General features: G+C 37.2%; 2 protein-coding genes, 4 long non-coding RNA genes and 1 pseudogene across 9 annotated transcripts in view; 5 read left to right on the top strand and 2 right to left on the bottom strand.

Annotated features, from left to right (window-relative positions):
- LOC114819574 (uncharacterized) overlaps positions 1 to 2,318 on the top strand; it is a 5,025-nt gene extending 2,707 nt beyond the window's left edge. For 2 of the 4 annotated variants that reach the window (XR_011572813.1, XR_011572812.1), the window contains exons 5-7: positions 272 to 539; positions 1,041 to 1,107; positions 1,431 to 2,318. This is a non-coding gene — a long non-coding RNA (uncharacterized lncRNA). The remainder of the gene's footprint in view (positions 1 to 271; positions 540 to 1,040; positions 1,108 to 1,430) is intronic. The other 2 variants (XR_011572814.1, XR_003766864.2) reach the window with 2 other exon arrangements.
- Positions 2,319 to 15,698: 13,380 nt separating this feature from the next.
- On the bottom strand, positions 15,699 to 16,732 carry LOC139189174 (uncharacterized). The gene is made up of 3 exons (XR_011572815.1): positions 16,669 to 16,732; positions 15,939 to 16,084; positions 15,699 to 15,789 (listed from the first exon to the last, which is right to left on the bottom strand). It is a non-coding gene; the product is annotated as an uncharacterized lncRNA (long non-coding RNA).
- Positions 16,733 to 21,929: 5,197 nt separating this feature from the next.
- On the bottom strand, positions 21,930 to 38,074 carry LOC103407725 (la-related protein 1A-like; annotated as a pseudogene).
- LOC114819575 (uncharacterized) lies at positions 33,666 to 34,470 on the top strand. Its single transcript, XR_003766865.2, has 3 exons — positions 33,666 to 33,935; positions 34,021 to 34,067; positions 34,168 to 34,470. It is a non-coding gene; the product is annotated as an uncharacterized lncRNA (long non-coding RNA).
- A 651-nt stretch (positions 38,075 to 38,725) lies between the features above and the next one.
- On the top strand, positions 38,726 to 39,553 carry LOC114819847 (uncharacterized). Its single transcript, XR_003767146.2, has 2 exons — positions 38,726 to 39,084; positions 39,363 to 39,553. It is a non-coding gene; the product is annotated as an uncharacterized lncRNA (long non-coding RNA).
- Positions 39,554 to 54,680: 15,127 nt separating this feature from the next.
- LOC139189474 (uncharacterized) lies at positions 54,681 to 55,283 on the top strand. Its single transcript, XM_070808429.1, has one exon. It carries the CDS (start codon positions 54,681 to 54,683, stop codon positions 55,281 to 55,283), a length of 603 nt encoding a protein of 200 aa, XP_070664530.1.
- Positions 55,284 to 64,883: 9,600 nt separating this feature from the next.
- On the top strand, positions 64,884 to 71,124 carry LOC103427255 (COP9 signalosome complex subunit 2). Its single transcript, XM_029088713.2, has 12 exons — positions 64,884 to 65,068; positions 65,199 to 65,291; positions 65,393 to 65,471; positions 67,334 to 67,574; positions 67,657 to 67,731; positions 67,825 to 67,959; positions 68,914 to 69,101; positions 69,711 to 69,779; positions 69,860 to 69,950; positions 70,074 to 70,208; positions 70,400 to 70,512; positions 70,630 to 71,124. The coding sequence occupies exons 1-12, from the start codon at positions 65,059 to 65,061 to the stop codon at positions 70,718 to 70,720; spliced, it is 1,320 nt and encodes a 439-aa protein (XP_028944546.1). The 5' UTR covers positions 64,884 to 65,058; the 3' UTR covers positions 70,721 to 71,124.
- Positions 71,125 to 72,089: the final 965 nt, after the last annotated feature.

Below are 72,089 nucleotides of genomic sequence, written 5' to 3' on the forward strand. Positions count from 1 at the left end.
CCGACTCGTGTGCAGGATTTGATTTGATATGATTGAGATTGGTTATGAGCTATATACTCAGCAGTGCAGTTTGAGTTAGAGAGATTTGGCTGATGCGATATTTGACATTTATATATTTTGCCTGGTTTATCTATAGCATTGCATTGAGATACTTTGGCATGGTATACTGATATGAGCATATTTATGCGCCTTAGTTAGCTAGTTCTTATGCATTTTCGTTATGTTTTCTTAGTTAAAGTAGTCTTTTAAGCTATTTTCATGTGTTTTCAAGTTTTAAGGGCGTATTATACAAATAGATGCAAATTGGAGCTTTTGGAGCACAATTGAGCTTGGATTGGACATCACATACTTGGAGCCAAAAGAATGGACGAAATTGAAGATTTGAAGATGATGATTCCTACTTGAACAAGGTTTCCTAGTTGAAGTAGGAAAGTGCCTAATTAAAGATGGAATCCTAGTTGACAAAGGATTCCTAGTTGACAAAGGATTCCTAGTTGAAGTGGGATTCCTAGAAGATTGAAGATTTCTACTCAAACAAGGTTTCCATTCTTTGAGTCTAGTTTAGTGTTTTAAACTTTGTTTTAGTCTTTTAGAGTTTAGAGTTTAGAGTTTAGAGTTTAGAGTTTAGAGTTTAGAGTTTAGAGTTTTAAACTTTCTAATTGAAGTGGTTTGTTTTAGTCTTTTAGAGTTTAGTTTTGCATTCTTTGAGTCTAGTTTAGTGTTTTAAACTTTGTTTTTACGTTTTGAATCAGATTTCAAGTGATTGAGCAATCCCTCCTAATCCCCGGCCTAGAACGATCCCTACTTACATACTTTGCTACAATTGATAAAAGAGGGTTTAATTTGTGTGCTTATATATTTCGCATCATATACTTCTATGGATTTTCATCTTGAGTATGATTTCTGATTCAGATTATTATTATTATTTTCTGGGAAGTTATACATGTTTTACGGCGAGGGGTTAGAACTTTTGAGAAATGAAATGATTTTGAAAAGCTTTGTTTTTGCCCACTCACACTTTCTGTTTTACGCCCTTCCAGGTTTTAGGTAGAAGTGCTTGGTGGATCACGAGGATTGGGATGGGGGTTCTGACAAAATATCATTAATGTAGGATCACCTTTGGGTGTTGAATAATTAGTACTTGTCCTACTTGACTGCACTTAGGATATTTATGCTATGGTTGTGTATTTCACGTTTAATCTCACACTAACACTTTATCTTAACTAGTTCTGCTAGTAGTTTGGTTTTTATTCCTTTGCAATTCCCTTATATCTTTATTGCTTCCGCACTGTGCACATGGTTACGTCACTCCCACATGACGGCCAGCATGCCCTGATTTAGGTCAGGGTGTGTCAGTTTGGTATCAGAGCATTAGGTTTGCAGTCCTGCATGTCTTGAGAATTTCTAATTATTTTGATGTCTTCTGTCAGAACTATGCCGCCTCGTAGAGATCCACGTCCTTCTGTTGAGCCTAGTTTCCCCAATATAGCTCAGTGAGGGGAAGCTATAGCAAATGCTATTCAGTCTTCGCTTCGTCCTCCCCAAAGAACACCCCTTGAAAATGTGTATAACCTGAAGCTGAATCATTTTATATGGAATGAAGGACATGAAGGAGCGGAGAAATGGATTAATCATATTGAGAAGACTTTTCGTGTAATGCAGAGTCAGGGGAATCTTCCTCCTGATAGGTAGGTCGAGACGACTACCTGGTTTTTAGGTCAGGAGCCTGCATCCTGGTGGAGACAGGAGTCTTATCAATTGACCCCAAAGGAAATTGCGGACTGAGAGGTATTTAAACAGTTGTTTCAGAAAAGGTTTATTCCCCCTGAGTATATTGATCACAAAAAGCAAGAGTTTACTCAATTAAAGTAGGGGAAGATGACGGCAAATGAGTATTATAGGAGATTCACTGACTTGTCTCGTTATCATCCGAAGGTTGCTGCTAATCCAGTTGCGATACTCCGTCATTTCAGGTTGGGTACAAAAAAGAAATGGCGTTATATAGCGACCTTAACTCCCTGTGCTGCTTACTAGGAGTTTTATGAGATTTTGTTGAAGATTGAGGACTCAGAACACATGCCCAATGAAAGTGAAGATGAAGAAGAAAAGAACGGGAATCAGAGGCGAGATGATAAAGGTAAAGGTCAGTCTTCTCAAGGACCTTATAAGACTCAGAGTTTTAAGAGGAGTGGAACTAGTTCTAGCTCTTCTAGCAGAGGTTTTAGTGCCACTGGTCAGAGTGTTATCCATTCAATTCAATGAATCTAAGGAAATCTGATAATCAATTGGTGCAATCTAATTAATTTGGGGCATTGTCATTCATGGTTTATCGAAAGAATAACTGGAAATCGATTCGTATGCCTATGTTTTATGTGTGGAGAAGGAACCCTCTAACTAGCCTTTCACCCATTCTATTTCATTCAATTTCGAGTTTTTAAAGTTTGTTTTACAAGTTTCTGTTTTTAAGTTTTAATTTCGTCAAAACAAATTCCCTTTTTCTTAAGTCTTGTTTTTAGAGTCAAAACCTGTTTTCTTTTAGTATTTTGAGTCAAGTTAAGTTTTATTTTCGTCCAAATCACTTGTTAGGTCTAGAATTGAGTCCTCTTGATTGTTTGTTGCTGTTTTGAGTATTTTAAGTCAGTTTTGAGTCTATAGAGTCTAGAATTCGAGGCATTGTCATTCATGGTTTATCGAAAGAATAACTAGAAATCGATTCGTATGCATATGTTTTATGTGTGAAGAAGGAACCCTTTAACTAGCCTTTCACCCATTCTATTTCATTCAATTTCGAGTTTTTAAAGTTTGTTTTACAAGTTTCTGTTTTTAAGTTTTAATTTCGTCAAAACAAAATCCCTTTTTCTTAAGTCTTGTTTTTAGAGTCAAAGCTTGTTTTCTTTTAGTATTTTGAGTCAAGTTAAGTTTTATTTTCGTCCAAATCACTTGTTAGGTCTAGAATTGAGTCCTTTTGATTGTTTGTTGCTGTTTTGAGTATTTTAAGTCAGTTGTGAGTCTATAGAGTCTAGTTTAGTGTTTTTTAGTCTTATTTGCATTGATTAGCAGCCCTAATTAATCCCCGGTCTAAAACGATCCCTACTTACATCTTTACTACAATTGTCAATAATAGGGTTTAATTTGTGTGTCGAGTTAATTTTCTCATCAGATTGCAACATCCCACATCGCCCAATGGAGTGGATCTTGTAAGCCTTATATGTATATTCCTATCTCTACCTAGCACGAGGCCTTTTGGGAGCTCATTGGCTTTGGGTTCCATTGGAACTCCGAAGTTAAGAAAGTTCGCGCGAGAGTAATCGCATGATGGGTGACCCATTGGGGAGTTCTCGTGTGAGTTCCCAGAAACAAAACCGTGACGATGTGGTCCGACCCAAAGCAGACAATATCGTGCTATGACGGAGTTGAACTTGGGATGTGGTAGGGGCTCGAGCCAGGATATGACAAGGCTCGTGTTGGATCGAACTAAAGGTTCATAATTATCATAAGGCCCTAAGGCAACTATATAGTCCATCAACGAATGCAAAGCTTATGTTAGTAGTACCATATACTCTTACTTTAAAAACCGTTTTACAAGCAGAATGAGAGTATCATATACTACTAAATCAATCACATGGACCAATAGTTGTAATAGAACCAAATTGTTTTAATAAGATTAAAATGTGTGCTTATATATGATGAGACCTAAAAACCCTCAACCAAACCGTTATTAAGTTGACAAGCGTGAAAGTGCTTTGAACACTCTTTTGTGGCCTTCCACCACGGTAGGCTCCAATCGTTTGTGACTTATACACCGAATTCCTATCATAGGGGAGTACAAAGTATGTGCTTACACTCAGGATGAGTTTTATATGCATACATATGTTGTGAAGGTAGGCAACGAGAATGATCAACATCATATCATTGTGAACTTGTTCTTGAACCCTTACCTGAACTTGCATGGTGGGAATGACTTAACTAAGTGCAATGGAGCCAACATCATATCATTGTGAGGCATCATTCTCTAGAGGCCAAATAAGATGGGTACTTACATGAGATGCAAATGAGTAAGCGTACGCTCTCATTATTATTAATGCTAGCCAACATCATATCATTGTGAAGTGAGCTTGGTAATAGTGAGCCTTCCATACCCTACTAAGAGTTTCCTCCAAAACTCTCGAATTCCAATGAGGGATATGGAATTTGCCAAAAATAGTGGGTGCACTATTTGATTTAGAGGCCCAGATCAAATAGCTTAAAATCAATCATTTTATATTCGTTATGTATTTATTTATCGATATATTTGCAAACGCTATCCAAAACTTGACAAAGAAAAGCCGAAGGCTTTAGTTTCCGGACTTGGTACCACAATCCCATAAATTGTCTTGAATGGATTGTATATGTACCTAAGTAGTCACATCCTCACAATCTTCCTATTGACAATGTATCAATGGAAGGACATGTTAGATAAGTCTATCATAAAGAGGACAACACAAACAACAAGTGCTTATTCCTTTGCTGCATGAACAAAGGAACTTGAGAAGATTAGCACAAAGACATGGACACTTTTAGTGTCATAATTCTTCCATTACAAATTGTTGTATGAAGAAATAAGAGTTTCTTTGAACAACTCTCAGTTAACGCAAACACCAGTGCTTATTTCTTTGTTACATGAACAAGGAACTTGAGAAGTAAGCACAAGGGCATGGACACTTTATGTGCCATGATTCTTCACTTACAAATTGTTGTATGAAGAAATGAGAGTTGCCTTGAACAACTCTTGAAAGTTTGTAATCATATTTAGAACATAATGGTTGATTGACAAAAATAGTCCATCAACATGGACTTATGATGATTTTGAATAATTGAGTGTTGAAGTGTTAAACCACTTCAAGAGACGGAAACTAAGCAAGGACTTCACCTTTGAGTCCTTATCCAAATGGTTCACTAAGTTTATTGTAAGCTATATAGTGAACAATAACCGCATGCTCTCCAAATCGTTTGATGTGTATAACGCAATTAAAATAAGTTTCAAGAGAGATAGTGGGAGTTTAGGGACCAAGACTATTGTAGTCAAGGGAGAAATCAAATAAAGAAAGCAAAATAACTCCAAGGGAATAAACTTTCTTTATGAAATGATGGACATTGGAAGGGTTATTTGCAAGAAGTGGTGTGCTATCCACACACCCCATTTTACTTCTCACACACCCTTTGATAATTTATGTCTATTAATCTTCTTCAATTCATCTGATCCAACGGCCGAAAATTAAGAAAATGTGTGAGAAGTAAAATGGGGTGTGTGGATATCACACCCCTTGCAAGAAATGTCTTGCAAGTGTCAAGAACACACTTTTCGAATGTGTCGTAAATTGTTCTTAAATAATTCAAAATAGTTGGTTTTTCTACTTAAATACTTGATTCTGTATTAGTAACTATGTTTTACAATCGTTGTAAAAGTGTGGCTAATTAGAAGTAGAAGATTAATAAGAGAAGAAAAAGTACTTCACATTTGGAACGTGAATAAAATATAGATCTTCTGTGAAAGCAGATAGTACTTATTTCCTCATATGAACTACCAAAGAAATTTGAAAAGGAAAGATTATCTTTGCATTCCAATTTGAATAAGGAACTTAATTCTGTCACTATAATTTTAGAGATGGATGAATGTTTTGTCTGACAAAACATTGTTCTTTATTAATGAATGATTGGATTATTGTAATCTAATTGATTGTCTCAATAGTAGAGATGATATGGTAGTGTTAACTGTTTAGAATATAACGATGCTTAAAACCCAAAAGCTTGCAAGGCAGTGACTAATCCCACTGAGTTGTGACACCTCTAAAACATAAATTACAAGTTGGTCATAGATGGATGTTATGGATCATAAGATCCGGATCCAATGCCTTCTTGTTAAAATTGTATAGAGGTGAAATGTTCGAATCTTTATTCTTTTGAAAAGAAGAAAGAATCACAAAGTTGTTGAGGTTAATTCACTTAGATGTTAGTGGCACTTGTCCACAACATAATACTACTCATGTTGTATGACATTCACCGAAGATCACTCTCGGTTGGACTATCATTTATTTTGAATAAACACAAGTCCAAATACTTTGCAAAAGGTTTCAAAGAATTCGAGAATGTAAGTTGATGAGTAAGACATCTAAAACATTTACCTCCTTAGATTTGATCCAAGGAAAAATAACACTTTGGAAGAGTTTCCTTGAAAGATATCAAGGAAAGTAGCATCAAATACCCATATATAGGATATATACTTCTAAGACAATATGATTGTCAATTAGAAGATCTTCCAAAATTTCCATGACTCCATAGGATGTAGTTGGAAAGAAAGACAAGTCTTAAGTGTGTTAAGATTTGGGGTTGTGTGCTAATAAGCAATATTTGTTTGAGAACAATCTTGTCGGATATCCTTAAATTAACCTTTGGATATCACTTCTATAAACCAACTAACAAATGTTATTTGTTGGGTAGTTCATTGTAATCATACAATATGATTTGCCTAAGATAGAGCAAATGAACGAGAGAAAGAACTCAGAGAATGGGTTTTTTGAGAGACAAGATGATAATCAATAAATATAACAAGCTAGTTCCTACACCACTAGCTCCAAGGTAGTCGAGAAGGATCTATAAACTGTCTCAGTTGAATGGTTTGAACTTTATGACTATGTCATAGAGTTACACATCTTAATTCAAAAGAAATTAGAATGAAAATCCTTATGACTACATCGAGTGTATATACGACATATACTCAAGGAAATGGTATAGTACCATTTGACCCGAAATAGTGAAACCTTCATAGCCAATTGATAGCTTAAGGTGACTACAATCAACGAGATTGCTTGACTTGGAAGAAACCATCTTTGATATAGTCTTGATTTCTATTAATTCAAAGATTACTAGCTACAACTAAACGGTAATTCAATGTTTGGACATTATATGGGTTTCAGAAACCATTACCAAGATAGTCTTGATAATATATGTATAAGACTAGGAATCATAAGACATATAAGTTGTAGAGATCCATCCATCATGAATCTTAGCAAGCTAGTGGGAGCTATAAGCGTCTTATGAGAGAAAGATCAAATTGTTTGATTTCTCATAAAGATGTAAATGAATATTTTGTTAACTAGGTTTACAAAAGATTAGTGGGAGTTAATCATATTCCTAAATTTGAACATATATATGATATATTAATTTTGGAAATGAAAGGAATTCTTCTTCGTTAAAGTTATGACTTTAAACATTCTATAACGATAGAATGTATATGGGAGACATAGTCTATATACATAGGAGGGAAATCTATAATGATAGATTTCAAGATATAATTGGATTACCTCAATCCCTATTGATAGTTGATAGATGTAGGAAGTTTCTCGAATGATAAACTTCAAATGAAAGGACAATTCCAATCAGATTGGGAGTTGCTCTTCTAAAAGGGAATGTACCCTTTTGACTCCCAAAGAAGCATAATGTGTAAATAGAATCCTTTATGCATACACAAAAAGGTAATTTACATATTTCATATTGTATGAAAAATATTGATATGAGTTGTATCAAGATCGGTACAAGACGATATCAGTGCAAGCCCAGGATTAGAACCATGGCAACTGTCAATTGAGTCCTTAAGTATTTAAGAAATACTAAAGGATAGATTCCTCAAGAATGAGGAAGAATTAGAGTAACGCAATAGAAGCGTAAAAGTATTAGATTATGAATCTAATATCGTATCCATCATTGGATGTCTCTTCATTTTGAATGAAAAGATATTTGGATACCTCTTTATTATGACTAAAAGGTATTTGGATGGAAACGTTAAAAGTAATGACTTTAGTGTGTTCCATCATGCAAATTATATCGCTATATAGAAGCTGACAACAATGTTGTTTGGATGGGAAAGTTCATTTATGAACTCTCCATTTGGTTCTAACTAGAAAGTGTCTCTAGTGTACCCACACTATGACACTAATGAGGTGATAGCTCAAACCGGGAATCAAGGTCTCATCAAGATCCGAACTCAAATGAGAGGCTAAACCACATGATTGAGAATCATGTATAATGGTGACATTGTTATTCTTAAGGTTGCTTCTATGGATAACATATAGATATCCATTGTCTAGGCCTACTACTCAGCCATTTTTGAAATGAATTCATAAGAGGTATCATCACTGATGACCAAGCTAATTGGCTCTAGTGCAAGTGGGTGATTGTTGGAAATATGCCCTAAAGCCAATCATATGATGATACTTTATAGACATTTCACATGTTAAACTAATTTAGTTTAATTGGGCAAAGATTGTTGTTTAAAGCCATCTCATATAAATGTTATATGCTTAAACAATAAGTCCAAGGAATATGTAATTGGGAGAATGTGATCTAAAGAAGTTAGATTCATGAGACCATTCTCTTTCGTATGCATATCCTAAACGTTCCTGATCATAGGATTGCCAATTGGGCATTGACAGTCCATTAAGATCAGTATGTGCTATGTCTTCTCTTAAAGAGAGTGACTAGTCTCAAGGCATTGGTGTGACCGACACCAAGACAAGCATGTAGGTGCTCAATAGAAAATGAGTCCACTGAACATGATTAACGAGGAGTTCTCATACTCATGTCACATGAGAACTCATGGTTAGGATAATGCAAAGTAGTCATTTGACCTGACGCATCATAGTTGTCTTATGGTTAGGTCCTTGATCTTTGACTATGTCAAAGTCACTCTGTCAGAAGGTGTCCACAACATAGTTAGGGTTAAGCCACTTAGCCACGGAGGCAAGTGAATGCGCAACAAGGGATCTCTAGCCTTCAAACCGTTTGAGGGAGAATACTCTATGATATGATTAAGAATCTCTGGCCAGAGTATGAATGAGATTTAGGAAGTCATTCCAAATCACATTCAAGGTAATCATATAAGTAAGAGAATCACATTAGATAGTAAACATGAATAAACTATCAAACCAAACAATGTGGTCAAGAGTATTGTATTAGAGAAAGACCGTATTGCATTGTAATTCTAAACTGAATAAGTTCTCCACCTCTTCTAATTAGCTTGGGTAGCCATGATATACTGCTAGGTGTCACTCATGGTTTGTGGAAGACCAAAAGGTGTATAATCACTAAAGGGAGAATTGAAAGTATGTTTCAATTCACAATCGATTTGAAGAGTTCTAATCACCCACTACCTCGTTAAAAGTGTCACATCCCAGTCATGGCTTCGCCATAATATGATATTGTCCACTTGAGGCCCCTACCACGCCCTCACGGTTTTGTTTCTGGGAACTCACACGAGAACTTCCTAGTGGGTCACCCATCCTAGGAATGCTCTTGCCCAAACTCGCTTTACTTTGGAGTTCCGATGGAACCCGAAGCCAGTGAGTTCCCAAAAGGCCTCGTGCTATAGGGAGGGAAGTGTTTGTACAAATGAGGTACATCACCCCCTCTCCGTTAGTTGATGTGGGATGTTACAATCCACCATCCTTAGGGGCCCGACGTCCTCGTAGGCACACTCGCATCACACGGCAGAGTGGCTCTTATACCATTCTATCACATCCCAGTCCCGACTCCGCCGTAGTACGATATTGTCCTCTTTGGGCCCCGGCTATGCCCTCATAGTTTTGTTTATGGGAACAAACACGAAAACTTCCCAGTGGGTCACCTATCCTGTGAATGCTCTTGCCCAAACTCGTTTAACTTTAAAGTTTCGATGGAACCCGAAGCCAGTGAGTTCCCAAAAGGTCTCGTGCTATAGGGAATGAAGTATGTACAAATAAGGCACATCAACCCCTCTCTGTTGGTCAATGTGGGATGTTACAAAAAGAAACCTAATGGATCATACACCGTGTAAGGTAAACATTGAAGAAACAACGGAGATGAGTAAGGATAATTAAATGGTTTAATTATTTATGGCTAGGATTAATTAATCAAACGAATAAGTTCGTATTAGACCTCGAGTTAGTTTTGGGCCTTAAGGTCCAATGAGATTTGAATGTCAAGTCCAATAACTCAAGTTGAAAACACAAGGGGCTTGAAAGCCTAATAAACCCATCAAGACTGGCCATAAGAGTGAAGGGTAGTGAACTTGGCTTAATTGCAAGTTTGCCACTCAAATGTGAGGTGGTATAAATGCATCTTTATAGCCATTTCATCATTAGGGTTTTCTTTGAGGAAATTGGAGAGAACACAAGCTCTCCTTTTCTCTCTAAGAGGCCGCCACCCTAGGGAGAAATTACTAGCATCTATTTCTTCCTAGGTCAATCATCTCTTCCTCAATGCTCTCCTTGGTGTGGAGACTTAGAGGTTCCCTATTTTGGGAACTTGGAGAATCCATTCTTTCATCCATCCAAGAAGTCATGGAGCCAAGAAGCAAAGTTCCTTCATCCACATCCATGGAGTCAAGGAGTAAGGAGACTAAGGAAAGAAGGCCCTCACATGGGTAAATATCCTTTGCCAAGCAAATAGGCACTTCAAAGTTATAAAAGTTTCTCAACTCCTTTCTTTAAGATTTGAGTTGAGTCTTGGTTCACCACAATTACTAGGCCTTAAATTTCATGAGTAAAGTTTTGTTTTAGAGTGCATACAAGCATGAATCCGCCTTTTAATTGTTAATTGCATGCATAGATGTTGTTCAAATGAACTAGTTTTTACAAATATTTCACTTCATGCTTGGCATTCTCATATGGACTATATAGTTATATTAGGTCTTAAGATGATTATGAACCATTTGAATTGATCCAACACAAGCCTTGTGTTGGACCTTTGGTTTAGGGAGGGTAGTTGATTTTAATTACACGTTTAATTCAAGTACACCGTTATTTCATATTGGGCGTTGGACCGAACTATTCCAATTTGCATACAAATAAACAATAAAGGAATATATGGAATAAAGAGAAGGGCTTATGCCTTTTTAGATCACATTTGATCTAATCAAATTACATTCAAATCTAATCTACACATCTCATTCATTCATAATGTAAAGCGCCAAATCACATAACTCAATTATCGTAGGTCTTTGGTTCATAATCATCCCGTATCAAAACTAATTACATTAACTAAGAATCAACTTAAACAATTGGTTCTTAAATCTATAGAGTTTATTTAAATGGAGCTAAATGAAATGAAAATCAAATTCTCATTAAAGAGACAAAAATATTTTGTGCTCTAGCTAATTTGGGCCTAAATGTAATAACCTCAACTATTGGGCATTATGCAAAATACCAACTTTTGGGGTCACTTTGTAAAACACAAGAGTCCACAACTTCATGTAATTACAATTAGAACCCAAAAATTTCAATAGTTACCAAACCTCCATTAAAGGAACAAAACAATTTGTCCTTTAGTGATTTTAGGCCTTTATGTAAAAACATAGAATTTTGGGTCAAAATGCAAATACACAAAAGTATCAAAACATTATATAATTGCAAAAAAAATCCAAAAGTACCCTACTTTGTAAGGTGGCCCAATTTTGGGTAGTGTAAAGGAGGGGTTGGCTATTGGTGAAAATTCAAAATTTTAAAGTGTGTTGAAAATGTGATAGGTATGGTGTTGATTGAAAAGTACAAATCAAGTCACACCAACCATGACAAACAATACTTTAGGTAAACAACCAAAAGCTTTAAATCAAAACACTAAACTTTTGGTTCTTGGTATGAACATCAAGAACAAAGTAAGGATATTGAAGAACGTCCATGAAAACCAGAATAGCTCCATGAATGCTTTCACTCAACAAAACTCAAAATTACACTACTCAAAAGAGGGTTAACATACTAGGTTACTTAGGGGTTCCTAATGTCACTTTAAAACTCTTTTAGTAAGACAAACATGAACCCAAAAATCCACACATGGATTTGGTCGAACTTCCCCATAAACAAGATACCCAATTTTAGCTCCAAAATTCATGCTTAAATGAACTACATCTACAACTTTTGAGATGACAAATTTTCAAACAAAATTTACATTCAAAGAAGCAAGAACAAAATTTGTAACAATTACAACATTCAAATCATAAACTATGAAAATACAAAATATAAATGGATTCACCAAACCCTAGATCTAGGCCTCTAATACCACTTGAAGACAAATTATTGACTATGTAGAGATTGTTGTAGCAACACATGCATTTATTAACAATTAAAATTAAAGCATGAACTCAATAACAAATTTGAGTCCCATGAAATTCAAGACCTAGTGAATGGTAAAGAACCAAGACTCTTTCCATAAAAGGAAAGAAGAAAGATTGAGCATTCATACCCTTGAAGCTCTTCCTTCTTTTCAGAAGGTTATCACCCATGTGAAGGTTTTCATTCCTCTTCATATGCTCCATGGATTTGGCTCCTAGAATCCTTGGAACTTTGCTTCTTGCTTGCTCCTTTGCTTCTCGAAGATTTAGTGAAAGGATTTTCCAAGCACTAAAAAGATGGATTGGGTAACCATGACATACTGCTAGGTGTTACTCATGTTTTGTGGAAGCCTTGAAGATTAACAATCACTAATCTTCATCACATGGAGAATTGAAATTAAGTTTCAATTCACAATCGATTAGTAAGAGTACAATCATCCACTGCCTCGCTAATTGGAACCTAACAGATCGTACACCGTGTATGAGTGTGAAGAACTATTAATGAGATGGATAAGTTAATTTAAATAGTTTAATTGATAATAGTCAATATTGATTAAATAGTTAATTAATCATACGAAAGGTTCATATTAGGTTTTAAATTAGTTTCAGCTTTCGAGGCCCAGTGGGCTTTGGTCCAAAGGCCCATTAGGCTTAAGTTGTATGACAACTTAAACAAAATGGGGCAAACAACCCAATGACTATAGGGAGCCATCCTTGGAAGGCTTTGTACTTAATTTCACTTATACCATTCATTTGTGAGGTGGTATAAAAGTGACTTTATAGACAAAAACTCATTAGGGTTCTTTGAGGGCAAAATTTGGAGGCAGTTTCTCTCTTCTTTCTCTCTTAAATAGTCGGCCCTATAGGGGAGTTTTTTCTAGTATCTAAAGCTTCCCTTGAGTCTTCCATCTTGTCTTCACATATCTACCTTGGTGTGGACCTCGAAAGCTGCTAAGGTCGCCAAAAATTAGGTAAGATTCAAATGGATATAACTTATTCAATACTCAACAAAATTGGGTGAAACAAAAGAAAAGTTGTAGTACTCAGCAAGACGAAGAGATTGATATCTAGCACACCGGCCAACTCACCGTGGTTTGGCTGGAAATTAGCTCGAAAGCCGTCAGACTCGCTGGTAAAACTGGGAAAACACCACCAAGTTGTTTCTTACTACAAACCTTCACCAAAACACCTAAAATGAGTCATTCCTAGGGTTTGAACAATCTAAGAGAAAGATTAGAGAGGGTTCCGAAGCTTATTAAGGTCGAGGGATGAAAAATCTCGTCGGAGTCAAACTCCAATTAGTGGGGGTACCACTGTGCAGAGAAAGAGAATGAGAGAGAGAGAGAGAGAGAGCGTGGCACGGTGGTGTGGTGGTATCTTCGTCTAAGTCTCCTTGGGTGTGGGGTAACTGGGTGTGTGTGTGTGTGAGTTCGGGGAAAAGGGAAAGAGAGAGTTGCAGAAAGTCGAGAGGGAGAGATAAGGGAGAGTGGGAGCTGAAGGAGAGAAAGAGAGTTATAAAAAAAATCAGAAAAAGAAAGAAAAGGAGAAGGGAACCGGGGGAAAAATCAAGGGGTGGGCCCCTTGAGCTCACCAATTAATAACCAAAACAATTTTTTAAAATAAAAACCAAAACTATTTTTAAAATCGGGGGTGGGGGTGTAACACGAACCACATTTGTGAACTCCAATTCAAGCAGAGCTTCAACCAACCTAAAATCAAGTGCTCACACCCTTCATTAGCTCCCTTTCTCTGCCTCTCTTTCCCTACGAATACAACCCTAATCTCTCCCTCCCCCTCTGCCAATTCCGGATGTTTCATTAGAGACTCTTTCTGATCCCCTTGTTGACGATAATGATGAAAAGCCCTGCAACATGCATAAGGAATTCAAGTTTATACAAAGCCATTTACATGCAAAGATTGGATGACATGAGGATTACTACCAAATTGTCTAAAACTCAAAACAGTAAGCAGTTCAACCAAGTGATACATGAAATTTACCTAATAAACATCTTCAACTCTATGACCTCTAAACGAGAATAAATATCATTTAGTATTCATAATTTAGTTTAGCTTTGTTAAATGAACTTATCATACATATAGGTGAACGTGGGCCTTCCGTATATCCTCCAAACTAAAGGTCGTATTCTTTTGTATCATTGCCAATTTCTGCAAAATACCTACATAAGGCTTTAAGTAATAAATTCTAATCAGACACGCCCTGGTGACATCCATACTACCTCATAGATTGCTTCAATATAGTATGTTGTATTCGAGGATAGTAAAACCCGGACAGTATTGATCTTAGCCACGAGTTCAAATAATTCATCATATTAGGCTACTAGCCACTGGCCTAGCTTCATAGCTCTCAACAAAACCGTCTACCTTCTACTTCACTGTAAATCCAACTATCAGAATGAGAAAATGCATTGGGAATCAAGTATCAATAACATCCATATCCGTGACATGGGATTTTCTATGGTGCTCCAGACTTGTTACCATTAGATCTTTGATAAATACCACAAAATTCAAGATCTAACAGTTAAGAAGCCTGAAGTATCTGAAACTTGGGAGAACCATAAATTTTTTGCAGTAACCTACATACTTAACGGAAGAGGGATCCAAAAAACCCTAGTGTGGGACATGGATATAGTAGCAAAACCCAAACACCTTATAGGGAATACAGAGGAGAATAAAAGGGATTGGGCTAAGAACCAGAAAAGGGATATAAAACTAAGGAAATATCGATGACATTTGATTCATAAGACATGCACTTGGGAGTACATTACACTAGATGGATGGGAAAACATAAATATGAAAGAATAATGAATATACACCAAAAAAATAGCCCTCCTACTTAAAATTATTGGAGAAAACAATTTAATTTAGAAGTGACAAAATAGTAAATTAATATTATTTTAAATAAAAAATTCAAAACAAACAACCCCACACGTACATGAGTAGTTGTCAGAATTAACCGGCCATCTGGGTTATTGAAATACATAATGTAGTAGATATTCAGCAAATAAACGACAACCTTGTGGCGTTAGAGTCCTCAGCCAGCCAGTTGAAGGTTAAGTCTCGGAGTGGTGGTATAGGCTTAGGGTCGGTACAAAATGAAATTCCAAGGCAAAAAAAATTTCAATAAGTGGCAGAAATGATAGGGAGGAAAGGCAGCACCCAATGAACTATTACGTCTAAACCAAGCCATAAGGTAAACCCTAAACTACCTTCACTATACTCCGGTCTAATACCATGCTAGGATGTTGAAAACCCCCGTTTTCTGTATCCTTCTCCATCTTGGACGAATTTATACAAGTAATGCATATACAAATTATGAAAGAATCAACATAACTCTTCTCATCACATTATAGCCTAATTAAAAATTTAGGAAACCAATATTCTACGGCACAAGGTTTCAAGAAATTAATCAAAATCCTATCAACTGTAACAGAACACCATGGTCAAATTTCAACTAGAAAATTTAAATTTTAGGTATTTATTTATTTGGTTTTATTTTTGTAAAGAAGCTAAGAAAAAGCAGCATCATAAAGAAAAAGGAAAAATAATTACCAATATTTTTGCCATAGAGATTGCCTTTATGGTAAAAGTCAAGAGTGAGCTGTTCAAAGTCCTTGTACAAGTCCTCTCTAAAATCCTTCTCCAAACCATAACTGAAACAAGAAACAAGAATACGCACACGCGCACCCGCCCACACACACACATTAGTATTATATAACTGAAAACACAAGTAAAGCTGAAAATTCAAGAGGGGATTGCAAATATGACTAAAATGGGAAACGACCACAATTTTCTCACTAACCTATAGAACCTGAAGAGGCACTCTACTCCATAATTATAACCAGCAGTAGCATCTTCAAGTGCATAATTTCGGAACTCATCATACATTGAAGAGTTGAACATGTTTCTAAGAAAATAAGACCACAATCTATACAAAGTATTCATTTCCTGCATGGGAAGTAACAAGGCACACATTTCACTGTAAATACCTGTGAATCATGAAACTGGAATGTTTTATATGGACATTGAAAAAACACGATGCATAAAAACCGGATAATTTTATGTTAGACAAAATGGCATAACGAAGAGACGTGAAAGTCCCATTTGTATACTTCGGGCATGGACCAACAAATCTAGTGCATCCAAATGTGATGCAAAAAGTCATCAGTTTCTGATACTACAAATATAAAGCATTATAGATAAAATACGAACCCCACAAATCCAGACCTTTATCCATCATATTTAATACTGTATATTTATTTTAACTGCCTAATATATAATTGCAAATAGAAACAGTTGTCACATACACATACAAGCATAAATATGCAACAATTAAGTGGATGTGGGTTCCAAATTTCGATAAGTATATTCAATAAATCAATTTAGAAAATCATTCAAGAATGGAGGATAAAGATATAAAACTTGTGGGATTAAGTTCATAAGAAAAGGAACAATTTGATCACAAATTAAAGCTTTCAACCTATGGAAAAAATGCAATTAATATGACACTAGGAGTTCAGATAAAAGACCACCTCACTGCAACCAATTCCCAACTTCTTCCTGTCATTTAGGCACCGATTATGATACTTGAGGTACCTAACAAGAAGGTCAGCCATGTACAACAACAACAACAACAACAACAAAGCCTTTTCCCAATAAGTGGGGTCGGCTATATGAATCCCAGAACGCCATTGCGCTCGGTTTTATGTCATGTCTTCTGTTAGATCCAAGTACTTTAAGTCTTTTTTTAGGGTCTCGTCCAAAGTTTTCCTAGGTCTTCCTCTACCCCTTCGGCCTTAAACCTCTATCCCGTAGTCACATCTTCGAACCGGAGCGTCAGTAGACCTTCTTTGCACATGTGCAAACCCATTTTGTGTATGTGTTGATGCTTCACCGCCCAACATTCTGTGCCATACAGCATCGCCGGCCTTATTGTCGTCCTATAAAATTTTCCCTTGAGCTTTAGTGGCCTACGACGGTCACATAACACGCCGGATGCACTCTTCCACTTCATTCATCCATCTTGTATTCTATGGTTGAGATCTCCATCTAATTCTCCGTTCTTTTGCAAGATAGATCCTAGGTAGCAAAAACGGTCGCTCTTTGGTATTTCCTGATCTCCGATCCTCACCCCTAACTCATTTTGGCCTCCATTTGTACTGAACTTGCACTCTATATATTCTGTCTTTGATCGGCTTAGGCGAAGACCTTTAGATTCCAACACTTCTCTCCAAAGGTTAAGCTTCGCATTTACCCCTCCTGAGTTTCATCTATCAACACTATATCGTTTGCGAAAAGCATACACCAAGGAATATCATCTTGAATATGTAATGTTAACTCATCCATTACCAACGCAAAAAGATAAAGACTTAAGGATTGTTGATACACAAAATCAGTGAGGACTTTGGTACAACAGAAAGTATTAAGTTTGTGATCTTCGCTAGATTGCTCTGGTCATTAGTGTGGATAAGTATGTAAATGGATAGAGACAGGAAAGCAAACATAAGATGTACGTGGTTCACCCATATTGGCTACGTCCACAAAGTAGAGGAGTTCTCATTAATTGTGAAGGGTTTACACAAGTACATAGGTTCAAGCTCTCCTTTAGTGAGTACAAGTGAATGATTTAGTACAAATGACATAGGTTCAAGCTTTCGTCTTCACTTGCCTTATCTGTCTCATAGGTAGATGTGGCATCTTCTCTGGAAGTACTCTTCATCCATCCAGGGGTGGTATCTTTAATTGGTGGAGATGCACAAGGTAATGTATCAATTTCACTTAAAGCTTACTTGTAGTTTCAGACTTGGTCAAGCGCGATACAAACCATGTCGTAGGAGTCCCCCAAGTCGCCGAGCTAGGGGATCTGCTGAAAGAGGTGACAGACAACGTAAGCAATCAGAGCACCAAGCAATCAGTCCCAGATCAGAAGTTTGATTTCGAGTTCCGGCTGATTGTTCTCATTCTCCCTATCTTGCAGGCAACATGAAGGATAAAGAGAAGAAAAGGAGAATAGATGATATGAGATACTTTTGCTTTTGAAGAAGTAACTTTCCACAGGCTTATTCTTGAACTGGGTTGGAAGGTTTTCTGGTTTCCTCCAGAGTATAAGGCCGACTGAAGAATTTGAGAGTCAAAACAAGTCCATCAAATCTAAAGTACGTTCGACCCTGCTGATATGGGATACTTTTGTTATTGACAAAGTAGTGGATGTATCGGCACGTGTTCTGTTACGCTTGTCTCCACATGCTTCCTTGTATCCTTCTCACTTTCCCTATCTGTTCCTCAGGCAGATGTGGTATCTTCTCTGGAAGCATAAGATGTTGAAGATGAGTACTCGAGAGCAATGCCAGGTAAGTAATCAGGTAAGGGTTCCAGGCAGTCAGTTCCTGACTAGAAGCTTGATTCCAAGTGCTGAATGATTGCTCTCTTTCTCCTTGTCTTGCAGGTAAGAACAAGGCCAAAGGAAAAGATAGGGAAAAAGCATGATATGGGATACTCTTGCTTTTAACCCTGATGATATAAGATATTCTTGCTTTGGTGTAGCATGTTTGCAGAGGTATTATCGGGGGGAAAGAAAGCTGAGTATTTCGAGAGGCTTCGTTGGGAGTGCCCTCTCAGATATGAGGAAGGGTTGAGCATTTTTGCAGCCTATCCGTTGAGGATGGAGGTCGACATATATAGGAGTTTCCCTAACAACAAGTAGTAATGCTATTCCTTTACTCTGCTTAGTCATAGCACGGTGGTGGGAGTTGCCAGCTTCACGTGTGTTAGAGCACTTTGAAAAAGTGGTATGTGGTATCTGGAAAGCTGATATTGCGTGTGAAGATTACAGACAAGCTTTATCCAAGGAGATTTGGCTCTCGAAGTTGAGAAAGCGGTGCCTCTTCGGTTTTCAAACAAGCAATCCTGTCAGGAATCTGGCTCTCGAGATTCATAGAACGGTGCCTCTTCGATTTTTGAGAGAGCAATCCTGCTGGGAGTCTGGCTCTCGAGATTCGGAGAGCGGTGTCTCTTCAATTTTTGAGAAAGTAATCATGTTGGGAGTCTGGCTCTCGAGATTCGGAGGACGGTGCCTCTTCGATTTTGGAGCAAGCAATGTTGTTGGGAGTGTTTTCTCGAATGTGAGTAAAGGTTGGGCATGTTTGCTAGTCTACCTTGCCACGGAGCACAGAGGTTGACACACAGGGACTTTCCAATTATCCAGCAATGGTGTTGTTCCTTTACCCTTGTGGGTAATAATATGGAAGCTAGACCTTCAAAATTTATGTGTCTAAACTTTGTTAGTGCTGTTTCTTTGCTATTCTTTTACCCTTCTTGGTCATAGCGATGTAGTGGGAGCTGCAAGCTTCACGTGTCTAAACTTTGTCAGAGATCTTTGGCAAAGTTATATGTGGTACTCATGAGCTGATGGTGCGTGTGGAAAGTGGATGATTGAACAGTAAGATTCACGTGTTTTCTACTTCACCAGAAATCTTCAACAGAATGCTTGTAATTTTAGCAAAGCTGAGTGTGCATGTGACAGGTGCTGACAAGGCTGAAAAAAGTAGGTGCCTTTTCGATTTCTAAGATCGGCCCTCGTGATCTCTAAGCAGCCCAGCTTTTGAGAAAGCAAGCGCCTCTTCGATTTCTGAGATCGGCCCTCGTGGTCTCTGAGCAGCCCAACTTTTGAGAAAGCAAGCGCCTCTTCGATTTCTGAGATCGGCCTTCGTGGTCTTTGAGCAGCCCAGCTTTTGAGAAAGTAAACGCCTCTTCGATTTCTAAGATCGGCCCTCGTGGTGTCTGAGCAGCCCAGCTTTTGAGACTGCAAACTCCTTTTCGATTTCTGGGCAGGCCCCTCTTCGATTTCTGAAGCTCCGTCGAGTGCAGATTTTTATAGAGGCTGGCATTAAGTTCCAAAACACACTTGAATCTTCACCAGTAGAAGCTCCATTCTTGCACTTCTAAGATCTTGATTTGTCCGACCTATTCTCTCTTCAACACCTTTGAAAATGTCAGGCCCCTCCGACCGTCGTTTTGACTTGAACCTTGTTGAAGAGGCCGCCACACCTTCTCCAGACAACATATGGCGCCCATCCTTCTTATCCCCTACTGGTCCTCTTACCGTTGGGGATTCCGTGATGAAAAATGATATGACTTCTGCGGTGGTGGCCAGGAACCTTCTCACTCCCAAAGATAACAGACTACTTTCCAAACGGTCTGATGAGTTGGCTGTTAAGGATTCTCTGGCTCTAAGTGTTCAGTGTGCAGGTTCTGTGTCTAATATGGCCTAACGCCTATTTGCTCGAACCTGCCAAGTTGAATCATTGGTGGCTGAAGTGATGAGTCTCAAACAGGAGATTAGAGGGCTCAAGCATGAGAATAAACAGTTGCACCGGCTCGCACATGACTATGCTACAAACATGAAAAGGAAGCTTGACCAGATGAAGGAATATGATGGTCAGGTTTTACTTGATCATCAGCGATTTGTGGGTTTGTTCTAAAGGCATTTATTGCCTTCGTCTTCTAGGGTTGTACCGCGTAATGAAGCTCCAAATGATCAACCTCTGATGCCTCCTCCTTCTAGGGTTCTGTCCAGTATTGAGGCTCCGAATGATCCCCCTCCGGTGCCTTCTCTTTCTGGGGCTCTACCGACTGCTGAGACTTCTCCTAAGCAACCTTTGTGAAGGCTCCCTCTTGTTTGTTTATTTTGACTCATGTATATGTACATATTTGTAACTTATCGAAGATATCAATAAATAAGCTTTGCTTCTTTTCAACGTATTGTGTTAAATACACCAAAACCTTCTTCACTGAGTGGGGTCAGCTATATGAATCTTAGAACGTCATTGTGCTCGGTCCTGTGTCATGTCTTCCGTTAGATCCAAATACTCTAAGTCTTTTCTTAGAGTCTCTTCCAAAGTTTTCCTAGGTCTTCCTCTACCCCTTCGACCCTGAACCTCTGTCCCGTAGTCGCATCTTCTAACCAGAGCGTCAGTAGGCCTTCTTTGCACATGTCCAAACAACCGTAACCGATTTTCTCTCAATTTTCCTACAATTTCGGCTACTCCTACTTTACCTCGGATATCCTCATTCCTAATCTTATCATTTTTCGTGTGCCCACACATCTAACGAAGCATCCTCATCTCCGCTACACCCATTTTATGTACGTGTTGATGCTTCACTGCCCAACATTCTGTGCCATACAGCATCGCCAGCCTTATTGTCGTCCTATAAAATTTTCCCTTGAGCTTCAGTGGTATACGGAGGTCACACAACACGCCGGATGCACTCTTCCACTTCATCCATCCAGCTTGTATTCTATGGTTGAGATCTCCATCTAATTCTTCGTTTTTTTGCAAGATAGATTCTTTGGTTGAGATCAGCCTTCTCCGTTCTTTTGCAAGATAGATTCTATGGTTGAGATCAGCCATGTAAGTAAACAAAATTACTCTCTCTCTCTCTCTCTCTCTCTCTCTCTACACACACACACTTCAATATATCTCTATCTCTCGCTCTCTACCTATCACACATGCACAAGAGCATCAAAATTACATCCCTTACTTCTGCTGTTCAAAACCATTTTCTTCCAGAAGCGAATGACTTAGGTGCTGAAACGGTGGAAATGACTTTGGCACAGAACCCACCGGTGGACTACTGCCTGAGAGAAACCCATGAGGGGAAACACTTACTTCTGCTGTTCAAAACCATTTTCTTCCAGAAGTTGATGACTTGGGTGCTGAAACGGTGGAAATGACTTTGGCACAGAACCCACCGATGGACTAATATGCTTAGACATCACTTTAGCTTAGCCCTTGATTCTAAGTTTTATTAATTACAATTACTCATCCCAAAAGCAAGAACAACAAACTTCTAAATCACTACAAAGAATTGCTCTGCTGAAGAAACAAATCCAAAACCAAATTCCATCCATTTCAACTAACCCATGAGTTTCAGGAGGCGTGGAACTAAAGAAAAAGCCAACAGAGTGACTTGGTGGACTTTCTGATATGATTCCTAGATTGTTCCAACCAGTTCCATAATTTTTGAAGTTGCTTGAGAAGAATCGCTGTCTATGGGACGGCTGCTGATTTTGGGAGAGTCTATTTTGCTTTTTCCGTGAATTAACACTTCCAGACTCTTCAATGCCATTACTACTGCCAGATATTTCGCTGGGCTTTAATTTTGAAAAGACTTTGGAAACGCTTGAAAATCTTGAGTTTGCATCTTTATTTTCATGGCTGGTGCTGTACTTTTTATGCTTCGGTCGCTTGGTTTTCAGTTCCTGCTAATTGAATATATGTTAGGAGCCAGGTTAGTGCAGTATAGTAATTAGCAAACTCCATAGGAATATTCCCAACCTGCTCATAGAAGTAAAGCCCATCGTTTATAGCAGACGCTAGCTCATTGGAAATGGTTTTTGATTCTTTATCATCATGTTTTGATCCTTTACCTACTCTACTATTCTGCACAGAAAACAAAGAAATGACTACTTATCAAAATGCTACAGACATGAAATTAAAGTCTCATTTAACTGCAAAAACTAATCAAAGAAAAGTATAAAAATATCAAAGGACCTTTCCGTGCTAAAAACATAGTTTCAATACCTGGGTGACAATTACAAGTCTCTGTACGTCCTGATCATTGACTAGAATCTCATCATCTTCATCATCAATCCTTGGGCCAACACTGTCATATGAAAACATACAACAAGTAGTAAGCTCACATGCATATTCAACCGCATGACATAGTATTGTAACGCTACTGAAGCAAGAATGCCTAGCCAGGATAAGCCTGAATTCTTAGCCTCCAATTTAAAGAGAAAGCTCAAGTTCAACGACCAGTTTTAGTCCACCAACAAAGAAAGAAAGAAATAAGCAAGGGAAATATATGAGCACTGGCACAGAGCCACGTGAATACAGATCACAAGGCTTCCAACACAATTTTTCAAAATACAATAAAAACACTACTAAAAAAATGCCACCTACTGTGAAAATGAATCTCACCCAACGTATTAAAAGCGTGAGGTGTGGGCGAGGCGCTCAAGGGATAGTCCCGCCTAGGCGTGAGGCGAAGCCTCACAGGACCTAAATTTTTTAATATATACAATGAGTGTACGCATATATTATATTAAAAAAAAAATATTAATTAATAATCACCATGAGCACACACATATATGATAAATACACACACACACATATATATGTAATAGAGGATGAAAAGCACAATGAGCACACATATAACAATGCACACAGACAACACACACATCCATTATATTAAAAAAATAAAAATCAGAAGAAAAAAAAGGCAGAGAAACGATAGTGCAAGAGGTATGAGGCAGTTAAAAACTACCCAAAATTTGGGTTTGGGAGTAAAAATAAAAATATATTTTAAAAAAACAAAACCCTTGAGGCGCGCCTAGATGGCTCCGGCGACGCCTTCCGCCCACTCCCTCAAAACAAAGGCGACAACCTCACGCCCAGCCTCAGAGGACACCTAGGCACACCCTGGGGCGAGACTTTTAAAACATTGATCTCACCACAAGTACACCCCATTTCCCAAAACTGGGAAGAAAAAAATAACATGGTGATTGGTGCCCCTTTCTCAATCTGGCTTTACAATATGAGTTTAGACCTACTTGGAAGTATGGAACAATTAAGATGATATTTGCATTCAATCAGGTAGATTTCCTATTACCTCAAATCATATTTAACCAATGTTGGGTTATTTCTTCATCACTAAGTACCCCACGAAATCTATTGGGGGCCCAAATCCATAGTGCTTATAGTTCTCATGGGTACAGGTGACTTTTTGCACTATAGCCCAAAGGGTGGAGTAAGGGTTTGAATAGAGATAGAGATGTTGTTTTTGGTTTGTTGAAACTGTAAAGAGTCAAGAGATAAAGGAAACTAGAAAGACATTGTAAGTGCATCAATCAAATGCACAAAAAAAAAAAAAAAAAAAAAAGTTTAATACCTTCTAATAGGAGAACGATCATCCTTTATTATTTTCTGCTCAAGCTCTAGCTCTTCATCAAGCATAAATGTGTTTGCAAAATCGTTAGACATTGCAAGATTCTTCATATCCATATCTGAAGGCATGCCTTCAGTCCCATCATCAGCATATCTTACAGTTTCAATTCCCTCTGAGTGGTATGGGCGGTCTGAGTAATTATCCATTTCGGGATCTGAGGACTTGCAATTTGATTTGGAAGTCAACTTTGCACTTAAAGCACTATTATAATCAGCAGATGCTAGTGATCCGCCATCAACTTGAACATCATCAATGCCAGGTATGGTGGTTGATGGCATGCACGACATCAATTTTTTTCCATCTGATATAACTTCTGCTTTTTCTTCGAAAGCTTTCATTCTATCATTGCTCGCACTATTCTCAGGAGCATTGATATATCTATCTTCAACTTAAACCATGTGAGTTTGCAGCTTGGATGTTAACATTGAGTCTACAGAATCTGCAATCCACTTCGACCACTCATCACGTCTTTGTATCTTGTTAGCCTACATAGACGAAACAACTCAAGTGCATGTCAAGAAAAAAAAAAAAAAAAAAATGCAACGCATTTCAAAAACATTCATAACTTGTCAACATATTTCCCAATTTCTCTGAATAATTTACAATGCTGTGCCAGATAACACAAGTGACCAATCAAAGTCAAATGCAGCATCTCAAACAATAGAAAGGCACAAACTAGGAAGAAATAAAAGCAGACTTACAAATTTACAATAAGAAATTATTAGTACAAAGGTAATAACAAATAACATACCAATTCAAACTCCACATCAATCCTTTTTTTTTCAGTTACAAAACCGTAATAATTCTTTTATATATACTGTGGGGTTACTAAACATAACATATCCATCAAATGAAATTGTTAATGTATCAAGACATGAATGATGGCGATGCTTTCAAATGACCATCTGTTCAGAATCCAGATTTTAAGATCCAATCTTAATACTAATTTGCATCTAAATACATCATATCAATTATTTTCTTATGAATATAATGACATTCCTTTCCTACACATCTTCACAGGCATAAACATAGACAGGAAAAAGAGAACCAATAAGTATAATAAGCACACAAATGAAAACACAAAACAAAAATCTGAAATCAAGCAAAGTGAAACATAAGCAAACCTAAAGGGTTGTTGAATTTGAAAACCAGTAAAGGAAGATTTTTCAGCAAAGACATTATATCTAGCCTGTTAACATAGGAGAAGAGAACTTAAACAATTTATGCAGGTCAGAGAAATCAGACTAACTATGAATATACTTAAGTTTTATTAACTATGCCACTGAAGGTTGGAAGAGGGACGAAGAGAAGGGAAGAAAAAGTTGGATACTACAAGAATATAAATTAGAGAAAAAAGAAAGGAGACAAAGAGAGATTCCATGCTAGCAAACAATAGACCGCAAAACTTGGTTGTCATTCCATAAAAATATTAGGACATGCTATATTAAAATACCAAAGAGAAGAAAGAAGATTAACCTGCACTTCTACAGTAGTTGAACCCAGCAGCGAGTCAATGATGAATGTTATGTCTGTACACATTTTCTTAACCTATAACACACAACAACAACAACAACAACAACAACAACAAAGCCTTTTCCCACTAAGTGGGGTCGGCTATATGAATCCTAGAACGCCATTGCCCTCTGTTTCGTGTCATGTCCTCCATTAAATCCAAGTACTCTAAGTCTTTTCTTAGGGTCTCTTCCAAAGTTTTCCTAGGTCTTCCTCTAGCCCTTCGACCCTGAACCTCTATCCCGTAGTCACATCTTCGAACCGGAGCGTCAGTAGGCCTTCTTTGCACATGTCCAAACCTATTTTGTGTACGTGTTGATGCTTTACCACCCAACATTCTGTGCCATATAGCATCGCCGGCCTTATTGCCGTCCTATAAAATTTTCCTTTGAGCTTTAGTGGCCTACGACGGTCACATAACACGCCGAATGCACTCTTCCACTTCATCCATCCAGCTTGTATTCTATGGTTGAGATCTCCATCTAATTCTCTGTTCTTTTGCAAGATAGATCCTAGGTAGCGAAAACGGTCACTCTTTGGTATTTCCTGATCTCCGATCCTCACCCCTAACTCATTTTGGCCTCCATTTGTACTGAACTTGCACTCCATATATTCTATCTTTGATCGGCTTAGGCGAAGACCTTTAGATTCCAACACTTCTCTCCAAAGGTTAAGCTTCGCATTTACCCCTCCCGAGTTTCATCTATCAACACTATATCGTTTGCGAAAAACATACACCAAGGAATATCATCTTGAATATGTTCGGTTAACTCATCCATTACCAACGCAAAAAGGTAAGGACTTAAGGATTATTGATGCACAAAATCAGTGAGGACTTTGGTACAACAGAAAGTATTACGATTGTGATCTTCGCTAGATTGCTCCGGTCATTAGTGTGGATAAGTTTGTAAATGGATAGAGACAGGAAAACAAACACAAGATGTACGTGGTTTACCCAGATTGGCTATGTCCACGGAGTAGAGGAGTTCTCATTAATTGTGAAGGGTTTACACAAGTACATAGGTTCAAGCTCTCCTTTAGTGAGTACAAGTGAATGATTTAGTACAAATGACATTAGGAAATATTGTGGGAGAATGATCTCGTAATCACGAAACTTCTAAGTACCGAAGTGTGGTATCGTCTTCACTTGCCTTATCTGTCTCATAGGTAGATGTGGCATCTTCTCTGGAAGTACTCTTCTTCCATCCAGGGATAGTATCTTTAACTGGTGGAGATGCACAAGGTAATGTATCAATTTCACTTGAAGCTTACTTGTAGTTTCAAGCTTGGTCAAGCGCGATACAAACCCTGTAGTAGGAGTCCCCCAAGTCGCCGAGCTAGGGGATCTGCTGAAAGAGGTGACAGACAAGGTAAGCAATCAGATCTCCAAGCAATCAGTCCCAGATCAGAAGTTTGATTTTGAGTTCCGGCTGATTGTTCTTATTCTCCCTATCTTGCAGGCAGCATGAAGGATAAAGAGAAGAAAAAAGAGAATGGATGATATGAGATACTTTTACTTTTGAAGAAGTAACTTTCCACAGGCTTATTCTTGAACTGGGTTGGAAGGTTTTCTGGTTTCCTCCAGAGTATAAGGCCGACTGAAGAATTTGAGAGTCAAAACAAATCCATCAAATCTAGAGTACGTTCGACCCTGCTGATATGGGATACTTTTGCTGTTGACAAAGTAGTGGATGTATCGGCACGTGTTCTGTTACGCTTGTCACCACATGCTTCCTTGTATCATTCTCACTTTCCCTATCTGTTCCTCAGGCAGATGTGGTATCTTCTCTGGAAGCATAAGATGTTGAAGATGAGTACTCGAGAGCAATGCCAGGTAAGTAATCAGGTAAGGGATTCCAGGCAGTCAGTTCCTGACTGGAAGCTTGATTCCAAGTGCTAACTAATTGCTCTCTTTCTCCTTGTCTTGCAGGTAAGAACAAGGCCAAAGGAAAAGACACGGAAAAAGCATGATATGGGATACTCTTGCTTTTAACCTCGATGATATGAGATATTCTTACTCTGGTGTAGCTTGTTAGTAGAGGTATTATCGGGGGGAAGAAAGCTGAGTATTTCGAGAGGCTTCGTTGGGAGTGCCCTCTCAGATATGATGAAGAGTTGAGCATTTTTGCAGGTCTGCCTGTCTGTTGAAGATGGAGGTCAACATATATAGGAGTCTCCCTAACAACAAGTAGTAATGCTATTCATTTACCCTGCTTGGTCATAGCACAGTAGTGGGAGCTGCCAGTTTCACGTGTGTTAGAGTACTTTGAAAAAGTGGTCTGTGGTATCTGGAAATCTGATGTTGCGTGTGAAGATTACAGACAAGCTTTATCCAAAGAGATCTGGCTCTCGAAGTTGAGAAAGCGGTGCCTCTTCGATTTTTGAACAAGCAATCCTGTCGGGGATTTGGCTCTCGAGATTCGAAGAACGGTGCCTCTTCGATTTTTGAGAAAGCAATCCTGCTGGGAGTCTGGCTCTCGAGATTCAGAGAGCGGTGTTTCTTCGATTTTTTAGAAAGTAATCATGTTGGGAGTCTGGCTCTCTAGATTCGGAGGGCGGTGCCTCTTCAATTTTGGAGCAAGCAATCTTGTTGGGAGTGTTTTCTGGAATGTGAGTAAAGGTTGGGCATGTTTGCTAGTCTACCTTGCCATGGAGCACAGAGGTTGACACACAGGGACTTTCCAATTATCCAACAGTGGTGCTGTTCCTTTACCCTTGTGGGTAATAATATGGTAGCTAGACCTTCAAAATTTATGTGTTAAAACTTTGTTAGTGCTGTTTCTTTGCTATTCTTTTACCCTTCTTGGTCATAGCGATGTAGTGGGAGCTGCAAGCTTCACGTGTCTAAACTTTGTCAGAGATCTTTGGCAAAGTTATGTGTGGTACCCATGAGCTGATGGTGCGTGTGGAAAGTGGATGATTGAACAGTAAGATTCACGTGCTTTCTACTTCACCAGAAATCTTCAACAAAATGCCCGTAATTTCAGCAAAGCTGAGTGTGCATGTGATAGGTGCTGACAAGGCTGAAAAAAGCAGGTGCCTCTTCGATTTCTGAGATCGGCCTTCGTGGTCTCTGAGCAGCCCAGCTTTTGAAAAAGCAAGCGCCTCTTCGATTTCTGAGATCGGTCTTCGTGATCTTTGAGCAGTCCAGCTTTTGAGAAAGCAAACGCCTCTTCGATTTCTGAGATCGGCCCTCGTGGTCTCTGAGCAGCCCAGCTTTTGAGAAAGCAAACGCCTCTTCGATTTCTGGGCAGGCGCCTCTTCGATTTCTGAAGCTCCGTCGAGTGCAGATTTTTATAGAGGCTGGCATTAAGTTCCAAAGCACACTTGGATCTCCACTAGTAGAAGCTTCATTCTTGCACTTCTAAGATCTTGATTTGTCTGACCTCTTCTCTCTTCAACACCTTTGAATATGTCTGGCCCCTCCAACCGTCGTTTTAACTTGAACCTTGTTGAAGAGGCAGCCACGCCTTCTCCAGACAACATATGGTGCCCATCCTTCTTATCCCCTACTGGTCCTCTTACCGTTGGGGATTCCGTGATGAAAAATGATATGACGGCTGCGGTGGTGGCCAGGAACCTTCTCACTCCTAAAGATAACAGACTACTTTCCAAACAGTCTGATGAGTTGGCAGTTAAGGATTCTCTGGCTCTGAGTGTTCAGTGTGCTGGTTCTGTGTCTAATATGGCCCAACGCCTATTTGCTCGAACCCGCCAAGTTGAGTCATTGGGGGCTGAAGTGATGAGTCTCAAACTGGAGATTAGAAGGCTCAAGCATGAGAATAAACAGTTGCACCGGCTCGCACATGACTATGCTACAAACATAAAGAGAAAGCTTGACCAGATGAAGGAATCTGATGGTCAGGTTTTACTTGATCATCAACGGTTTGTGGGTTTGTTCCAAAGGCATTTATTGCCTTCGTCTTCTAGGGCTGAACCGCGTAATGAAGCTCCAAATGATCAACCTCTGATGCCTCCTCCTTCTAGGGTTCTGTCCAGTACTGAGGCTCCGAATGATCCCCCTCCGGTGCCTTCTCTTTCTGGGGCTCTACCGACTGCTGAGACTTCTCCTAAGCAACCTTTATGAAGTCTCCCTCTTATTTGTTTATTTTGACTCATGTATATGTACATATTTGTAACTTATTGGAGATATCAATAAATAAGCTTTGCTTCATTCCAACGTATTGTGTTAAATACATCAAAACCTTCTTCACTAAGTTCCTTGATTTTTTCGTATGTTGAAGCTTTGTGAGTGGAGCATGTAGGTTGAGGTAGTGTTCCCTTAATTTCCCGAGTGAGGAAGAGTTCTCGGTTGGAGACTTGAAAAATCCAAGTCACTGAGTGGGGTCGGCTATATGAATCTTAGAACGCCATTGTGCTCGATCCTGTGTCATGGCCTCCATTAGATCCAAGTATTCTAAGTCTTTTCTTAGAGTCTCTTCCAAAGTTTTCCTAGGTCTTCCTCTACCCCTTCGGCCCTGAACCTATATCCCATAGTCGCATCTTCTAACCGAAACGTCAGTAGGCCTTCTTTGCACATGTCCAAACCACCGTAACCGATTTTCTCTCAGCTTTCCTACAATTTCGGCTACTCCTACTCTACCTCGGATATCCTTATTCCTAATCTTATCCTTTCTTATGTGCCCACACATCCAACGAAGCATCCTCATCTCCGCTACACCCATTTTATGTACATGTTGATGCTTCACCGCCCAACATTTTGTGCCATACAGCATCGCCGGCCTTATTGCCGTCCTATAAAATTTTCCTTTGAGCTTCAGTGGCATACGGCGATCACACAACACGCTAGATGCACTCTTCCACTTCATCCATCCAACTTGTATTCTATGGTTCAGATCTCCATCTAATTCTCCGTTCTTTTGCAAGATAGATCCTAAGTAGCGAAAACGATCGCTCTTTGGTATTTCCTGATCTCCAATCCTCACCCTTAACTCATTTTGGCCTCCATTTGCACTGAACTTGCACTCCATATATTATGTCTTTGATCGGCTTAGGCGAAGACCTTTATATTCCAACACTTCTCTCCAAAGGTTAAGCTTCACATTTACCCCTTCCTGAGTTTCATCTATCAACATTGTATCATCTGCGAAAAGCATACACCAAGGAATATCATCTTGAATATGTCATGTTAACTCATCCATTACCAACGCAAAAAGGTAAGGACTTAAGGATGAGCCTTAATGTAATCCTACAGTTATGGGGAGGTTTTCGGTTTGTCCTTCATGAGTTCTTACGGTAGTCTTTGCTCCTTCATATATATCCTTTATAGCTTGGATATATGCTACTCGTACTCGTTTCTTCTCTAAAATCCTCCAAAGAATGTCTCTTGGGACCCTATCATACGCTTTTTCCAAATCTATAAAGACCATGTGTAAATCCTTTTTCCCATCTCTATATCTTTCCATCAATCTTCGTAAGAGATAGATTGCCTCCATGGTTGAGCGCCCTGGCATGAACCTGAATTGGTTGTCCGAAACCCGTGTCTCTTGTCTCAATCTATGCTCAATGACTCTCTCCCAGAGCTTCATTGTATGACTCATTAGCTTAATACCCCTATAGTTCATGCAATTTTGTACGTTGCCCTTATTCTTGTAGATAGGCACCAAAGTGCTCTTTCGCCACTCATTTGGCATCTTCTTCGTTTTCAAAATCCTATTGAAAAGGTCAGTGAGCCATGTTATACCTTTCTCTCTCTCCCAAGACTTTCCACACTTCGATCGGTATATCGTCTAGGACCATTGCTTTTCTATGCTTCATCTTCTTCAAAGCTACAACCACTTCTTCCTTCCTGATTTGACGATAAAAGGAGTAGTTTCTACACTCTTCTGAGTTACTGAACTCCCCTAAAGAAGTACTCCTTTCATGTCCTTCATTGAAAAGATTATGAAAATAACCTCTCCATCTATCTTTGACCGCGTTCTCTGTAGCAAGAACCTTTCCATCCTCATCTTTGATGCACCTCACTTGGTTTAGGTCCATTGTCTTCTTTTCCCTTGCTCTAGCTAGTTTATAGATATCCAACTCTCCTTCTTAACCTATAACACACAATATCAAAATATAGCTTATTCACGTTATTGTCAGCTACAAAACAGGAAGACAGATTAACTAATCTAATAGATCACACAGCTGACCAAAAGAAAAACTGGATCAGCATGTATTACCTTAGCTTCTGCAATATCTACTATGATACCAAAACATACCCTTTTAAAGTCAGCAATGGTGGTTATTGGGACCCATCCTTGGTCATCCATCAATGAAATTAAGTAACGGTCTTTCTTTAGATTTTCATCACTGCCAAAGAGAGATTAAGAGGTAATTAATAATAAAAGAAATATTTGTATCATCTATACCACTATTTAAGAGAATACTCCCTGTCATTGTGTGTGAAAATCGGTTATAGCCCTATTGCAAAGATAACTTTATTAAGTCATCTAAAATTTAGTGATAATTTTACCCTTACATACAGCGGCTAACAAACTAAGCAAAACAAAAAAGAAGAAGGTGCAGCTTGATTATATTTCAATTTATCAACATATATCCTAAAACCCGGATTAAATACCATTAGTTGAGGTATCTTATATGCTTCAGTGCTTCACCAATTTAGAAGACCTGTGAAATATAAACTATCAAATTCTTTCCTTTGGAATTTTCACTACTCTGTGTAGAGAGGGTTGAGAATGTGTGATTTCATTATTGACAAAACTTCCTTCCATGCGTTAAAACTTAACAGTCATGCCATGCGGTACAATAAAGTTCAAAATGCTCAATAATGGGTTCTCTAATTAAAGCATTGGGATAACATACATTGATATCGAAGGCACGTTGGAAAGATATGATCATCTTTAAGGTTATCTTTTCGTATCAGCCGTTCTATTCTTCCAAACTATTACATTTTGGTTTCTAAGTTTCCTTCTGTAGCTTTGAATAATAAAAAAAATTGGAAAGATAAGAAATCTATCAAGATTGTAAAAATTCTTCTAAGAAAACTTCTTTTGATATTACATCTTTAGGATTGAACGAATACAGCATCTCAGTCAACAACAAATGAATAGCTTTTTTAGCTTCTATTTCTCCTTTTGAGAACAACGATATATTTTACAATAAAGGGAGGGGGGATTTCGGCTAAGCCACACAATGGGCAACCTAATTTGGTATCGAATTCTCCATCTACGAGATTCGAACCTAAGACCTCTCACTTACAAGTGAAGAGGAATACCACCATAGTTTATATAATTATGCTAAAAAGGAAAGCTTTCTCAACAGTACAATGCAAACACATATATGCACTAGCTTGCAAGCAGTGAACAAACACCGAGATTGGCAAGATAAAAGACTTTCTTAAACAAATTACCTGAAATAATACTCTATTTGCTTTATAATATTGTCCCTCAACAACATGTATGTGTTTTTGAGGGCGGTAATGGAGCCCCTGGATTTAAAGGATGTGGCACAAAGCTAGGAGGATGAGGTCCCCTAATTGCGGAAAGTGGTGGAACTGGAAGATAGCATATGGGTGCAGGTCCTGTGTAATTGAGATAAATCATTGTGGAAAGAATCTAATCCTAAACAACGCATATATACAATAAAAAATATTGTTCATAAATGCAAAATAAAGAAGCAGCAACCGCTCGATTGTTAGGAAATTCATTCAAGATACTGATTTCTCCTTTTTTAGAAAAGCAAAATTCAAATATATTGCTGACACTGGAAATAGTCAAAATACCAATGGAGAAATAGAAAATTGCAGAGAAATCATATATACTAAAACTCAAACCCCCTGGTCACTGTGGATGACCAGTGTGTCGACCGTTTTACCCTTCCATTTTTTCTCTGTTTTGGTGTTCTCTTTAGTTTTTCGCACAGTAAAAACCCTATTTTGCCCATTCTGGACAGGTGTTGGTCATCGAAGTCAGTTGGTCCACCTACTTTTCTCCTTCTTTTCTCCCTTTTGTTTTCAGAATGGTGGACAGGTGTTGGTCATCGGAGTCAGCTGGTCTACCTACTTTTCTTCTTCTTTTCTCCCTTTCGTCTTCAGATTTTTCATTGTTGTTTTCTCTCCTTCTCCCGCTCTTGCCCATCGCTTTCTTCCGTTTTTGAATCTTTCCCGGTTTTCGTTTTAAGCCAGCCACTGCTTCTTCTTTGTGTCTAGCAGCGTGGTGTTAGTTTGTTGGGAAAAAACACTACCGGTGGTTTGCGCTCTTTCGGTTGTTTGGTTGGGTTCGAAGGTTTTTCTATCTGTAAAGGGTGGATTCTCCTGGTTAGTTGTTTGCCTTTCTCATATTAGGTATTTCTTTTTGTTCCTTACCGTTTTTCATTTTTGTGGATGGGTTTCTTGTTTGCAGCTGTGTTTTGGAAATTTGGGGGTTTTGCTACCATCTTGGGTTTTTGGGTATGGTTCTTCGTTCTGGTTGAGTCCGGAATTTTTCTTTTTTTTTTTGTTTGGTTTCGTCCCAAACTAATTTTTAGTTGTTTGGTGCTTTTGTGTGCAGGTTTGCAAGCCGTGTTTGTTATTGGTGAGTGTTTTCCTTTCGTCCCTTCAAGGGTTTTGGAGAGATGAGTTTTGGTTTTTCCTGTGGTGTAAGAATTGTGTTATGCTGTATTTTGTTTGTGTTTAATGCTTTCATGTTTTCTTTGATTTAATTTGAAGGAAATTTGTGTTATTTCCAAGTTATGTAAAAACAAAAACTGAGTGATTGAAAAATGTAAAGATCGATTGACAGGCAAGAAAATGAAGTTAAATTTTGATTATCCAAAAATGAACCTGCAGAAAATTAAAAAAATTTGACAGTGAATTTGTTTTAATAGTTAAACACACTTTAATGGGTGATTGCAAAAATTTCAGATTGTGGACTCGATTGTGCCGGTGATGCATGACCATTGTTCTCTTCTTTTTGCCACAACAGAGTGCAAGTTAATCTCATGTAGCCAATAACGGTGTTGGCATTTTGTGCTGAGATTGATTAATGTCTTGATTTCTTACCCATTGTTGAATCATTTTGAAACACAAAATGATTAACTTCTCTCAACGTGTAGTGTGTGTTATTATTAATACATTTTACAGGTTCTTTGAATGTGACATTAAAGTGTATTTCGTTTTAGGTGATGTCGCTGTTTTCGTTTGTTTTATTTTTTTGGTTCTTCAGTTTGTTGTTTTGATCTTAGGTTAATATGCTTATACAAATGTTGAGCAATGGATGTAATAGATTGGATTAGGTAAACATTTTTGTGATGGTAATCATTCATAAGTGATAAGGCAGTTAATAGATCAATAAGCTGTTTGAATAGGAGATGAAAATCTATCTGTCGTGTTTGGCTGGAGATTACAAAAGGGATTGGATTTTGAGAAAAATTTAATGTTTCCTAAAATTTGTTTATAATTTTTGGGAAAAAATCAGAGCACCAATTGGAGTATGTGTTGAAACTGTTTTTTATCCGTTTTTCTAATGAGCGTGGTTTCATCTGCTAGGTTAATTATGTATGATTCTTTATTCCAGTTGATGATGTTTGTCTTTTTGCACTGTTACATATTTTGCACAGATTCTTCGTTCATAATTTGTATCTCTTAATTCAGTTGTGTTTAGCTAAGTATGAACATAAATTATGTGTAGTTGGAAAAGTATTGGTGGAGCTAAAAAAAATTTGATGGATTTTGCAGCATGTTTAATAGCAGTTAAAAATGTGTTTTCTTTTAGCTGACGACATAGTTTTTCATTTCTTTAATTCTTTTGGTTGTTTTCTTTGCTGTTGTAACCTCAGGGTAAAATGTTTATACAGATAGTTAATGACAGACTTACTAGATTGGATTATAAGCGTTTGGATCATGGTTAATCTTGACAGTTAATTTTACAATGTGATAACTGCTACAATCAAATGGATAACTGTAATATCTATCTTAATGGTCTCCAAATTTAACCTTTTATGTATAATGATTTTCCAATGTCTTTACTATTATTGGTATTCCCCTTTGGTAACACAACTTTTCACAACCCACGCGTTGCCGCGGGCACTAAAAACTAGTAAAAAAACTATAACTGAAACCAAAATAAGACAGCTCAGCACCGGTATGATAGAACTACCAGGAATGCCTGGCCCAACCATGAACCCTGGGGCTGGACCAAAAACACTGAGGTCTTAAGAAAGGCCTAGGTCCAACACCCTGTTGCACAGGAATGTTCTCTCTGGGGTTGAATGCTCGCTGTTGATGCCAAGTATGATTCCAAGGGCCACCGGGTTCTTGCATATTGGGTCTTCTAGTAGAAAAATTGACACCATAAGCATTCGGATTACTTCGTGGCTGAGGTTGAACTGGTTGCACAAAATTTTGCACTGGGGTCTCGAATCCAGATTTTACCATATGATTCCCAACACTTGGAATGGGTCCAGCGTATGGCTGGTAAGCATACCCAGAAGCCGGAATGTAGGGTTGTACCATGGTATAAAAACAGTAGGAAGCGATTGTTGATGGTAGGGTACGGGTACTGGAAAAAGAGGTGCAGCATTTGGGTTGCGCCTAGGACCTTTTTTCGTGATGTGATGATGAATGCTTGTGCGAAGCGTTAGAGTTTCCAGACTCATTCAACTTCTGCATGACTAATCCCTGGATGACAAAGCAGAACATATAAAGGCAAATACAGTTAGCAACTAGATGAACAGAAGTAGCATGTACGAAATTTCTCTTTCTTTTAGCATGTACAAAATTTCTCTTTCTTTTTTCAAAAAATAAGGTAACAATTTTGATGAACAGGTCACAGGCCCTAGCATAAAAAATTCCAAAAACCCCCCTCCAAATACTATTAATTAATTTTTATGTCTCTCTAGACATGTCAACAACAGGACCAAAATAACAAAAGGTTCAATTCTTCTATTACAGTTCCTTGACAAATTGTAAAATCACTTTACGAGAGAAGAACTATCTAATGCCAAAACAAAATAGGAAACAATAACCCTGAAGCAAGACATGCTTCACTGGTGTATAATTCCAGTGTCAAAAGAGATCAAGGCATTCCTAACATAGCACAAGAATATATTCTAATAAATTAACCAGGGGTGGCTGGAGAGAGAGAGAGAGAGAGAGAGAGAGAGAGAGAGATTAAAGCATGATGTGCCAGTTTGAAGACAAAGCAAAATTCTTATTCAGCAGTCTATTTAGAAGAACTTTTTTCGCGGGAATTCCACAATGCGACCATTTCAGATACATGGTTTAAACATGTGTATGTTTGTAATACATATACATGTATAATTATTAATCAATATTGCATACATTACATACATACAAATATTTAAATGAAATTGGTGACGCTCCAACATTTTTCTTTTCCTTAAACAATAATCACCTTGAAGGCAACATTTCCACAATAATGGTTATATTGATTACTGCAAATTTTATCAACAGGATAAAGGATTAGATAAAACATATATCTACTGCAAAAGTCGAAATCAAGAACAGAAGCATTTGGGATTCATTTGTAAAACGTTGGTTTAGAACAGCAATCTATTAATTCCCTAGGGACCCAATTTCTTCATTTTTCTTTTCGACTTCATTCAGTTCAGGTGGTTAGATAAACATACACGTAGGAAATTCTATTTCTTATTAAACAAGATTATACTCTCTAGTTCCTTTATTCAAAATTATACTATTCTTTCGATGGGTGCTGGGGCGAAAGCAGCAATGGGAGTACAGCTGCATCAGTTATGGCTGCAAGCTCCACAGGAATAATTGGAGGTCCTCCATACTTTGAGGATTTCCAAAACAGTTTGATAGTTTAATACGTTAATTATTCAAATTTCTTCTCGGAAAGTAAAGATTGATGAGTTCGCAATGCATGTTCCGTACATTATAATTTTACACATTTCAAACAAGCACCAAACAGCTTCACTGGAATTACCTGCGCAGGCGCGGGCGGGGCAGACGGCTGCGCAGCTGGCGGCTTTGCAGCAGCATCCAGACTCTTGGGCCTGTGGGCATCGGCCAGAGCAGGCCAGGATTCGGCGGCCATGACGGGAGCATCAAGGGAGACCGGAGTCCTCCATGGGGACTTGGGCCCGCCGCCATTGACGTTGAGGTCCCTCTGGTCATCCCCAACTTCATTCTCAGCCATCACCATCACTCCCTCCGATCTCACCAAAACAAAACTCCTCTCCTTTCCCTTCCTTTCCTTTCAATAGATTACTGATGGAGGGGGGGACAAGAGAGAGGAGAGTGTCACTGTGTCAGTGGCAAAGGTGTAAAATTGAGGCCAAGAGAGTAGCTGCAGGGTTTTGTACTGTTTCATTCCGACATTGGTTTGGTGAAGTTAGGGTTTTAGGGGGGATGACAGTTGTGGTTGCGAACGCCGACGAAAGCAATTGCGCGCAAGTCTTGAAAATGCTGCGTGTGTGTACTACAGCGTAGGTTTCCGCTCCATTTCTATGAGGATTTAATGATGCCGAGTCAAAGGGTGTCTGTCAATTGGCAGATGACGTTTTCGGCTGGTTCGGTTTTTTTTTAAAATAAAAAATCAAATTAAAATTACTGTTCTATTCGATTTAGTTTGGTTGGATTATTTTTCTGTTTTTTCGGTTTGGTTTTTTTATTTTTACTAGCAAAGGCCACACTTTGTGTGCCTAGGGGTGGGTTGGAAAAACCGAAAACCGAAAAAAACCGACAACCGAACCGAACCGAGACCGAAAAAAACCGAACCGAAAAAAAAACCAAACCGAATTTGATGAACCGAACCGAACCGAATTTGGTTGGTTCGGTTTCGGTTTTTGAGATATGAAAACCGGACTGGACCGAACCGAACCGAAATATGAAAATCAAATAAAAATACTCAAAACCTGCTGGAATGAAGATTCGAACCCCTTCCGTCTAGGTTGGGGATAGCTCCTTCAAGCCAACTTGACAGTAGGCTTTGTATTGCTATAATTGTACCAGCATAATATTTATAGGTATTCTAATCTTTAATGTTTTATAAAATTTATAAAGCTTACAAACCCTAGCAGCCGTCACTCCTTCACCTTTTCATTCTCAAACACACACTCTCTCTCTATCTCTCCCATCCGCTGCTCTTCCTCTCTGCTTCCTCAGTTGATCTCTCCCTCATTCTTCTCTTCCTCCCTTCAACTCTCCTTCCTCTCTTCCTCTCTCCAACCTGCCAAGTCCATGGTTGTAACATGGACTTACCTTTTCAAAGGATTACCACAAGAGGTATAGGGTTTGTGATGAATTTATTTGACAATGCCCATTTTTTCCCTCTCCAAATCGTATGCCTCTTATCTCTCTGCTCCTCGTCTAATATTCCTTGCTTTCTCCATAAACTTTCGATCTCTGCTTTTCAAATACAAGCCAAATAGTTTTTTAATCTGGGATTCATATGGAGGTCGCACGGTCCAGACATCCATCTTTGTTCCTCTGGATTTCTTTAATAGTAAGTATTCAATTTCTTCCTTTTTTTTTCTGTTTCTTGTTTAATTCTTTGAGTGCTGAAAATGGTAGTTTTTATTTTTTATGTATTGATTAAAAGTTTTTATTTCTTTGGTTTGTTGACTATGCTATGTGAATTTATTTGTTGACTATGCTTTGTGAATTTTTGAAGAAAAATTGGCTGATGTTGTTCTTGAATTTATGTGGTAAAGATCTTTGGTCTTTGGATCTATACTCTTTATTAAACCCTTGGATCTCGTCTGTTTGGTTGTGTTCGGACAGGTGCTCGTGGCCGGATGTTACAATCGGCGAGGCGTCGATTGGTTGATGGCGAGGGTTTGTGCTAGTAGGGATGCTCGGCGGCGGATGCTGCAGTAGAACCCTAGGTTTTCTTTTGTTGTATTTTATGGCTTGGGCCTCTGTATTGTTTGTTGGATCTATTGGGCTAGTTTGGCAGGTCCTCTTTTGGGCTAGATTACTAATATCCAGATATTAAAAAATAATAATAATAATAATAATAATAATGAAAAAAACCGAACCGGACCGAAACCAAACCGAAAAAAACCGAAACCGAAAAAAATCGAACCGAAAAAAACCGAAATTTTTTTGAACCGAACCGAAATTTCGGTTTGGTTTCGGTTTTGGCAAAAAACCGAACCGTTTCAAACCGAACCCAGCCCTATGTGTGCCGAAAAATATTTTTTTTTTGTTTTTTAAATATTTGCTTTCTAGGTTTTTTATGAGATGAGTTATTTGTTTTTAACAGGTTTGCAAGCATCCTAACAAAATAGGGTTTGTAAGTTAGGAAAGAGAGAGAATGAGATTAGAGGGTATTGATAAAGTGACACAATTGTGAGGTTTTTTTAAGAAAAAGTAAAAACTTGTTTGTACAAAATTACTTCAATGCCCACATTGTTTTTTTTCTAATATCTTCTTTTAGTTTTGTATTAAAGGGTATACTAGTAATTTTATTAGTTTTTTTTGTTGACAAATAGTGTTTTATTAATATGTAGTTTAGATTAAAGAGTATAGTAGTTATTTTATTAGATTTTGATTGACAAACCGTGTTTTATTAGTATGTAGTTTAAATAAAACATGAAACTCATAAGGGACTCAGCTCGCGAGGGGTGTTGGGCCTTAGCATGCAAGGCAAAAACCTTTGAGAACATTAACGAGCCCGCGAGGATCCCAACTTCATCCCTCCTCCTCCTACTAATTCCAGCTTGGTGGCAGGTGTAGATGAAAGTGCACCCAAAAAAGCATCCATTGGTGTACTTGCAACATCAACGACTAAATATAGAAAGAAAAAAATTGAAACTTAGAAAACCCAAAAATGCACACATTGGTGTTCTTGCAACACCCAGAAAAAGCACCCAAGTAAAATCAATAGTATTAAATATTTTTTAGAAAAAAAAAATGAAACTTAGAAAACCACTATAAATTTGACTGCAACGCCGTCACCACGAAATTAACAAAATATTATGAATTTACAAACAAATTTACCACTTTAATTGGTGTCCCAAAGAAAGCTTTTGACATTTGCTAGCTAATCTTTGGCTTAGGTCATATACATTTAGAATAACCTTGTGATCCTCCTACAACTGAATTAATACTTCAAGTCAATAACTGCATTACAAAGTTTGTAATACAAACCAAGAAAGGAAGTCAACGAAATGAAACACTAAAAAACAATTTTATGACAGGCCCCTGAAATTGACTCACCTTATCAAGACGATCTTGAAATTGAAAATCAATGTAGTCCTTAAAAATGAGTGTCGCAAATCAATGTGGTCTTCTCATCACAGTTTTGTCAAAAATTCTGTTATGTGTTGATGTTACATATAACTACGTCTCTCAAACCTAAACAAATATTGACATGTGAATTAAATATATTTAAATAAAAAATAACAATTTCTATTTTTGTATAATTAAAAGCTTGAAGAAAAAAAAAAAAGGAAAAAAACCCCTCCCACCTGAGCACAACCACGCTGTTGAAGTTTTGGTTTAAGTTTTCTTGTATTACTGATAATGTGAATGTACAAGGATACACATATATAAAAGAAAAGAAAAGAAAAACCAGTTACATCCAACGGTCCTTAAGCTAAACCCTAGATACCAGCTATACTCCTTAATTGAAATAGATTACACCAAACACTAGATATCAGCCATACTCCTTAATTGAAGGAAACCAACTACAAGACTAAAAAGAGATTTACACATAATCTGTCAGGAAACACAGAAGGTGGGGGGGGTAAACAGATTGTTTTTCATGCCATATTTTCGGATTTTTACCACCTATCACTTCTAAAAGTTGTTACTCACTGTTTTTAAGTGTTTTTATTGTGTTTTGAAGTGTTTTTATGTCATATAACAGAAAAAGAAAGAAAAAAATCGAAAAAGTTTTGAAAAACCGAAAAAGAGTCGTTTTTAGAGTTGTTTTGTTTTGTTTGTGTGTATCTTAGGGTACCTTCCAACATAATGATGAGGATTTGGTTTTTAATTGCATGACTATTAAAGAAAGTTACAAACATGGGTGGAAGTTTGATATACTCTTTGGTTTATGCTTGGTTGTTGTTAACGTTTACGAATTCACATGTAATCGCAAAGGAAAAAAAAAATCAGTTTTTGTAACATGCTTGAAGGAAGGAACTCAAACTAACGCTACAACCCTGAGAGACTTGAGCCTAAACTTTATTTGGAGAGTTATTAATTTGTGATTTCTTGTTTTCTAAAGTCGTTGCATGATCTCATTATTCTTTGCTTGGTTGCTACTTAGAATGCATTTTATCACTTTAGTTCCAAATACTAGAACTCATGCCCGTTTCATTCAAAACTTAAAATTGAGTGCATAACATATAACAAGATGAAGTTGTTTAGTAGTTACCACTAGAGCCAAAAAGCCTTCATCCCATGCATTTGTTTTGTAGGTTTAACCCCTTTGAGCCTTATTTAGCCTATTTTCGTTGTTAACCACTGTTGGAAATATGCCCTGAAAGTCAATCTTTGGAAGAAACCTTTCAGGACAAATAAATCGATGTATAGATGAATCTTATACATCTATTGGCAAAGATACTAATTAGGACTATCTCAATAAACGATATATGCCCTAAATAGTGTATCCATGGACAATGGATCGATTGAAGAAGTAATCTAATGATGTTAGACTACAGAGACCTTCTTCACATAACCAAATGTCCAAAAAGGTTCCTGGTCATTGGATTGTCGGAGGGATACTGACAATGCTTAGACCGGTACATACTGTGTCTGCTTCAAATGGAAGGATGGAAAGTCTCATCCCATTCGTGTTGTGACACTAAGACAAGTATGTAGGTGCTCATTAAGGGAATGAGTTCACTGAACACAATCGAACGAGAGTACTTGCATGGAGGTCTACTCACATGTCAAGCAAGTAACTCTAATGGTTGGAATAATGTAAGTAGTCCTTTGACCTGAGGCATCGTCGTTGTCTTGTGGTTAAGTACTTGATCTTTGATTATGTCAAAAGTCACTCTATCAGAATGTCAACGGCATCGTTGGGGTTAAGCCACTTAGTCATGAAGGCAAGTGTATGCGCAACAAGGAATCTCTAATCCTCGATAAGAGAGGAAGAATACTCTAAGATATGATTCGGGAATCTTCGGCCGAAGTATCGAGCGTAATAAAGGAAAGCGTTCCTATACGACTCAATTGAATCATATAAGAAGGAATAATCACATTAGGGGTTTGACATAATATATCCATACCCTAATGGTGTGATTGAGAGTATTGTTTTAAAGAAGGATTGAATTACATTGTAATTCCCACTGAATAGGTTCTCCGAATAAACTTCTACATTAGCTTGGGTAGCTATGACATATGGTTAGATGTCACTCATAGCTTGTGAGTTCTTCTAGATGATTAAATGTAGTCATCAAAGAAGAAAGGTGAATTAAAATGAAGTTTTAATTCACTAAGTGATTGAATTAAATATAATCAATTGGATTGATGCCAATCACCTCACTGCCTTGCTAATTAGAACCTAAAAGATTGTTCACCAATACACTATTGTAGTGAGTAATTAATGGATGATGGAAACAATTAATTGGATTAATTAAGTGTTGTGATTAATTTAGAAAGTCTAAAGAAATCATAAAAGCGATAAAGATCGTTTTGGGCTTAAAGAAACGTTCGGGTTTAATTGGGCCCATTGGGCCTAAACCCATTGGGCTTTTATTCAAGCATTGGATGACTTGAAATAATAAAAGCCCAAAGCCCAAACCAAACACTAAAGGGCCGGCCATTTTAGGTGTGGAAAGGGTGAGATATTTAGTCAAGTTGTTGGCTAGGTTTCTTTTGTCTATATAAGGAACTTTATAGTGATATTTTCCTTAGGGTTTTTGTGTGGTTAAAACAACAAAGAGGCAAAAGAATATCTCTCTAAGAACTACACAAAGGCCGGCCACCTTGGGGTGATTTTACTAACATATCTTTCACCCTTTGGTTATTCCTTCATCCTTCTCACTACACTAGTGGGTGAGGATCTTTAGAAGTTTCCTACTTTGGAAACTTGAAGAGAACCTAGGAGCACTCATTCTATCAAAGTGGAGGAGGCAAGGAGGGAAGCTAGGCTCAAGGAGTTCAAGGAACAAAGGGCTTGGAGGTGGTCCATCCTTGGTCTCAAGTCTAGATCAAGAGGTATAAGACTAAACCTTCACTTTGTTCTTTTCTCTAAATTTTTATTTGATGCATTATATATAAACCTATGAACCTTGAAGGGGATTTGCATGACTATAGCTTTGATAATTTGTTATAAATGCTTCCGCTACTTTCGTATATTAAATTTGATTTGTATATGCATGATAGTCATTATGAAATCCCATACATGAATCTCATAGATTTCCCTTCAAGTGGTATCAGAGCCAAAGGTTTATGTATAATGTGTCCTTTTGGATTTTATGCATATGGGTATTAATGTTATGTATGACATATTATTGTTTCATTCAAAGTATGTTTATCTTTTGTTTTTCAATAGTTGAAAAATGTTAGTCAAAAGTTGAGAAAGATATGTATGCAAAAGTGTTTTGTATGCATGAATGAAAAATGAGTTTAGAACTAGTTTGACATATTATTTCTTCATTTAAAAGTATGTTTGTCTTTTGTTTTTCAATGGTTGAAAAATGTAAATCAAGAGTTGAAAAGATGTGCATGTAAAAGTTGTTTTGTATGCATGAATGAAGAATAAGTCATGAACAAAATTTGGGGTTTTTTGTTCTTTATGGTTGGCACGGTTTTGGGGGTGGTTTTGGGTTGTGTTTGTGTTTTATTGTAAACCACTCACACATCCTTTTAAAGCTTAAAAAAGGGGTTCTTGTCACTTTTGTTTTTGGGTTTGAAAAATCACCAAGAATATACAAATCTTAAAAATGTGTTCATGGTTTTGTTCTTGGTGTTCATAGTTAGGTTTTGGGTGAAAATGGTTTTATTTGGTTTTCATGCATGGTTTTATGGTTTTGGATGATGTTCTTACCATCCATAACTATATTAAAACTTATAAAACCCTAGACTTGACTAGGAGGATTTCCATCACCCATCTCACCTAAGTTTTAATGGCAAAACCAAGTGACAAGCAAAATTTAATTTTTTCTACATAATGTGGCTTTTGATGCATGTTGTGTAAGAGTGTGTAAGAAACCTCCCATCCCCTTAATGTGGCCGGCCTCTCTAGTGGATTTATCCACTTGTGGGGCTATTTTGTAATTTTTGAAAAGTTGATATTTACTTTGAAATATTTACGGTTTTACCCCTAACTTTTCATATTTGCATTTAGGCCCCTACTAACTAGAAAGTTAAAATATTTGATTTTAATTTTGTTAGTTGTTTAAACTCATAATACTATTATGCCCATATGCACTAAATCTAAATGTTTATGTTGCATTCCATTATGATTATTTAAATGTGTTTAAGTAGTTATAAAATGGGTGACTATGGACTTATGCCTTAAACGATAATTGAGCTATGAGATAAGGCGCTAAAATCAAATTGTTTGAACCTTGGGAATGTGTTTTAATTACTGTTTAATTGGACCTTGTCACGTTTGACATTAATCTATCTCTCCCCTTTTAGTATATGTAATTTATAGGAATTTGTACAAATCGGTTTGTAATTCTTATTACTTCTTAATCTCTATTCGTTAGTTGATTCCCTCTAGTGCTAGACTAGAGTTTCTTTAACTATTGGTAAGGAGACATAACTAAAAGAGGGTTTTGACATGAGATTAAAGATTAAATGGGTCCAATGCCTTAATTAACAATGAATGATTGTCTTTCATTTCTAATGGCTCAATGAAAATGTTTTAATTGGATTGATAAGCACGTAATTAAATTGACACAACCTCCCCGAGTTTATATTCAACAATGTTGGCTCGTTGTTGCAATAACCTAATAAGTCCATGGTCATCCAAGAGCCTAAGATAACTATAAAGTCCAATTTCAAAGGAATGCAAAAACCTTAGTAGTAGTAGTTACTTCCAATATTTGAAAAATTCGTTTTTGATATTGATTTGTTTTTCTCAAAACAAATAGTGGGAGTATCATACGCTACTAAACTGTAATGAAAACAATTAGTAGTTATACATATCTCCAATATTTTGAAAAATGTTTTGATATTGATTTGTTTTATGAAAACGAATAGTGGGGATATCTTATGCTACTAATTTCATTAACTTTGGACTAGTAGTTATAATAGGACATTATTTATTTGATTGTGATTAAATAAATAAAATTGATGAGACCTTAAAATCCCTCTACCAAACAATATTAAGTTGTAAGCGTAAGAGTGCTTTGAACACTTTTTCGTGGCCTTCCACCGTGGTAGGCTCCAAGCGTTTATGACTTGTACACCGCCTTCACCCTATAATGGGGAAGTGACAAAGTGCATGCTTATATTCAGGAGGAGTTTATTTAAAACATTTGATGAGGTTAAGGTAGGCAACGAGTGTGGCCAGCATCGTATAATCGTGAGGTCATGCTTGAACCCCTATCTAAACAGAAATGGTGGGAAAGAACTTAACTAAGAGAAATGGTGCCAACATCGTATAATCGTGAGGCATTGTTCTCTAGAGGCCAAATAGATGGGTAATCACAAGAGGTTGTTGTGAATGGGTAAGTGTACCCTCTCATTATTATTTTTGCTAGCCAACATCGTATAATCGTGAGGTGGGCTTGGTAATAGTGAGTCTCCCATAACCCGCTAGGAGCTTTCTTTGAAATCTCCCGGATTCCATCATGAGGGATATGGAATTTGCCAAAAATGGTGGGTGGTGTCATTCGGTTTAAAGACCCGAATCGTTTGACTTAATCAAACAATCAATCTAATTATTTTATTTGTTTATGTATTTAGATATGGTTGGAAGCACACTCGCGAAAATACTCGACAAACATTGCCTAGAGGGGCACAATTTCCCATCATGGTACCGTAATGTCAAGATTCTCCTAACATTGGAGAAGATTGTTTACGTACTAGACAAGGCTCCACCTCACATACCTCTTAGCCCTGAGGCTACTGAGGATGAACGTGCTAAGTATGACAAGCACGTTGAGGATGATATACAAGCCAAGTGCTATTTGTTGGCTTCCATGAATGAGGAGCTACAGAGACAGCACGAGGGCATGGACAGTGCATTTTCCATAATACTCCATCTTACGGAGTTATATGGTGAAGGGACGCGCAACCGTCGCTTTAGCACTGTCTGTGAGCTTGTAAAGACCAAGATGGTCAAGGGGGCTCCAGTACATCAACATGTACTAAAGATGATAGGATTCATTGAACAATTGGAGAACCTTGGTACTCCACTTGACGGGGAATTGGCCCAGGACTTCGTATTGGCTTCTCTTTCTGATTCATTTGCGCAGTTCGTAATGAACTACAATATGAATAAGATGGATAGTTCTCTCTCTGAGTTACTAAATATGTTAGTAACTGCCGAGAAGACTATGAAGAAAGAGAATGTTGTAGGGACTGCTGCAGTAGCCTACAATAAGCCATCCTCTTCCAAGGCCATGCCGCAAGGCAAAGGCAAAGGGAAGGAGAAGAAGTCACCCACTCCTAAGCCAAAAGGAGGAGTGAGGAAAAAGAAGGCAAATGAGCCCAAAGGGACTTGCCACCACTGTGGAAAGGAGGGGCATTGGAGGAGGAATTGCAGGTTATACCTTGCAACTCTTAAGGACAAGCCACAAGGTATGGTTTATGTTCTTATCTTCAATTCTAAATGTTAGATCTTCTAAATATTTATATGTGATATAAAGGGCTAATCACTTGTATAATTGTATATAGGTGGAGGAGCCAAGTAGAAGAAGAACAAGCAAGGAAAATATGGTGAAGGGTTCGGCCACTATATTTTTTGCCCACTACTTAGGAAGTTTGTTAGGCATTAAAGATTGTCTTTAAACTTTCTTATTTTGATAAGAACTTATTATGTGGTTTCATATGATGGAAGACCACTATTAGTGCCTAAATATATAAAGGTATTTATATTAGTCTCTAAATGTATAGAGCTAATACTTTTTGTATTAAACATTATGAATGTTTGAACTATCATATTAATGTAATGTGAAAAATGCCTTTTTAATATACTATTTCCTTAAAGTAGTGTTATGAATTGAAAATTGTCTTGTTGTATCCTAGATGAGATACAAGAGTTATATCACTTATTGTAATGTGATAACCAAACTTTAGATTTATCAATTATGGATAGATCTCACATGTAGGACATAAAAGGATACAATGAATCTTTAGATTTGGTTCCATTTGTCTACCTATGAGTTCTATATGAATTGACAAAAGTCTAGAGTATCCTTTCTTGAAGAAAAGGAAGATCACATTATAATGATATAAGTAATAAGAAAAACGTTTCTTATATGGTTATCACTTGAAACACAATGATCAAGATCACCTTGATTCAATTAGTAGTTTTGAACAACTAATTGGGCATTCTTTAAAAGGTTTTAAAATGTCAATTGTGTTAGTGATTAAACCAAGAAAGAAGTGTCTAAATCTATAAAATGTTTAAAGACTTTAGTCACTTAATGACAAGACATTAACTTAGTGAAGATTGAAACAAATGAGCTTGAAAGGGTTTTAAGCTACTACACAATGTCTTCTACCAATATAATCCACTTTTATACATTTTGAATGTATGAAATGATTTCTCATTAAAGTTATGAGAAATAGTGGGAGGTGTGAAAATGGATATAAACTTGAATATGATTGGTTTATAGTTGTCTAAAGGATAATAGTACTTGACTATTATTAAGAGTTTGTAATTTTAATTGTTAAAGGACTCAAGCTCTTCAAACGTTAAAATTCTATGTTGTGTGACATTCTAAAGAATAGTCTTTGAATGTTGGTTTCGTCAACCTAGCATTAAATGGTTATATGTTGGGAGTTGTCCATAATTCTCTTTTATGAGAACAAGCTAAATAACCAAGCATATGGACAAGTTGATGAAACAAAAGGGAATAAGTTTCAAAATGAGTCACAACATATGGTTTAACAACAAGACAAACCAAATTCAACATCTCATGTAACGATATTGCTCTATGTAGTTTTGATAAAGAATTATATCAACCACCTAGAAGGAATGGTTGAGTTTCTATATCCTTAGAAGGAGCCATGCTTCACTAAAGACTTGGATAATTCTTGTATGACTACATTAAAGGTCTTAGTACGACTAAAACTTGAAGTATGGTGTATGACACCATATAATTTAAATGAATAGACTTGATAAAGCAAGTCACACATTTCATGGAATTACTTGAGAAGGAATTCTTTTGTGTATGATTCATTTAAAGTTAATGGGAGCAAATATGCATTCAAATCAAGAAAAATATAATTGTTATTTTTGAATGAATGCTAAGTTACAACAAGGCCAGTGGGAGTGATGTCATAATTTGAGCAACAAGATGTGAATAAAGTCTATTTGATAGACTTGATAAAACATAGATGTTACTCGAAAAATGACAAAACATGACACGGTCAATTTTGAAGTATAGACTTGAAATTGGACTTATTGATATAGCATGGCTATCTCAATAATGTTATATGGGAATTAAATCTCAAATGTTGTAGATTTAAGAAAGCATTTTCCTATGTGATAGGAAGTCACTTTCATAACCCTTATAATGAATGTGTCATAAAATCACAAAAGGGACACATGTATGGACTTGTGAAGTAGATATCCAAAGGTGAAGAACCACAGGGGTTGTCACTTTAAGATATTACTATATCCCAGGATCAGAACCAAAGCAACTGATAAAGTATTATTGCCTTTAAGAAAGAAACATCAGAGTGGGACTCTGGAAGCGTGCATTCACTTAGGTTGTTAACCAAAGTGAAAATAAGCCATTTTAACAAATGGAACTTCATAATGGATGAAGTACTAATCATATGAATGAATTGTTAGTATTGTACTACAATGGTCTCAAGGTTGGAGCAAAGTTTGTATAAAGTATACAAACGAAATATATGTCGATATATAGTTTTAGAAACTGCTTCAAAAGGTGTTTTGAATGGAAGAGGTTCTTTTAGAACCAATGATTGAATCCAAACCATAAGGTCGTTAGTAGGATACTACGACGTAATGGGGCGATAGCTCAAGCCATGGAATCAAGGTCTCATCAAAGTATTTGAACACAATAAAGAGACATCATCAAATGTTTTGGAAACATTTGATAAGTAAATCCCTTTTGAATAATAAAAGGGATTAATACATAACCAAGTTAACCTACGAGCATAAACTCTCTCAACAAGATGTATAAGATACACTAGTGATTGACTTTAGTGCAAGTGGGAGATTGTTGGAAATATGCCCTGAAAGTCAATCTTTGGAAGAAACCTTTCAGGACAAATAAATCGATGTATAGATGAATCTTATGCATCTATTGGCAAAGATACTAATTAGGACTATCTCAATAAACGATATATGCCCTAAATAGTGTATCCATGGACAATGGATCGATTGAAGAAGTAATCTAATGATGTTAGACTACAGAGACCTTCTTCACATAACCAAATGTCCAAAAAGGTTCCTGGTCATTGGATTGTCGGAGGGATACTGACAATGCTTAGACCGGTACATACTGTGTCTGCTTCAAATGGAAGGATGGAAAGTCTCATCCCATTCGTGTTGTGACACTAAGACAAGTATGTAGGTGCTCATTAAGGGAATGAGTTCACTGAACACAATCGAACGAGAGTACTTGCATGGAGGTCTACTCACATGTCAAGCAAGTAACTCTAATGGTTGGAATAATGTAAGTAGTCCTTTGACCTGAGGCATCGTCGTTGTCTTGTGGTTAAGTACTTGATCTTTGATTATGTCAAAAGTCACTCTATCAGAATGTCAACGGCATAGTTGGGGTTAAGCCACTTAGTCATGAAGGCAAGTGTATGCGCAACAAGGAATCTCTAATCCTCGATAAGAGAGGAAGAATACTCTAAGATATGATTCGGGAATCTTCGGCCGAAGTATCGAGCGTAATAAAGGAAAGCGTTCCTATACGACTCAATTGAATCATATAAGAAGGAATAATCACATTAGGGGTTTAACATAATATATCCATACCCTAATGGTGTGATTGAGAGTATTGTTTTAGAGAAGGATTGAATTACATTGTAATTCCCACTGAATAGGTTCTCCGAATAAACTTCTACATTAGCTTGGGTAGCTATGACATATGGTTAGATGTCACTCATAGCTTGTGAGTTCTTCTAGATGATTAAATGTAGTCATCAAAGAAGAAAGGTGAATTAAAATGAAGTTTTAATTCACTAAGTGATTGAATTAAATATAATCAATTGGATTGATGCCAATCACCTCACTGCCTTGCTAATTAGAACCTAAAAGATTGTTCACCAATACACTATTGTAGTGAGTAATTAATGGATGATGGAAACAATTAATTGGATTAATTAAGTGTTGTGATTAATTTAGAAAGTCTAAAGAAATCATAAAAGCGATAAAGATCGTTTTGGGCTTAAAGAAACGTTCGGGTTTAATTGGGCCCATTAGGCCTAAACCCATTGGGCTTTTATTCAAGCATTGGATGACTTGAAATAATAAAAGCCCAAAGCCCAAACCAAACACTAAAGGGCCGGCCATTTTAGGTGTGGAAAGGGTGAGATATTTAGTCAAGTTGTTGGCTAGGTTTCTTTTGTCTATATAAGGAACTTTATAGTGATATTTTCCTTAGGGTTTTTGTGTGGTTAAAACAACAAAGAGGCAAAAGAATATCTCTCTAAGAACTACACAAAGGCCGGCCACCTTGGGGTGATTTTACTAACATATCTTTCACCCTTTGGTTATTCCTTCATCCTTCTCACTACACTAGTGGGTGAGGATCTTTAGAAGTTTCCTACTTTGGAAACTTGAAGAGAACCTAGGAGCACTCATTCTATCAAAGTGGAGGAGGCAAGGAGGGAAGCTAGGCTCAAGGAGTTCAAGGAACAAAGGGCTTGGAGGTGGTCCATCCTTGGTCTCAAGTCTAGATCAAGAGGTATAAGACTAAACCTTCACTTTGTTCTTTTCTCTAAATTTTTATTTGATGCATTATATATAAACCTATGAACCTTGAAGGGGATTTGCATGACTATAGCTTTGATAATTTGTTATAAATGCTTCCGCTGCTTTCGTATATTAAATTTGATTTGTATATGCATGATAGTCATTATGAAATCCCATCCATGAATCTCATAGATTTCCCTTCAACCACAATATCCCAACCTAGCCTAGAATAGGACTATCCATACCCTTGTTCTTAAAGTATCGTGGAGCATGACTTAGAGGGAATTCCGTTTTATCAGACATATTGCAGAAATCAAGTGTGGGGGAAGGTTATGTACACGAGTAGAAAGAAAGAAAAAACGTGAAAAAGAAGAAAAAGTGGAAAAAGAAAGAAATAAGTTGTGAAATAAGTGAGAATGAGCTCACAAGTATTGGTTGTTGAAGAAAGGGTCCAAAAAGTTTGAATATGACCCTAAGTTGTACGAAATCCCCTTAGCATTTCAAGTTATTTGTTGCATTCAAGAGTTAATTCTAAGTTGATTTCATTACTTTGCTTACTATTGCTTTAAGAACCTTTGTTTATCCTTAACCTTACTTTGTTAGCCAATACCCTTAACCCCGTTACAACCCTTTTATCTTAGTTGTTGTGTGTTTCAATATGTGGAGTTTGGAATTGGTATGAGCATATGGTATCCCTGGTTTTCGCGTCTAAGTAGTGGCATTCCATTCATGAGATCACATATATAAAGCTAAAACAAAGATCCACGTCACTACCTGAATAGCTAAGCTTCACATACTTATCCACGTCACTACCAAAATAGTTAAGTTCCACGTACTTGAGGAAGCTCCATGATCGCTCCTAACACCATATATTTCTTCTACTTTCTTTTATTTTCTAATCTCTCTCTATATGAATGTACGTAGGTATGCATACATATATATCTGATAGGAGCATATTTATACAACTTAGTTAGCTTGTTTTCTTGCATTTACATAGCTAGTTTCTATGTATTAGAGTGTTTTAAGCTATTTTCATGTGTTTTCAGGTTCAAATGACAAAGTTGGCAAGAAAGTGCAATTTGGAGCGTTTTGGTGCAGTTTTGGGCCAAGAATGGATAGCACATGCATGGAGCAAGGTGGAGGGACGTTTTTGAAGTTCAAGAAGCTAGGAATATGCTGATGAGATGAAGAAAATAAAGTCAAGACAAAGAAGATAAGGAATCAGCTAAAATGAAGAAACATTATCCAAAACCTTATCTTATCCAACATTATCCAACCTAACCTAATCTTATCTTATCTTATCCTAATCTTATCATACCTTAATTCCAGCTGCAATGGGGAATCAATTTTTCATTAAATCACCTAAATACCTGGTTCTAGAAGCCCTATCCTCTGCCTAAATTGGTGCCGCACCCTTTTATTCCTTTTCTTCTAGAAATCTGCCAGAACACCCATTTCTAGAAGCTTTGTGCCGAATTCCCTAGTCCTTTTCCCCTAGGATTGTGTAATCCTTCTCCTCCACAACCTTTGTGTCGAAACCCTGGCCTATAAATACATATCTCTGACCATAATTTCGCACCACACACATAAGAGCCTAAAAATCAGAAAAATACAAGAGTGTCGCAGGTTTCTAAGGGTTTTGAGAAACTTGTGTCGTGCTTGCAAGGAGAAGGATGACTTGTTCGTGCCCTGCATCCAAGGATTGTGCCAAATCTACCATTGGAGTGCTGGAGCATTTAGGGGTTCTTTATATCCTTAGTTTTAGTCCAATGTTTAGTTTAATTAGGTTTTCAATTATGATGAACATGAGGAACTAATTTCGTTTTAGTTAGAGGAGAATTCAAAGCTATGAACATATATGTGATATGATTTGATTGCATCCAGTTATGATTTCATAAATTGTGAATGCAATTTACTTATCTGTTTGATTGATAACTTGTTATTATGTGTTCATTAAGGAGGCTTATTTAGTTTGCATGCATGAATTTGATGCTAGAATATAAGGTAATTTCACCTAATCGTTATGAACTTATATTCACAAGTAATAAAAGTCACTAGTCATGATTGTGTTAAGTGAATTCTTGGCAGGAGTATCATGCAGTTCATAGTTACGAATGCCTTGTCAATGCTTATGATTTTCATAGAACTTAATGATCTTTGATATGTATCTTTATTATGTAGTTCATGTAGGGAACTTGATAAGAATAATTTGGTTGCGTCGCTGAGTCCAATTTAATGAATTTAGGAAAATCTGAAAGTTAATTTATGCTTCTCATGATTAATTTGTGGCATTGTCATTCATGGTTTATCGGAAGAATAACTGGAAATCGATTTGTATGCATATGTGTCATGTGTGTAGAAGGACCCTCTAACTAGCCATTCACCCATCAGAGCAAGTCCATCCTTAAGGACTTTGTGCCAGCACCCAGCCCATTTATCCACTCCAGTGAACAGTAATAGACTCCAATGAACAATAATAGGCCAATGCATATCCATCCCTAAAAAAATGTGCTGGCACAAACGATCTCCACCCCTACCAAATGCGTTAGCACCCAGCCCATTTAAAATTTTTAAAATTTTTTTCTAAAAGAATAAAAAAATAAAATAATTTTAATTTCGGATACGATTTTTAACCAATCTCGTCACGTCATGTATCATTATCCGAACATACTATATTGTGAATAGATTTCCGCTAAGATTTTCAACCAATCCCGACGTGCCACGTGTCACTTTCGTTTTACAATAATTTAGCCAAGATTTCGATAAGATTTTCAACCAATCATGTCATGCTACGTGTCATTATCCGAACGTACTATTTTGTGGATAAATTTTCGACCAGTCACGAGCCACGTGTCACTTCCGGTTTACAATAATTTAGCCAAGATTTCGATAAGATTTTCAACCAATCACGTAGTGCCACGTGGCATTGTCCAGAACCTCATCCTTTCTTTTTTTGTCCATATAAACCCTACATCCCTACATCCATTCTCACACCAAGCTCAATCCTTCTTTTTAGCTTAGAATCCTTGTTCATTGTTTTCAAATCTTGAGTTCTTATTACAATGTCTTCTTTAAGGAGAGTGTATAAACAGTTGCAGGAGCAACAGAAAAGGTTGTTGGCACAACAGATAGAATTGGCCAATCTCGAGGAAGGTGGAGGTGGAGATGAGGGTTTCTTTATGGAGGAGGACGAGGATGATCACCATAAAAGACAGAGGGCCTCACATTCCCGCCGTATCATAGAAGCCGTGGGTCAGATAACCAAACCCAAACGTGCTACGAACCTCAATAGAAAAAGGGAAAGACAAGGTAAAGATCTCTTAGAAGATTATTTTATTCCCAACAACATATTCCCTTATCATGTTTTTAAACGTCATTTTAGAATGCAACGAAATTTGTTCGACAAAATCATGAATGCTATTTGCAACCATGATCCATACTTTGTGCAAAAAGATGATGCTTTTCATGTTCTAGGTCTTATTCCCGAGCAACAAATTACTACTGCCTTGCAAATGCTTGCATATGGAGCATCTGCAGATCAAGTGGATGAGATCGCAAGGATGGGAAGAACAATTGTTCTGGAGTCCCTGATGCGGTTTTACTTTACAATTGAAGCCCTCTACACCAATGAGTACATCTGGACACCCATGCCAAGGGACATGTGAAGGCTTCTGAGGAAGGGTAAGATGCGAGGCTTCCCTGGCATGATTGGAAGCATCGACTGCATGCACTAGACTTGGAAAAACTGGCCAAGTGCGTGGCAATGAGCTTATGGCGACAAAAAAGGAGCCAAAAACATCATTTTGGAAGCGGTGGCTTCATTTGATACATGGATTTGGCATGTTTTTTTTGGTGTTCCAGGAGTTCAGAATGACCTAAATGTCCTTGCCCAATCCCCAGTGTTCGACAAACTGCTGCAAGGAAAATCGTCGAGATGCACATATTGAGTTAATGGTACCCAATACGAGGGATCATACTACCTTGCAGATGGCATTTACCCAAGGTCTAAAATATCGATGATATAGGAAATATCGGTAGTTCAAAAACACAGAAATTTCGATGGAAATATCAGGATATTATCGATATCGATAAAACTTGAATAAAAACCACGGAAATTGTAAGAAAAACTTGGAAATTTTTATTGAAACTTTGCAGGATGTTTATTTAGTCAATTATCTATTAGTTTATCACAAAAAATTGGAAGGAAATGCATTGCATGATGGATTTAACTGATTTAAGTTGATTATATAGCGAGCTGGCAAACATTATGAGTGTAGAAAATATGTAGTAATTAATGAAAGAAGTTTAAAAACACCATAATCATTTATATATAATGAATTAGTACAATATTTTACACTTTATACATTGCATGGTAAGATACATGAGTGACTTAGTACCACATAGAGTTCCTATCAAGGTCTAAAATATCGATGATATCGGAAATATCGGTAGTCCAAAAACACGAAAATTTCGATGAAAATATCGGGATAATATCGATATTTTAGACCCCAAGGTGGTCAACGTTTGTCAAAACAGTGCCACATCCACAAACTGAAAAGGAAAAACACTTCGTAAAATGTCAAGAAGGGTGTAGGAAGGATGTTGAGCGTTGTTTTGGTATCCTGCAATCATTGGGCGATTTTCAGGGTTGCAACTAGAATGCTTGATGTCGAGGCTCTTCGATCCATCATGATGACGTGTATTATTCTCCATAACATGATTGTTGAAGATGAGTAGATTATGATGTCGTCGATGAATATGAGCCGGATCCGATGAACAACTCAAGAACACGTATCTACTGTGCTCATGACTAGACCGAAGATCCCATGCAACACGAGCCATTGGAACGCAGGACGTTACAATTAATTGATCGTTCAGTGGTACACTGATGTGCAAGAGCCATACTGGCACATAACCTGCCACAATGACTTGATTGAGCACCAGTGGGGATTGCATGAAGGTGAAGATAATTAAAATGAGGCTTGTGGTTGAAGAATAAAGTGTATTTTTTTTAAGTTTATGTAATTCTATGTAGTGTGTTTTGTTTTTAAGTTTATTTGGTGAGTTTATGTAATCTTATTTGGTGAGTTTATGTAATCTTATTTCATGTGTTTAAATAAAGTACAAAAATAAATAAATAATTACATTAAAATTGCATAATAAATTAAATAAAAATAAATAAAGTTTTAAAAATAAATAAGAAATTAAATAAAGTTCAAAAGAAAAAAAAAGAAAAAACATAAAAATTACATAAGAAATTAAATAAAATTCTAAAAAAAATAAGAAATTACATAAAAATTATACAAAGTCTCTAGAGCTAGGATATGTGGTGCTAGGATCTTGGTTGCTATGATTTGTGTAGCTAGAACCCCCTTGACTTGTTTCCGTATCTCTTGCACGCCTCCTTTGCATGACATCTTTTTTTTTCCGATGTCCAAAAATATTTTGAATTCGAAGATAGTCCTACTAGAGACTTGCTCATAGTGTCACGATCTGCTTGAGCCATCATTTCTTCTCTAAGCATTTCATTTTCTCGATGAAGTTCTTGTCTAACCAGCTCGTTCTCTCGATTAACTATTTCTCTTTGTCTCTCAGCCGCCACATCACGGGCCTCAGTAGCTGCTATTATTGCTGCCATAACATCAATGTAACATCCCACATCGCCCAGAGGAGTGATCCTTAAATGTATATTCTCATCCCTACCTAGCACGAGGCCTTTTGGGAGCTCATTGGCTTCGGGTTCTGTAGGAACTCCGAAGTTAAGCGAGAATGAGGCTAGAGCACTCCCAGGATGGGTGACCCACTGGGAAGTTGCTTGTGAGTTCCCAAAAACAAAACCCTGAGGGAATGGTAAGCCCAAAGCGGACAATATTGTGCTACAGTGGTAGAGCGGGCCCGGGATGTGGTGGACCCGGGCCGGGATGTGACAAATGGTATCAGAGCTAATCCCTGGCCGGAAGTGTGTTGACGAGGACGTCGGGCCCCTAAGAAGGGTGGATTGTAACATCCCACATCGTCTAGGGGAGTGATCCTTAAATGTATATTCTCATCCCTAACTAGCACGAGGCCTTTTAGGAGCTCATTGGCTTCGGGTTCCGTAGGAACTCTGAAGTTAAGCGAGAAAGAGGTCAAGTCACTCCTAGGATGGGTGACCCACTAGGAAGTTGCTCGTGAGTTCCCAAAAACAAAATCGTGAGGGAATGGTAAGCCCAAAACAGACAATATCGTGCTACGGTGGTAGAGCGGGGCCGGGATATGACAAGCAACTTTTTCCTCATCTCTAGCCTTTTCTCGTGCCATGTTCAGTTCACCTTGGCGAGTGATGTGAAAATTATCTTAACACACAAATTTAATCCTCTTTTGACAATTGTAGTACAAGTATAAGTAGGGATCGTTCTGGACCGGGGATTAGGAGGGCTTGCTAATAACCTCTAAACTGACTAAAAAACATAAAACTAAATTTAAAAACACTTAACAAGACTCACAAGACTCAAAGCAAACTTAAAATACTCAAAACAGCTTAAAATAACTAAATAAACTTAAACTAGACACTAGGAATGACTTTGGACGAAAATTGACTTTTACTTGAATCAAAACATTTAAAAACACAAATTAAAACAGATTCTAACTAATTAGACACACTAAAGTAAAGGGGGATTGAGTTTTGGACGAAGTTGAAACAAACAAACAAGTATGAAAAACTAGACAGATTGTAAAACAAATTTGAGAAATAAGATGATGGATGGGATAGCTAGAGGCTTTTTCTCCACACATGATATGTATGCAAACAACTCGATTTCCAGTTACTGCTTCATTGAATTATGAACGACAATGCTCCAAATTAACCGTGACATCACTAGTTAACTCTCAGATTTTTCTTGTGTTTATTGGATTGGATGACATCATTCGACAACCCAAAACATTCTTTTAAAGTTCCCTACATGACATCACAATAGAGATACAATCAAAGATCATTACGTTTAATGAAAATCATAAGCATTGACAAAGCACTTGCAACTATGACATCATGTCACTTATGCTAGGAATTGAACTTAACGCGATCGTTTATAAGCGACCTTCACTACATGTGAATATAAGTTTGTAACGATTATGTGAAACTTCCTTATATTCTAGCAACGGATTTATGCATGCCAATTAAGTGTCGACCCTTAATTAACAAATACAAATAAGTTATCAATCAAATAGTTAAGCCAATTGCATTCACGATTCAAGAGTTCATAACTGGAATTTATCAAATTATATTGCACACATAATCATGGCTTTGAAATCACCCCTAGCCAAGAGGGGTTTAGCCACTCATATTTACAACAAAACGAAAGGAAATGAATTTAAACATTAGAAACAAAAGAAAGAAAACATATAAATGCTCCAACGATCCAAGTTGGACAGCAAGCATGTCCAAGCACTTTCATTCCCTTCCTTTGCTACGGCACAAGGTGTTGGTGAGTGTTTGAAGGTTTGTTGGTATGGAGGAATGGATATGAAGATGAATGGATGTGTTTGGATGAAGGTTGTGTTGAAATGGGAGTGAATGATCTAACAAAGTATGAACTCCATTTATGTTACACACACTTCCTTTTATAGAGGAAGTGCATGGCAATGGAGGGGAACATGGAGTGGTGTAGCAATTGAGTGCAATGATTCAATGTAATGATGCATGAAATCTGAAATGATGGAGGGAACAAGGAATGGTGTAGCAATTGAGTGCAATGATTCAATGTAATGATGCATGAAATCCAAAATAATGAAGGGGACAAGGGTGATTATGCATGGCATGGGTGGAAAGGTGAGTAAGTGGTGAATCAATGAGTGCAAGGAGGTGAAAGGATATTGTGCACATGGTAGACAAAGGAAAGGAAGTGGAATGATGCAATAAATGAGTCAATGGAGGGAACATGGATGATGATGCATGGCATAGGAATCCAAAGGGAGTGCAATGGTGGTGCACGGCAATGATGGAAAGGTGAATGGTGGAGTGACACCCCTTTGTGGCTGAGCTCTTTGTCATTTTTACATTAATTCTTCTTTCTCTTTAACACATTCCTAGCCTCTTTAGTCTTCAATTTCATCCATCCACCTTGCTCCATGCATGTGCTATTCATTTCAAGCCCAAAACTGCTCCAAAATGCACCAAAATGCATTTTATTGCTTTATAAGGCCTATGGACCTACAAACACACGAAAATAGCTTAAAATACATAATTAACTAAGAAATAACAACATAAATGCATGAGAACAAGCTAACTCAGTCGCATAAATATGTTCCTATCAGCGAGCAAGTTCCTCCATATATTTAGTGTAGTCATTTTTTGAAGAACTACCTTTTTTCTTTGATGCCTTTTTACCTTAAGGCCTGAGGGACTGCTGAGTTGGTTGGGTTTCGGGCACTTGTTCAGGCGTCCCTTCCGTGTCTTGAAATGTGTTGGCTTCTTGTTCAGCCATGTCTGGTTCTGGCGAACTATGTAGACCCATATCGTGTATGACAACTTCTGGACTGGTTGCCACAATTTTGTATTTAGGGCAATCTTTGACAATTTCTCAACATTCCCATTTGTTGAATGATTTGTTCTGGTTCTTTGAATTGTAGAATGCTTGAGCTTGTAGTGTCTATAAAATGTGGGATAAGATAGTTTTAAAAAATGCGGGTGTAACACAAATAAATAAATTAAAATATTGATGCGGGTGGAATGCATATAAATTACATAAAAATGACATAAGAAATTAAATAAAAATTACATAAGAAATTAAATAAATTAAAATTTTGATGCTGGTGGAATGCATATAAAAATTACATAAGAAATAACATAAAAATTACAAACGAAATTAAATAAATTAAAATATTGATGTGGGTGGAATGCATATAAATAAATAAAAATATTATCACCTGATCCGCTAAACTTGTCCCACTACGCAGGTTACCGAAAGCATGAGAGATGGCGTTTTTCCAACAAGTAAAGGATGCGTTGAGTTTTTTCCAACGACCTTGAAGACCTTGACTAGTTATGGAGTCTTTTCCATGTACATCTCAAAACGCCTTTGTAATTTTACTCCACATTTCTCACTTATCCATCTCATTACCCGTAATCGGGTCATGAGTAGTGTGAACCCAACATTCACACAACGTAACATCTTCAATGAGCTTCCACGAAGACATTTTTTTTCTCTTAAAGTGTAGAAAATATTGAAATGTGGTGGAAGGTGGAAGATGAGGGTTAGGTATTTATAGGAAAAAAAAAAACTTTTTAAAAATTTTACTGTATTTTTTTTTTAATTTTATGTAATTTTTTTATAATTTTTAATTAATTTTAATGTAGTTAATTAATCTGGACCGTTGGATTTGAAAAATATTCAAATCCAAATGCCAAGGATCTGCCACGTGGCCAAAGGTAATAAATCTGACCGTTGGGCCCTTTTTTTTGGGGGGGGGGAAACGTGGACCATTGATATGTGATCGAACAATCCAGTTTAAAAGTAAAATTTAAATTTTTGTTACCGTTGGAAATCCAACGGTTTAGAAAAACTAGCAGTTGGAAATCCAACGGCTCTGAGCAAGCCACGTCGTTGCAGCACAAGTGGGCTGACAGCAGGCTAACAACGCCTGCCCCCTTGTCCCTACTCGCTGCCAAGCGCGAGTCCAGTCCACGCGCCAGCCAAATAGGCCGACTCTTGGGTCTGTAAAAAATGGGCTGGTCTGTTGCCTGGCTTGGGCTGGGTGCCAGGTAGCCCGACGGGCTGGAGTGGATTCCCTAACCCTCAGCTTGATATTTGGACTGGGTGTTGGGCAAAGTTCACTCCAGTGGACTTGCTCTTAAATCACCAATTTCGTCCAAAGTTATTTAGAGTCTTAAATCTGTTTAGTTTTAGTCTTAAATTCGTCAAAAACCAACTCCCCTTTATAATTCGTGTCTTTAGGTTAGAATCTGTCCAAACTAGGTTATTTTTAGTGTTTTGAGTCCTTTTAGTTTAATTTTCGTCCAAATCACCCTCTAGTTCTTGTTTTGAGTCAATTTAACTTAGTTTTGTGTTATTTGAGTTAGTTTAGTTTGTTTTGAGTTGTTTGAGTCTAGTTTCAGTTTTTAAGTTTAATTTGTGTTGATTAGCATCCCTAACTAATCCCCGGCCTAGAACGATACCTACTTACGCGTACTACAACTATCTTAATAGGGTTTAATTTGTGTGTTAGTTTATACCACATCAATATCATATAGTATGCGTACGAACATATCGTTATAAATATATATAGACACTTATATATATATATATACACATGAGCTGCAGAGCATGCATTGCATGCTAGCTTTCCCTCGAAAACAAATGGAGACGATATCCTTTTTATACCATATATAAGTTGGCAAACTAGTTGTTCTCATTGGCTTATAAGTTTCTTATATATATATACACATGAGCTGCAGAGCATGCATTGCATGCTAGCTTTCCCTCGAAAACAAATGGAGACGATATCCTATTTATACCATATATAAGTTGGCAAACTAGTTGTTCTCATTGGCTTATAAGTTTCTTTAAAATCAACTCCACTTGCTATTACACCATTCCACGTTAACTATAGGCTTCATTAGTCTTCAACATAGCATTCAATAATCATCACCCTAAAGTGCTTACTAAACACTTTAAAAGCACCAAGTGATAACACCTAAGCTACAGACTTTCCACCAAACATGCATAGGATTAGTGTCCTTAGGTAAGCATGGTGAGTAAACACCACATGGCAAACTTAGCCACTCAATGAATGCCATTTGTCCTCAATTTCCTAGTCCAATTGTAAATTTTGAAATCGTAGAGAGTACGAAATGTATTTCAAAAATGCCACGAGCTCATAATAATTCCTACTATCTTCATATAAAGACCTTTTCGATAAATAGTTTCCAAATAATTCTCTTCTTTGGTAATAAATTCTTGGGATCTCACATAACCCCTTGACGTTAGATTGCATAATCAATTCAGTCAAATTCAATGGCAAATTAGTCATTTTGTCATTAACTGTTAGGTAAATTACATTTTACCCCCTCAGGTTTGGGGTCGATTTCAATTCCTTACAACATCTTTAAAACATTTCAATTTCATACATTGACTTATCATTTTATTTCAATTTTACACATCCGTTATAAAATCTGTTAAGTAAACCATTAATTGATGATGTGCCAAATATGAGATCCACATTTATGCTGACGTGGTTGTCAAATTTGTGCCACGTGGCAAATTTTTTTTTTTTTTGCATTTAAAATATAATAATATTTACCCTATTTAAATTATTAAAAAAAAAACCCAAACAAACAGAAAACGCAAAACCCATCTTCTCTCTCCCCTCTCGACCCTCTCACTTTCACCGAGCCTGAACCCCTCCACCTTCGATGCTCTCCACCGCCACCATGTCCAACCCTCTCTCCCCTCCCTACTCCTCAACTCCTACCTCGACTCCATCCCCGCCGAGTCTGACAATTGTTTTTTTCTGGGTTTTTGGGTTCGTAATTGCTTCGTGAGGCTTTGTGGTGGCTGGAGTGTGTTGTTGAAGGTGAAGGCAGAGAAGATCCGGGGGCTGATGGATGAGGTTGGTGACGGGAGAAGGGGTGGCTCAGGTGGGCAAATGGTGGGTTATGATGAGGGGTGGGAGAAGGGGGGAAGACGAAGTGGATCGGGGAGGTGAAGAGGAAAGAGTGGATCAGAGAAGACATGGGATTTAGGGTTTGGGTTGGGGGGGTTGTAGGGAAAGGGAATGGGTTTCAGGTTTTTTATTTATTTATTTTTTTATAATTATTATTAAAAAATTAATTTTTTTGCCACATGGCACTAATTTGGCAGCCACGTGGCACAAATGTAGCAGCTACGTCAGCTCTTAACGGATCAATGGATATAAAATGTAACGAATGTATTATATTGAAATAAAATAGTACTTGAGGTATGAAAGTGAAATGTTTTAAAGATTTTGTAAAGAATTGAAATCGACCCCAAATCTGAGGTGGTAAATTGTAATTTACCCTTAATTGTTATTTGTCAGCTATAACCACCAATAAAATTTTGACACATAGGCACAAAATAATTCAAAAATATATAGCTTAATGAGAAAACATAAAAAACCAAACGTTTACATAATGGACCATCTCATATTGTCATTACACATTATTTTGTTTCACATGTCATAATTATATTGTTGGTTATAGTTGACAAGTAAGAATTGATGAAGGAAAGACTAATTTTCCCTTGAATTTGACGAAATAATGGATGGAATCTATTGACTAGAGTAATAGTTCAAGGGGTCAAATGGCAGTTTACCCTAATAATACGGTAGTAGTTGTTTGATGCTCATTTGTACTAATTAAGCACCGAATACGCTAAACCGGTCCCACCATTTAGCACCCCTCACACCCACTAATTTTTATACTCTCCAAAACCTTCGTATAATTAGTTGGGTCACAAATCACTCTCGCTTTCTCCAACCTCTCTGCTTCTGCTCATCATGAAATCGTCATCCAAGTATTCCTTCTCTCTCTTTCTCCATTTCCACGTCCAATCAACATCAAGCACATACAAAAAGAAAACAGAGGTGGCAAATTAAACCTAGGCCATGGCGTCCCTATTCAAACATCCATGGTGGCAGATCGAACTAAAATCGAAGATATGTTATCTAGGTTTTTGTCATGATGGTGGCGGTGGTTTTGAGGAGGTTGAATTCCAAAAACTCACCTCATATCTGCAGTGACTCACATGTAAAACAATTTTCTGCTTGTTGAGTGCGCCAACACCGAATCTGTAATTGGGGGTTGCTCTCCCAAAATTTGGAGGTTTTGAGTTGGTATTTTGAAGGAAATTGAAGGTGGTTATGGTGTCGACCATCGATCTTGATCAAAAGCAAGTGGGTTTCTAGATAATTACAGATAAGATTTGAAGAAAATTAGGGGTTTTTTCGTTTGGCTCTCATCATAAATTGTAAAGAAAAAAAGGGTATATATATGATAAAAATACAATAGGTATAAATTGGCTTTTTTCACTTTTTTTATTTTTTATTTATATCAAGTTCAGTATCAAACATAATATAAATAATACGATCATTAGTTTCATATTGCACCAAACTCTGTGACTAATCTAACCAGTACTATCCGATGACTAGTTATCTTATTCGACTAAAATAATCAAGTACCGTACGAACTGCCAAACGAAATCTTATATCAAGTTTTGGTTGTTATTTATTATAAAATTTAAAAGTTTTGGTTGTTATTTATTATAAAATTTAAAAGTTGTGTATAATTCTATGTGGGTCCAGAATTACAATCACCTATTGATCGGAATGCCTAATAAGAGGAATCCGAACCCTCTTTCTCTTCGGTCTCTCTCTCCTCTGATTTCAGTAGCTGCCGAATCCTGAACGCTTTGAAAACCCAGATTCCATCTCGGTTTCTACACAGTCATGGGCTCCGGTATCTCTCTCTCGTCACGAAAGTCTTTCTTGTGATTAGGGTTTCTAAAGAGTATTGAAGGATGTGAGTGAATGCCGCATTCTCTATGTATAATAATAGCATTGCGTGTTGTTTGTGTGTTTGTACGCAGATGCTGATATGGAGGATTACGGATTCGAGTACTCGGATGAGGAACCTGAGGAACAGGACGTCGACATTGAGAACCAATATTACAACTCTAAAGGTACGATTAGCTTTCAGTTATCTTCCCAGCCTTTTCTCTTTTTGTACTGAATGGGTTTTGGTTTTATTTTCCTCACTTTTTTTTGTTAAAAAAAAATTCAGGTTTGGTTGAGACAGATCCAGAAGGAGCACTTTCGGGATTCGATGAAGTTGTTCGCATGGAGCCTGAGAAGGCCGAGTGGTGATTAACCGAAATAACTTTGTGCTCTAAAATGTTAATGCGTTTTGGTAGCCCTAGGATTTTAAATTCTTCGTTGCTATTCGCACTTTTCGTTTTCTGGGTTTTTTTGTTTTTTTAGAGGAAATGAGTTGGGATTCCGTGAGAAATCGGCATAATCTTGAGTGTTTGGGTGAGAAGGAGAAAATGAGCTATCATTCGTATCAATCCTCTGGTTGTCTTAATTTTTAAAATATTTTTTTTTTGTGTTCCCTTCTCGTTTTCTATCACAATACCGTCTCCATTTAATTGTGAATGAAGTATGATGCTGGAACCGATGGCAACTTAATGAATTTACTTCTATCATTTAGGTAGCTACTTTTCTGCCTATGGGAGAAAGCTTTGTCTTACAAAACTATGCAATTTCAATTCAGCTCACAACTTATGATCTGGGAGGGAATTGGGGCAATATAGAATAACATGATGAATCATGTTCGACTCCATATCAGTGGTTATTGTGCCACCTTAATACTAAACTGGATAAAGTGTGGTAAAACAAATTTGATGAAATTAAACAATATTCAACTCAATATCATTTTGTTATTGGTTATGGCAGTTTGACATTGGAATTCCCTATGATGTATTTTATTTCTGGTTGCTTTTGCGGGTTCATGAAGTCTTAAAACAATAACAGTTGGCGGTTTGATATTGGAATTCCCTATGATGTATTTTATTTCTGGTTGCTTTTGCGGGTTCATGAAGTCTTAAAACAATAACAGTTGAACTTGAGTTAAGAGTTGACCTGGTGGTTTAAAGCTCCTTGCATCCATCAATTTGCACCTATATCCGTTCATGCTCCTTATTTTTTCAATGTACACTAGCCATATAAAAAGATGTCTTGTTTATGGTGAATATGTGCATTATAAGCTTTATGCTCATGTCTTTCCTTTTCCAATACTCTTGAAATTCTATCTTTTATAATTTAATTTGTTACCAGGGGGTTAAATTTTGTACCCTAATCACTTGTGTACTTTGTTGGCTTTCCTACTAAATTCAGTGGTAATTTTTTCGTTTATTTGTTTAAGTTGGTGGAAGTTTGTGGTGAGTAATAGGCAGAGGGTGAGATTCTGGAGGTTAGTTGGCTGGGGAAAGCTCCCTGCAGATGCTGATTCCTAGGTTACATTCACCTTCTAGAAATCACCAAGAATATTTTTAGTTTTATTGCTCCCACTTCTTACATCTATGCTCGTCAACCCAACTTTGCCTCTTGGCTGTATTGTAAGGTGTGCAGATTCTGTTTATTTTCCTTATAATTTGAAGGTCAGTGGTAATCTACAGTTTGAAGGTGGAAGAGTTTATTTCGCTGTTAGAAAAGTGGAAGAGGGTTCGTCTGTTCCTTCCAGAACATGTTTTATGAGTTGAAATTTTGATTGTTCAGGGTGGTTTACATTCAAATCTTATGGTAGTTCTTTTTGCAATAGATTGGCTTCCTTGAGTTTTTTTGCGTAGTTTATTATTAGCAATATGCCAGTTAACTTTAGGCGGTAAACAATGTGTTGGTTAATTTTTGGAACATAAAAGGAGAATTTCTTAGTATTTCAAGCGGGTTTGTGTGGAAGATAGCGTTGTGGGCATCTGCTTCTGCATGTCTCAGGAGGAATTTTTTGTTTCTGCATCTGTTTTGTAGATGTCATGGCAGTGTTGTTAAGTTGTTTGTTTTTTGACTTTTTGCTATCAGGCGTTAGAGTGTTTTTGTTTTATTGTAATTTTTGTGTGAATTTGTGTTTAATGTTTTTGTACATAGCTTTTGATATTAAAAGTTTCTTCTTCTTCTTCTTCTAGTTAATAATAATTGTAGTAGTAATCATAAAATTAATATGTTGTAGGGGATTTAAAGCCTTGAAGCAAACCGTGAAGCTCTATTATCGTCTGGGGAGGTATAAAGAAATGATGGATGCATACAGGGTGATGTTGACATACATCAAATCAGCAGTAACAAGGAATTACAGTGAAAAATGTATAAACAACATTATGGATTTTGTTTCTGGTTCAGCTAGTCAGAACTTTGGTCTCCTGCAAGAGTTCTATCAGACCACTCTAAAGGCCCTTGAAGAGGCAAAGAATGAGGTCAGAATATAACCTTGTTTTATCATAAGTTTTTTCTTTCCAATATGGTATGTGAATACAATATTCTGATGTCTTGGTGCAGAGACTTTGGTTTAAGACAAATCTTAAGCTTTGCAAAATTTGGTTTGATATGGGTGAATATGGGCGAATGAGTAAGGTAATCTGTTTGTTTGGATGACACCGTTTATCATCGTATTGTGCTCTGATTGTGATCTCGAAAGGCTGAGAGTAACCTGTGTTGAACTATTAGATTTTGAAGGAACTCCATAAATCCTGTCAAAAGGAAGATGGTACTGATGACCAAAAGAAAGGAAGTCAACTCCTAGAGGTTTACGCTATTGAGATTCAAATGTACACTGAGACTAAAAATAACAAAAAGCTTAAGGTAATAATCTTCCATGGATGACATGCATATTTAAACTCTGTATTTCGCTCTAACTCTATGTCATATGCATTTTTTGCTAGTCTGTGATGTAGGACTTGGATGAATTAAAGAACAAAGATATAAAGGTTAATTGAATTACTAATACCAGCATTGGCGATACTCATCACTGATTAAATTTCATTATTTACTTAAGCTTGAGTTGATCAGTTTTGGTTTTCAGGTGTTGTTTCACTTTTATATTTATTACAATAGCACAAGTGGGGGAATTGGTATTACTGTGTTAGCATATGTCTTGGTTTGTATGTATGATTCATCATTTGGTTTGACCTCTAGAGGTTTACGCGAATTGTCAACTTCTAGAGGTCAATTTCTTTGATTGTTTATGAGGAGTAGAGTGATTGGATTGGTAATGTATGGGACTCAATTGACTCCTCTCCCCCACAATATACCCAAGCGGCCCTTACCCAACCCTAAACCTAAAAGAATTGCATGTATAAACCTTCATATATCCATTTCTTCCAAATTCACCAATGTTCAAAAGTGTCCTAGCCAAGCACCACGTGCATATATAAAACAAAATTTTATATAGTCAAACGTTTACATGCACACTTTTGAAAGATTTTGTTTGTATCTCTCATGACCGTTAGTCAGTATTATCAACAAGTATGATTATAAAAGTTTCTCATGATGGTGTAACAACATATACATTTTGCTTAAGGGGAATGTAGCCCATTTAAAGTATAAGGGAAGAACACCTCACCATTGAATGAATTTTGATGGGGAGAATATAATGGATTTTTGTAGCTTGTGTGCCACATTTTGTAAAAGGCTAACAACGCCACCATACCATTGTCTTTGTAGGGAATAATTCATCCAGCAATTTACTTTTTACTATTTTCTATGTTCCTGTTTTCCGTTGTGATTTGGCAACATCTGACTCTAGATTGGATGCAGCAATTATACCAAAAAGCTCTTGCAATCAAGTCAGCAATACCTCATCCTAGGATCATGGGAATAATTCGTGAGTGTGGGGGTAAGATGCATATGGCTGAGCGTCAGTGGGCAGATGCAGCCACAGATTTTTTTGAAGCCTTTAAGAACTACGATGAAGCTGGGAACCAGAGGCGTATACAATGCTTGAAGTATGCTCTCCAGCGGCACATCTGTTTTCTTTCTATTTTTCTCATTCATTTAGACTTGTTAATAGGTGCCCATTTTGTCTGTGTGTCTCTCTCTCCCTCATGTATGTGTGTGTTGATAGCTTTAAAAAACAGAGGTCAGGCTATTAATTCTTATGTACTATAATCTATGAGGCGTATGAAACTTAGATTGCAAGGTAATAATGATGGAGTCTAGTTCATGAAATATCTGCCAGCTCAAGCATGCATCAGAAGTCAAATTTTATGTAATGCACTATCTATATTACTATTTGGATAATAAGTACCATAATTGGGATTTAAGACGATGAATCTTTATGCCAAGGGTATGTTTGACATTGTCGACAAATAACTGGTTTAAAGTTTAAATTTATTATCCAACATGTAGCATGTTTGATGTGTCTCAGACAGGTGCCTTAGTACAGATGTAAATATAAATTTTTAGTGATATATGATGTGAAATATTCCTTAGGTTGAGATACTGCAGCCATCCATGACTTGATCTGGACTGGGTTATACAGTAGATTTAGTTTGTGGGAGTATTACACATTTTTTTTACTAATTTTTCCATATTCAATGTGCCTTGCTTGACAGGTACTTAGTTCTGGCTAATATGCTGATGGAGTCAGAAGTTAATCCATTTGATGGTCAAGAAGCAAAGCCGTAAGCTATAAAAACATTTTTTTTATATTTATTTTCAAGTTTTTGCATCTGCCTTTGTTCTTATGATTTCTCTTCCACAGGTATAAAAACGATCCTGAGATCTTGGCAATGACAAATCTGATTGCAGCGTATCAACGAAATGAGATACTGGAGTTTGAGAAAATTCTTAAGGTGTTATTCTTCACTAACCTGATGTTACGTGAAGAGTTAACCTTTCCTAAGTGTTTGTGTGTTTCTTTCACTTTCCTTTGTCTCTTTCTTCACTTAGTTGAGTTTGTATTTGTACTTTCTCAGAGTAACAGGAGGACAATTATGGATGATCCATTCATTCGAAACTATATTGAAGATCTATTGAAGAATGTTAGGACACAAGTGCTGCTCAAACTTATCAAGCCGTACACGAGAATTCGGATTCCCTTCATATCAAAGGTGATCCATAGGGTTCCGTCTTGCCGTATTTGTTTTCTATTGCCTTGATGTGCTTGTTTAACTATTCACAAATACTTGATGGGTTTTATTTTAAACTTTAATTTATGCATTTTTCCAATACGGCCACTGCTGCTACCATTATTAACTTCCTCATATCACCTGTACACTTACTAAAGTTTGTTGATGTTCAGGAACTTAATGTTCCGGAGAAAGATGTGGAGCAACTTTTGGTTTCACTTATATTGGATAACCGAATTGATGGACATATTGATCAGGTGAACCGGCTCTTAGAGCGTGGTGACAGGTCTGTTTCCTTGACTCGGTACTTTTTTTAATTCTTAATCCATGCATAATGGATCATGGTAGATGTTACTGCTTTCTCTTATCAATTACCTCTGATTCATTTGTGAACATTGTGTAGGTCAAAGGGAATGAAGAAGTATGCTGCCGTAGATAAATGGAACACTCAGCTAAGGTCTCTTTACCAAACTATCAGTAACCGAGTATATTGAGAATGGCATATATCGTTCATGATCTGTACTGTGCCTTATGTTCTGAATTGAGCTCCAACTTTTACCCCTTTCGGAGGACAAAATGCTGGATGAGCTGTGAATAGGCTTGATTTTTGAGCTTGATAACTTCATGCATAAGCTGCTGATTTATTGAGCAGTATATTCTCAAGTATTTGGAGTAAGTAGAGCCATTTTTCGACGTTCAATTTAGGAGGGTTGTTTAATGGGTGCTATTGCGTCACTTTGAAATCGGTAATGGCTACATTTTTAAGTACATGTTTGCAGCTTTAGGCTTATGGGTTACAATACTTTTGGCTTGTATTCAGAAATACCACAAAAACGAAGCGGTCCCTCCGGAACCGGTCATCCATAATATCAAATAAATCATTTTCTTCCTTGATAAATTTACTATGGGCTAGAGTCATAGTGATCCTCCTATTCAACTACTTCAACCATTTTTGAACAAAATTCCAATTGAAATGAAATCGTTAGGATAAATTAGGATAAATTAATGCAATTTTGGAGGACTCAATGAAAGGACGTCAAGTCAAATCTTGGATTTTCAAATTGAGAGAGATCCGGAATTCTCATCATTTCTTAGATTCATAAACCAAATTCAATTCAATGGGATCTTTTATTCACATTTTTTTCCATCAAGAACGTTTTATAAAACTCTTGGACTCCTGAATTTGAAGTATCCTACTTTCACGCAATTCACATTTACAGGTTTCAGCAAGCAATCAAAATTTCATGATCAAGGGTGTAGTACTATTTGTAGTAGTGGTCCTTATGTGGCAATTCTGCCAAGATCTCTTCTTTAGTTGGGGGAAGAATTCGCATGAATCGGATATTTTGAGGAACATATCGAGAGAGAATTGGTTAGACAATGTGTGGTAGTTAAACAAGGATCGGTTTTTTTTTAGCAAGGTACATAAAGACTAAAAATTATAGTTTTTATAGGGATATGTCATCTCTAGAAGTTGCACTCGTATTTTTGGGGCTTTGCCTATAATAACTGAGAAAAGGACTTCCTTTCTAAGACCAACTCCAACCCAAGTGCTAAAACCTATTTTTCCCCCTCCATTCCCCCCCAATCCATTCCAACCCAAGCGAAAAATTGGACCTAAAACCTAAAACCTAAAACAAAGCCAGAAACAGCTCAGGATTTAGCCCAGAAAATGATGTGGGCATGTCCCCTAGGATTAATTGAATCCAACGGCTGAGATCGAATATAATCAAATCTAACAGTAAAAAAAAAGATCTAACGACCCAAATTTAACAAACGGCTAAAATAATTAAAAAAATTATTTAACTCAGAATTCACCCAAATTTAGTGATTTTTCAATATTTATTGGAATCTAAATATTTT

The sequence above is a fragment of the Malus domestica genome, chromosome 11 (assembly GCF_042453785.1).
Source record: "Malus domestica chromosome 11, GDT2T_hap1".
NCBI classification, from domain to species: Eukaryota; Viridiplantae; Streptophyta; class Magnoliopsida; order Rosales; family Rosaceae; genus Malus; species Malus domestica.

Coding starts and splice junctions, on each gene's coding strand:
- LOC139189474 (XM_070808429.1), top strand. CDS start 54,681: ATGTCTTCTTTAAGGAGAGTGTATAAACAGTTGCAGGAGCAACAGAAA.
- LOC103427255 (XM_029088713.2), top strand. Junction 67,575..67,656: donor TTGAAGAGGCAAAGAATGAG/GTCAGAATATAA, acceptor GTCTTGGTGCAG/AGACTTTGGTTTAAGACAAA. Junction 70,209..70,399: donor GGATTCCCTTCATATCAAAG/GTGATCCATAGG, acceptor GTTGATGTTCAG/GAACTTAATGTTCCGGAGAA.